The 72,089-nt window shown below is 30.1% G+C and overlaps 5 protein-coding genes across 5 annotated transcripts in view; 4 read left to right on the forward strand and 1 right to left on the reverse strand.

Annotated features, from left to right (window-relative positions):
* Positions 1-631, forward strand: part of LOC130798850 (synaptotagmin-2-like) — an 8,151-nt gene extending 7,520 nt beyond the window's left edge. Inside the window, exons 11-12 of the mRNA XM_057661948.1 lie at positions 1-94; positions 262-631. The exon at positions 1-94 is cut by the window's left edge and continues 35 nt beyond it. Of these exons, the coding sequence (XP_057517931.1) occupies positions 1-94; positions 262-402 (235 nt within the window). The 3' untranslated portion in view covers positions 403-631. The remainder of the gene's footprint in view (positions 95-261) is intronic.
* A 1,625-nt stretch (positions 632-2,256) lies between these two features.
* Positions 2,257-10,337, forward strand: LOC130798854 (L-ascorbate peroxidase 3). Its single transcript, XM_057661953.1, has 9 exons — positions 2,257-2,493; positions 2,589-2,713; positions 4,946-4,995; positions 5,581-5,646; positions 5,727-5,775; positions 8,500-8,582; positions 8,664-8,743; positions 8,851-8,953; positions 9,923-10,337. Exons 1-9 carry the CDS (start codon positions 2,381-2,383, stop codon positions 10,112-10,114), a joined length of 861 nt encoding a protein of 286 aa, XP_057517936.1. The 5' UTR covers positions 2,257-2,380; the 3' UTR covers positions 10,115-10,337.
* A 10,996-nt stretch (positions 10,338-21,333) lies between these two features.
* LOC130798859 (myb-related protein 308) lies at positions 21,334-23,586 on the forward strand. The gene is made up of 2 exons (XM_057661959.1): positions 21,334-21,920; positions 22,792-23,586. Exons 1-2 carry the CDS (start codon positions 21,658-21,660, stop codon positions 23,330-23,332), a joined length of 804 nt encoding a protein of 267 aa, XP_057517942.1. The 5' UTR covers positions 21,334-21,657; the 3' UTR covers positions 23,333-23,586.
* Positions 23,587-44,442: 20,856 nt separating this feature from the next.
* Positions 44,443-53,458, forward strand: LOC130799927 (amino acid permease 3-like). Its single transcript, XM_057663229.1, has 10 exons — positions 44,443-44,505; positions 46,870-46,964; positions 48,029-48,143; positions 50,622-50,757; positions 51,019-51,252; positions 51,835-51,928; positions 52,181-52,395; positions 52,475-52,632; positions 52,725-52,952; positions 53,033-53,458. The coding sequence occupies exons 1-10, from the start codon at positions 44,443-44,445 to the stop codon at positions 53,456-53,458; spliced, it is 1,764 nt and encodes a 587-aa protein (XP_057519212.1).
* Positions 53,459-58,761: 5,303 nt separating this feature from the next.
* On the reverse strand, positions 58,762-61,585 carry LOC130798865 (actin-depolymerizing factor 5-like). Its single transcript, XM_057661966.1, has 3 exons — positions 61,403-61,585; positions 61,038-61,297; positions 58,762-59,236 (listed from the first exon to the last, which is right to left on the reverse strand). Exons 1-3 carry the CDS (start codon positions 61,421-61,423, stop codon positions 59,086-59,088), a joined length of 432 nt encoding a protein of 143 aa, XP_057517949.1. The 5' UTR covers positions 61,424-61,585; the 3' UTR covers positions 58,762-59,085.
* Positions 61,586-72,089: the final 10,504 nt, after the last annotated feature.

The following is a 72,089-nucleotide window of genomic DNA, read 5'->3' on the forward strand; positions in this document are numbered from 1 at the left end:
GCAGTTTCAGTTTGTTCTAGAAGAACCTCCCACAAATGATAAGCTGCATGTTGAAGTTCTGAGTAGCTCATCAAGAAGCTTACTTCACTCCAAAGTACGTAATTCTAAGGCGTTTTCTTGATATTTTACTCTTTCAAGTAGAAGTTCAGTCACTTTTTCTTGATCGTTAATAATAGAACTATATATTTGAATTCCTGTTACGTTCTTAAATAAGAAATGTTGTCGATTATATAACTCATACAAAATTTACTTGGTTTTCAGGAATCGTTGGGGTTTGTCAATATCAATCTTAATGATGTAGTTAACAACATGCGGACAAACGAGAAGTATAACCTTATCGACTCGAAGAACGGCCACATCCTAGTCGAGCTTATATGGAGAGCAGCCCCCCCGATGTCTTAATCTTCAATACGGAGCAAGAAAGATGTTGCTGCCGATCTTTCTAACTTTACTGGAAAATCTTTTTGCTTCTGTAGATGTTGAATATATTGTAGCTGGGATAATCTTCTCTGGGTCTTTTATCATTGGCAGTTGTGACTTTAAGAGGTTCTGAACAATATAGCGGCAAATGATTCTGTTATAATGGATATTGGATTCATTCAATTCAAAAATGACTGATGTTACATGTAAAGATGACCATCTTGCACTATGTTGGGGAATTTGATCATCACTATGAAAGGCTTGATTCTTGCGTGGTTCTTGAATGCAAATTCTCAAGCCTATAGGGGTCAAAAACTCAAATATGCACCAATTTGAGGATTAGATCAGGATATGATCAAGCCAAGTTGATCTTGAGTGGAACAGTAATGGCTTCACTCACCACCCCGCCCTCACTCTCCAACCTCACCAAAGTTCACTCACGATGGCTAGATGGAACAATTGTGTTTCCCTTGCTCACCCACAAGACAACATAACAACCAGAAGATCACCTGATCTTCTGTTATGAAAAACCTTCTTCAAAGAAAACAAATGTGTTTATTAAAAATCAGGAGTAGTCCTACATAATGAGACAGCTTTGATATATATAGGCTTTGGGAAAAAGAGCCGTTGGCTTAACAAATGCCAACTAAGCACAAAACAATCTAAAAAACAGAAAATCTTTTAAACTAAGTTATCTAATTGTTTCTTTCTTGATTTAAGTAGCTTGCGGTTTCCCTTTGTATTAGCATGCGTGGACCTGTTGTCCTAAGTCCTTGAAGGTTGTATTCTTGTGCCAAGCATACCCTTGTAGCATTATCTGTTATTCCTTCTTTCGTGGAGCCTTTCTCAACATCAGCCTTAGTGTTTTGAATGACACCAAGTTTTGTGCTCTCATCGGTAGTTTCAAATGCTAGGTTGCTCTCTAACCCTTCTATATGGCTGTGATCCTTGGTTGTTCCTTGGTTATGAGTAGGAGATGTAGTACATGGTGCACATCTTCATACTATAAATCAAGTTTTGGTTTCTAATCTAACATGGCAATATCACCCAAATTTGACTTAAGTCATCTGTATATAAATTGCTTCTCTTTGTCTCTTATTAATATATGTACTTACAATTGTTAGTTTGTAGAATATGTACAAATAATTGTAAGTACATAAATTTAATGATGCTGATAAATGATGCTTATGAGTTACACTGTTTAAATTCTTATCTCTATAGGTGCGTTTGGTTATATGAGTTGCCTTTAACTCTTGAATAAAATCTTGATTGACCCATCTATCTAAATAAAACAATTTTTAAAAAATATATAAAAATTAGTGAGACAAGCTAGTATTCCTCTAGCATGATCTATTTACCCCAAATGTTAGAGGTAGGTTAATGAATAAGAACAAAGAAGGGAGTACGAGTTAATGTCAAAAAATACAGCAAATTTAGGATGATAAAAGAGTATGATAATGTATTAAAGTTGATTGTTGGCTAGTTTAATTGACTTGGTTATGACAGAAGAAAGGAGCTAACAAGTAAAAACCAATGGAAATAGCCGGGGATAGTACATATTTATTTTGACTTAAAAATCATTTTTTAACTAGTTTAAAGTATATTTTCTAGTCGATTTAAAAATTATTTACCAAATAAGTATTTTTTCCGAATATAAAATATTTGATAAGTCAAAAATCAAATAGTAAAAACAAACAAAAAGTTACAAATGAAGAAATATCCAATGGTGAGTTGATCATGTATTTTTTATGTGCTCGCACGCAATAGTATGCAAGGCCATATGGGCATTGGCACAATTAATGGATTATATTATATATTACGAATCCTAAAATGACAACAACCAATAACGCAAAGGGTTTATCTACAACAAATTCGACACACAAATAACTATCAAAAGCAATATTGCCATTTTCCATTTCGCATCTTTCATCCTTCTTCTCCTTGACTAAGAGCTTCATTAATGGCGATACCAGTCGTCGACACTGAATATCTCAAGGAAATCGATAAAGCTCGTCGCGATCTTCGTGCTCTCATCTCTAGTCGCAATTGCGCTCCACTCATGCTGCGTCTCGCGTAATATTCTTTCTTTCGCCTTTGACTTCTTCAATCTTATCGAGTACTCCATTTTTCTCTCTTTCTCTCTCTAATTTTGATACATTTCTCTCTAGATGGCATGACGCCGGAACGTATTGTGCGAAGACGAAGACTGGTGGCCCTAACGGTTCAATCAGGAATGAAGAAGAGTGCGCTCATGGTGCTAATAACGGTCTGAAGAAAGCTATCGATTGGTGTGGTATGATATATGTTTTCTTCTTTTGTTGTATCTGTTTCATTTCGTTGTTTTCGCTTAGGTTTTGCTGTTTTAATGTGTTTTTTGGATTAATTTAAGTTTTTGGAGTGATTTTGGTTTAGTGATTTGTTTAGTTTAGTATCTTATAAGAATGTCAAAAATTAGGGTTTGGCATCTATTTATTACTCCAATTAAACATTGGAATTTGATGAACTTATGATTTACTGATAAGTGATAGTTCTGGTAGTTTGATGTTTGATTTGGTAATGAATGATAATATTTCCGGTTAATATTGTGTTTGGTTTGTTATTGATGGGAAGCGGTATATGAGACAGTAGGTTGTTTATGTTGAGATTGAATGTTGGAGTGTGGAGAATTGTTGAGAGTTAAATGATATTGGTGGAAGATTTTAAAGTTAAAGAATATAATCATTAATTTTATTGTGTGATTGGCATGGTTGAAAGGTGTAGTTGAATATTGAGATTGGGTATCATTAAAGTTGTTGCATGAACATGATTGATGGTTTATTCATTGGTTTTGGACGTTGCTGCTGTGCTAGCATGACTTAAAGCATTTTCTAGGTTATAATGCATGCACACTATATCTTGTAAACGAACGTAATGTCCTGGTAAAGTTGATGTAGCAGCAGGGAGAAAAACTGGTTGACAAATCGTGGTGGTTTTGGAGAAGAAACTATATACATATTTGATTTTCGCAATTCCTGATGAATTTGAGTAGAAGTGAAAAGAAGCCAACAGTCTTGTCTCATGCATAATAGTGAAAGTTCAATATTATAACCATGTCAAATGTAATGAATGCAAAAAGCAAGTTTTTGAGTCCTACTATAAAAGTGTGGCATATAGAAATTGCAGAAGAGATGTAGTTCAGTGCTTCATGCTCACAAGAGCCCAATTAAACCTTCTTTTTGACATGTTTTGAGAATCACAAACGCATCTGGATGGAGTCTTCTAATTTTCATTGTATGTGCTACATTTCCTTTTGGTTGGGGAATATGAAGTGATCATTTGATGTAGTCTTTATAGCCTCTGAAGTCCTAGCGTAAATCAATTTTTTTTGGATTACAAGGTGAGCTGAAGGAAAGAGAGGGTTAGGTGAGAATCGATCCAAGCGTGATTCATTTTATTCCAACTATAGTAGTTGATACATGGGAATGAGTTGTAGCATCTTAGGTTTAACTTCATATAATTGTCAAAAGTTTTTATTGCATTAATAAGGATGATTGAGAAGAGCAACTGTTTTTGGACATAATGCTATGAGGCTTCACAAAAATGTCGGAAATGTATTGACTTAAATACCTAACTTTTAAGGTCACTACTGCTTTTTGGTTGCCCCCCTCCCCCCTTTCTATTTTCTTTTGGAGGATGTCTTGTGTGTGAAAGGTATGACAGTTACAAACTTAGATGCAGTGATAATATTCAGTTTGACTTATTTACTTGGTGTCCTTACCGTAGTGACCAAGTTAGAAATAGCTTTGAGTCATTTAATGAACAACTCGACTTCTGAAAATTTCCTACTAATTGATTGATAGTCTACAATGAGGGAATTGCGGTTGCTTAGATTGAACCAGATTACGATACTTGTATTCACTACGATAACGATTTTGTTGTGAGGTTTTTATGTTTACGGAAAGGGTATCTCTAGTTATTGAAGGCATCATATTTTGTTCTGCTTCTGCCTGATGAAGTTTGTATATAATAAATTAGGCTGGCTTGATCCATCAAACTCAAAACAGGAGGTTCGGCTCGCTGTAGATGGCTATGCCTTCATATGCTACTTCCATTATATACAGGCCTCTTTTGTCTCTGATATTATGAACTTTGTTTGTTGGCTTCCTGTTCTTTTTAGAATGCAGCCCCTCTTTTAGGCTTCAGTCACATAATTTATCTGATTTTAAGTACACAATTTCGCTGCTCTGTAACAAAAATATTAAATGCATAATGTAGTTAGTGATTTCTCTCTGGTTGAATTAATGCGATCCTTCAAATCAACCCCTTTAATGTTTTGAAGTCTTTAGGGATAATTTTGTACATATTAGTATCCGTCTAAATATTGATCCACCAAGATCTATACTAAATGGCATAGCGTCGTACTGCTGTAGTAGTATACCTACCTTCCTTGCAACATAATGACCAGTGTATTTCTCACTATGATCTTTATCTTATCAATTTTAAAACTTTTCTACATTTTCCTCATTGATTTTTTGTTTGATTTCAGAGGAGGTGAAATCCAAACACCCAAAGATTACATATGCAGACGTCTATCAGGTGATCATACTTTTCGCTTATTTGACCACTTATTATGCTTTTTTTAATATCGAAGGGGGAGGGGGTGGTGGTGATTTGTCTATTCCATATGTTTCAAATTCAAATGCAAGGCATTTTTCCCATGCTTCTTTGTTCCACATTAATCTTACTGATGCAACAATAAATATTTTTATATTATATCCATGTTGGGTAGTACATTATTGCACAATATAAAGTATAAGAATATCAATTGAATACTACATGAAAATTTACATTGTTAATGTAATTATGTTTTAATCATACCAAATCTTAATTTTAATGTGTACAAATGATTTAAATGTTTTGTACTAGTTCGAATTAGGAGGAATCTTTTTTTGTGGTATCGATTGTATAAGAGGGTTCTTGATCTAGAGTTTATTCAAGGCTGTAATTAACAATGTTACAGTTTGTAAACCATTTAAATTTGTTCCGCTTTAGTTCCACATATCTAGATTCTAGGGTTTTTCTATACTGGACTTTAATGCATTCTCAAGCTGGTCAAATACATTGGAGATTATTAGCAGTATTTTCTTTGAAATTTTCATTGAATGTTGTCTCTCTTTGCAGCTTGCTGGGGTTGTTGCAGTTGAGGTCACCGGTGGACCTACTGTTGAATTTGTTCCTGGAAGAAAGGTGTGTGATAATGTTATGTTAAGGGGAAGTATTTATTCGGGTTGGTACAATATGCTGAGATTTTCACAACATCATTTCAGGATTCTAATGTGTGTCCCAAGGAAGGGAGGCTTCCAGATGCGAAACAAGGTATTGAAGATAATCTGTTAGCATTTTCATATGTTGGGTCCCTATTGTTATCAACGCATCTGAAGTATTTTTTCTGATGTATATCGTCTTTTTGTGATTTGTACATAAAAATCTAGTAGGATACTCATAGAGATTTATGGTAAGACGATATTAACACTTTTGAAGAAGTATTTTTTGACAAACTACACTTTAAAGAAATAGAAAAAGATATATGTAGGATGGAAAAAGGAGGCAAACAAAAACTAATGACATAGGTGTAGTGTAATGTATTAAGGATAACGATATTAACATTTTAGTTTAGGATGAAAACATCAATGATCGATGAAGGGAGTATTTTGATAAGCTATTCAACAAAAAGCAAGGATATGCTGTGAGGGACACAATAATGCATTCCCTCAGATGAAAATACAAATTCATGCGAAGAATACAACAAGCATAGGTGGATAAGATTTTGAAAAAAATGAAACTAAAGAAAGTGGTTGAGCTAGATGATATATGTATTGAGGTATGGAGTTTTCTTAGGCCGATTAGGTGACTTGGCTAAATGATCTATTCAACCACATTTGGAGGAAAAACAAAATGCTTATTGACTGGAGAAGTACTCTAGTGCCAATTTACAAGAATAAAGGAAATATCCTAGATTGCTCTAAGTATCGAGGAATAAAACTCATAAGCTATACTATAAAGTTATGGAAGAGAGTGATAGAGATATGTATAAGGAGATCTACCTCCATATCAGAGAACCAATTTGGATTTATGCCAAGTCAATCTATAATGAAAGCAATTTATTTTATGAGACAAATAATAAATTACTATAGGGCTAGAAAAAGAGAATTGCACATAGTTTTATTGACTTGAAAATTGGTGGGAAATGACAAAGAACATTTATAAGAAATACAATAATATAGTGCGAGATATTTATTGAGAAGTGAAGAGGAATGTTAGGTTATGTGGAGGGGCAAAAAAGATTTTTCAATCACAATTGACCTTCATTAAGGTTTGACCCAAACCCCTCATCGATCGATACAAGAAAATGTGCCTTGGTGTATGTTGTTTATCGATGACATTGTTTTTGTAGAAGAGACCACGACAAAGGTAAATGCTAAGTTAGAATGATAGAGTCAAGAGTTGGGATTCATGAGATTCAAATTAAGTCAAAGCAAGACAGAGTATATGGAGTGTAATTTTAGCACAAACGAGATAGCGAGAGTCACTGTAAAGCTAGATTAAAAAGAAATTGCTTCATGTGGTGGCTTTAAATATTTTGAGTTTATATTTCAGACTCCAGAGTAGTGGAGACTTCCAACAAGATGTGACCCATAGAGTTAAGTATGGGTGGCAAAAATGAATTGTAATTATAGCACAAACGAGATAGCGAGAGTCACTATAAAGCTAGATTAAAAAGAAATTGCTTCATGTGGTGGCTTTAATTATTTTGAGTTTATATTTCAGACTTCAGAGTATTGGAGACTTCCAACAGGATGTGACCTATAGAGTTAAGTAGGGGTGACAAAAATGGAGTGTAATTTAGCACAAACGAGATAGTGAGGGTCATTATAAAGCTAGATTAAAAAGAAATTGCTTCATGTGGTTGCTTTAAATATTGAGTTTATATTTCAGACTTGCAGAGTAGTGGAGACTTCCAACAAGATGTGATCCATAGAGTTAAGTGTGGGTGGCAAAAATGTACAGCGGCTATTCTAATGTTATATGATCGATGTGTGCCCTTAAAGTTAAAGAGTAAGTTTTATCAAACAATCATTGTACCGGCTCTACTATATGGATCAAAATATTGGACTTTTGAAAAGGATAATAGTAGAAAGATGAGAGCAGCGGAAATGTGAATGATTCAATGAATGGATGAGCATATCTTAGAATTCGAAACGAAGTTATTAGAAACGGTTTAGAAGTTGCAAATAATGAGAAAATGATGAAAGAAAATCGTTTAAGATGGTTTGAGCATGTGCAAAGATGGAGTATTAGCAAATCGGTAAGCAAGATAGTAAATTGGAGCTTAGGAGACTTAAAAATATGGGGAGGACGACTGAAGATGACTTAGAGGACATGAGTGGAAAATGATATGAATGACCTAGACCTACAAATTAAGATGGTAGAAAATCGAAATGAATAGAGAAGAATCTTATGGACGAACATTAGAACTGATTTGTTGGTTCATGAATCTGACCTCAATTTTTTGGGAGCTCTGGCATTGTTATTGCCATTGTTATTGCCATGTGCAGCAAGTGCAAATTACATCAGTGCTGCATTCTCTGGATTAAAAAGCTCAAGAATTGGATGTAATTTTGTAACAGCCTCAAAAAATGCACCATCTGATTGAACCTGTGTAGGCTTTTGAAAAGGTGGGCTTTCATGTTTTTTTTTATCACTTCGAAGAATGGTGCCTCAAATAACTTACCTCACTTGCTCCAAGTAAAAGATATGTTGATTGTAGTGTATCAGCATATGTTAAAAACCTGGGATATTTAAAGAACTTGGCTGTTGCTATTGATGGAAAGTGGAAACTTTGTCATGATCTCTTGATGTTAGAACATTTTCTGGTATTCTTTGGTGTTGTTGAAACCTATACAAGTACAGGTTTATGTTGCAAAATTTTCAATTTTTAATTTCAAATTTCTCACTTCTCACTTCTATTTACAGTATTTTGTTAATTTGAATAAGTTTGTGTCACTAGGTGATGGTTCTCTCTGTTGATGTTCATTATAGGTGCACTACATCTGAGGGACATATTCTACAGGATGGGGCTGACTGACAAAGACATTGTGGCCCTGTCGGGGGGTCATACCCTGGTAATGCTCTTGCTTGCTGGATCAGTATTTCAATACCTTACTGATTTGACTTAAACTTTGGCTTTGCTTTTGGTGACATAGGGAAGGGCACATCCAGAGAGATCAGGCTTTGATGGCCCATGGACCCACGAACCGCTCAAGTTTGATAACTCCTATTTTGTGTAAGAGATTTTTTTGTAAATATTTTTTGTGCCTTTCAAGTTGAATGTTTATCGGGTTTATTTGTACTTGTTCCAAAACATTAATGTCTTTTGATTCTCCTCACCAGGGAATTGTTGAAAGGAGAATCTGAGGGACTGTTGCAACTTCCTACTGATAGAACCTTGGTGGAGGATCCTGCTTTTCGACCTTTTGTTGATTTGTATGCTAAGGTATATGATCTAACTCTAGTTTGAACTTCTTGTATGTGGTTTAATGATATGTGAATTTCAAAAAACACTGTTGTTGGATCGCTACAATTTTTGTCTTTAAGTTTTGGATTGTTCAATGCTTGTTTTTTCTTAGAGTGTTTGTTGCAGTATAGTATTACTTATTGATTGAAGAAGCTGAAATGAAATTGTTTTAGTTTTCATATCTTGGTCATTTTTTGGTCTATCTTAAACTCAATGCATCATTCATTTCTGTTACAATAATGCTTAATTGCTTGTTATGGTAATGGCTATGGGCGGCAACATAAATGATGGTGACTGAAGCCACACCAAGAATTCCCTTTACTGTTTCAGCTTCTACACCTACATTGTTTCCAATCTCAGATTAATTAGATTCACTTGGGACTTTTGGTCTTGATCTAATCTTGAAGTAGGGTTTTGATTCTATGGCTTATGCTAGTTTAATTTATATCCATTTAGATATAGGCTGTGCAACATGATCTGATAAGTAAATTCGTTAATTGCAAAGAAAACAATTGGGTTTGATTGTAAATCTGTTTCATTCAGCAAAGTTTAGTTTTGAATTTGTATGATAGTAAAAATCAATTTCTAACATTAAATGTAACTTCTAATCCAATAAAACAATCTTAGTTGAGCAAAAATAAGGTGAAAAGAATAGGGCTTAGACAACAGATATTTCTTAGTTTTAACCTTCTGTAGCATTCATGCTAGGTTAGATTGCCTTTTTCTTATTAGAGCCCTAGAACTTGTAATATCCTAAGCTGACTGTCGTTACTTTTGTTTTATGATTTCAATTAGTTATGGAGGAATTTGTTCAGATTTGCTCAATTCATGAAAAATTAAGGCAGCTGAAATACTGAACTAGTTGGATATAATATCTTAGATTTTCTGTTCCCATTATATGCATCGGGTTGTATTCTACTCAAACATACTACTTCTGGGCTGTATCAGGATGAGTATGCGTTCTTCCGGGACTATGCAGCCTCACACAAGAAGCTTTCGGAACTAGGATTTACCCCAAGCAGTGCCAAATCAATTTGCAAGGACACCACTATATTGGCTCAGAGTGCGGTTGGAGTAGCCGTTGCAGCAGCAGTGGTCGTCCTGAGCTACATCTATGAAGTTCGCAAACGTATCAACTAAAGAGATCACACAAGTAAAACATCATTCATATCCTATTTAGTACTGTCTGTATGAAATAGTAACATCATATTTACAAAGTTCATTCGTCATACTTCTTACATCTTAGTATATATTCATACTTGCTAAGACCTGACCCATCTTAAATGGTTGTATGAAGTTGCTAAAAAAAAGAGGTTAAATGATGTGAAAAGTATAATAAGTTTGCTTTGGGGTTGTCCTTAGACTTGCTTAGAACACTATACTCTATAGGAAATCCATTACTGTCTAGTATCTTGGCACCTTGCAACAGACTTAAGGCAATCATGAACATCTTGTTCTTTATGTTTGCATTACTTCAGAACTATTAGCAGTTCTTCCTCTTCTAACTTTAATTTTAATGAATTCTTTTCTCTAGACCCGTCCATTGATCATCATCCTTAAAAAATTGAGATTTGCCAAGCAATTTATTGATACGCTTCTTATAGAATCTTCGTCCTTCGGTCATTTGAAGTTTTACTTATGTTATACCATCTATGCTAACTAAGAGTCCTAAAAACGAAGAGAGGATTAGGTTTTCTCACTTAAATATGTATGTGAGTTCATTGAAGGAAAAACATGAAGAGATGGAATATATAGTTCATCATATGCTCATTCTCTTTGCTTTACCTCAAGTCCGCTTGTTGGACTTTTGATACTAGGATATGAGTCGGACACTCGGACATTTTTGTTTTGGATTAAATACTTGGTTTTTTTTTTTTAAATAGTCAAATCAAATTCATGTATTTCTATTAAACATGGATATATAATTTTGAGTAACATATACGTCTATGAATTATATTATGAGGTGTATGATTGGCAGATAGTGCATGCCTCAAAAATTGATTGGATTATCATTTAAAATTCTTGGGAGCGGAATGATCTAGAGATGGACTAATATGAGTGAGATCCAAATTTCATGTGGATGACCTTATCAGTTTCAGTTATTATAAGATAGAAATAGCCGTCGTTTAATGAAAAGAGTTGGTATTTAGTTGAAGAAGTCACGTAGAAGCTTTTATCCTACCTTTTATTATCAACTTTCTTCATTCATGTGGGTCATTTGGTGCAGAAAAACCTGATTATTCCAACAATATTTCGGGTGTCTCACATGGGGTAAAGGACAACCTAAATTTAAGTTAGGTAGCTTGTTCCTTTTTTCTCACTCCTAAAAAAAATTTTAAAAATAGAAACAATGATAAAATTTTAGTAATGCTGAATCATAGTCAAGATTGTTTCATTATGTAAGGCTCGAGTAAAAGCGAAGCCATTGGAATTTTAAAACAAACATATATATCTTACTTGGAGGATTATTTCGTTAACAATTAATGACTAATCACGCCTTCACCTTGATAATAATAGTTCAATTCTGTTGTGTTCATTGCTTTTACATTATATTATTCATTTAGTTGGAAATAATAGGTATGTTTGATATATGTAACTTGGAGTAGGGATGATTATGGGGTTTAAGAATCAGTTGAACCTACCAACAGTTAGTCTCTTGAGAGACCGTCTCTTTAAGAGACATATTTTAAGCCTAACTCATTAAAGATTAATGTCTATGTACATTATCTTTAATGCTTATTTATCGTATTTTTAATATCTACTTTCTATACTTTTAATGTCTACTTACATTATTCTTAATATTTACTTACAATATTTTAAAAAATATATAATGGGCCGTACTAATTAAAGATGATCTCTCGAAGAAATCGTCTCACAAGAATTTGCGACCTTCCAATACCCAACGTTAATTTAAGAATTTTTATTTTTTGAAATACAATTGGTTGGAGTCATATTTGAATCCTAAAATTAGTTATGGATCTAATATTTTAAGATTCAACCTAAATCTAATCTATCCATTGACCAAGAATAGACACGATTTTGACCTAAACTCGATCTATATAATAGGACTCAATTTATATCCGATCCATAGACTCTTATAGTCAATAACCAAGATTTGTTTTGAATCCTAAAATTGTAAAACAATTAGAGTAAGGACAATTCATGGACAATTAGAGTAAGGACAATTCATGGATCTTAGACCCATTAAATTCATAAATTTGGATGTGTATAAGCTCAAAATAAATGATTATTAATGTGGGTTTGGTTAGACTTTAAACTTGGTCATGACTTTTTGTAGATGAAATTAAGCGAAATAAATATACGTTATGTTATCTTTGATCATTGGAATAATAAAAAGATTATTTTCAAGTGATCATTGATTTGCAACATTTTACCAAAAGAAAAAAAGGTGCTTAATGCTCATATGACCTGTTTTTTAATCGTCTTCAAATGCCTAAGCACATGATACCCACGTGCTGCAGAGCTGGATGTGTCAGCCATAATATTATCACTTAGGTAGGATAACCTTTGCTTTCTCCTCTTCACATTGCTTTTGTTAAGCCTTCTGTTGTCCTACTTAGATTCTCACTTGGTGTCCTTTAGAGCATTAAATATCTATCCTCCACTAAACTCCCATCTTCATGGAAATTGTTTAATCTTTGAATCATTCTGGCTTTTTACGTACGTAGTAGTATACTATGCTCTCCTCTACTGTAGGTGTCTAAGTGAAAAGGAGTCTTTTAAGGTGTGCGAGGTGATCGATAGCACATGACCTCCTCTTTCTCCCGTGTATGAAAAAGTGAATCAAAAAAAATATGTTAAAGTTTATTAATAAAATATATATATTTACTATGAATAAAGCGCAAAATAAAAGTTTGCACAGGATCTCCAAATTTTTCAACACGGCTCTTTCCGTCTGTATCTCATAGGTGAAAAATGAGTGAAATTTAGTGAAAAGGAAAATTAAGTTGGAAAATAAGGTAAAAAATAAATAGATGATAAAATTTAGTAGTAAAGATAGAAACAAAATATAAGTTTGTGTATGAGATTGAAAGAATGTGAGTGAGATTATTGCTAAAAAAGAAATGGTGTAAAATCAGTGAAACAAATTAAAATTAAAAATAGTGTAAAATGAGAGGGACATGTAATATTCATCTTATGGTTTATGCACTTACTAAGCTCTTTAAAGATTTGTGTATTAGGAGTAATTAATGATTATCTTATATAATGTTCAGTTGTTGAACTTGTAAAAGTGCTATTTTAATTCTTTAGTTTCAGCAGTAAAAAAGATTTTAAATGAGTTGAAATTTAGTAACTTGTTGAATTCATTTAAAATTGAAAATTTAAATGCATCAATAAATCTTATTGAGTCGAGTTTGTTTCGAGTTTCTCTTGGGAGTAACTCTATGTAAATAATAAATTTAGTTGTATTTTCATAAAATTCTTTTTTGTGGACATTAACAAACGGATTTTTTTTCTGTTGTATATTGTTTCCTGTGAACACAAAAAATGGAAGAAATTAGGGGAAATGTGTAAAGGTCGGCTGAGGACAGAGACCAGCTATGGCAATAAGTTTTTTTGGGTTGAATTACCTAACTGATGGCGACTAAAATTGGTCATCTCCCTACACAAGAAGGTGCATTGAAAAAGCAAGATAAATTACGTGAAAGCTTTAATCATCTTTTTAAAACCTTTTTATAAATACAAATTCTGTCTATTAAAGTAATCAATTACTGTTTCAATTTTCAAAGTAATCAATTAGATAAATAACTTAATTATGTTGAAACGGTCCCATACAAAATGAACTGTTTTAATAAAATAAATTTCATACCAAAAAACAAATCGTTTTTACATTAATTTGTTTTGGTTTGTAGATTAAATTTAAACTATTAATTACAACTTGGTTCTATACTTGGTTTTGGTAACTCATATTAATTATTTGGTTCTGACTTAAAAGTCAATTTATCAAATACGTTTTAAAAATAAAAAATCCAAAAATTAAAAATTTAAAAGCTAAAAATTAATAGAAAAAAATTATTTGTTAAACACATCGTTATGTCATTGATGTTTCTCATTTCTATTTTACTAAGACATAAGAGAGAAAATAAAAAGGTATATAGATAGGTTCAAAATAAAAGAGATAACGATAATTAGGTGGGTAGGGAATAATTAGATTAGATATAGTAAAAAGGGAAGGTGTATAGAATTGAGCATCTTAAGGAAAAGCCCAAGATAGAGTAGTGGACAGTAAGATGTGGGTGAAGAAGTAGGTGAAATACAAACAAAATGCATTAACATCACCTTGTTTTTCCTTCTTTGCCTTTTTCCCAGCAACCTCCTGCCTTCACTTGTTTCTTTTACTTCTACTCCATGCATAATTTTTATACATTAATCTGAACAACACCATGTCAGTGTACATATATTAAGTTTGGTGATCTGGTTTGTTTTATCACATTAATTTTGTTATAGTACCAAGTACATAGTCTTCAACATGTATTCAATGTAGACCAATTTCCATCTTAGATGTTAGGTGTAGATATCTTTACTCGGCTTGACTAGAGTCAAGTTTCTTATTGTCGTTTGTGTCTTACGTGATTTTAAATTGGAGATTTCAATTATAACAACTAAAAATAAGTGGTAGGTTCTCCTATTAGCATTATCTCAGTTCATTTGTAATATAATAGTTATAATCATAGTCACCAACTCCACATTTTCACGCAAAGTTATTATTCGAGTGAAATATAGCAGAAAAATCATACTGGTACGGTTAAACCCCTCCAAAGAGAGGGCAAAAGAAATGCATGTAACCTATTAAACCCCCGAATATGGAGAGCCCTGCAAAAAAAAATATATACTAGTTTATCGTTCAAATTTTCAAATAGTATTTTATGATAGATTAAAAATAATGAAAGTATTAAAATAGCTTTTTATGAATTACATTTGTATAGAAGATGTAATTGTAATAAATTGATTTATACAAAAATATATTTTAAACTACTATTTAAATACAAAAATATATTGTTAAGTTTATACAAAAACATCTTTTAACAATATTTCCTAGGAATTTAATTAGTTAAATTGTTGAAGTTGATAAATGCAAATAAGTCGTACAGATTTTTAATGAGATTAAAGTATTCATTTTCTTAATTATTAATCCTATGACTTTAGGAATTATTCATGCTTTACCCCAATTGACAACTTGCTTCTTTTGGCTCTCAATATGTGTGTAAGGGAAGAAAATAATCCACTTGAAACATTATAAAGGTGAGGGTGAGAAGATGAGAGAATAGTAGGTACCAATTTTTTGGGTAGAGGGTTGGGGAACACATGAGCAAGTAGTTTTCAAATAAAGAAGGTGGGGGAAAATGAAATTAAAGAGGGAGATTTGTATTTGTAATTGTGGTGGTGGGTAACAAAGAATTCTACAAGGTGCATTTAGTAGGCCTCTTGAAAGTGAAAGGAGTGATTTTTTTTTTTTAAATACTTTTGGATGTGAACAAATTATCTGTTTATAGAAATTTTTTGATAAAGTTTTCGTACTAATAAAAGCTTTTTTTTTTGGAATTAAAAGTTAATAATATTACATTGACTTAGTTTGTTCACCGTAAAGATTTCACATATAGAAAATGGATTTTTCTACGCAAATAAAATGAAAAATTTTAAGAATTAAAATATCATAATCTATAAAAGGTATTAAGTATTATGGTGATTATTGTTTATTTATGAATTTAAGTTTTTATTTGCTTATTTTACATGTTATGTTGTTTTGAGTTATATGTTGTATAGATTCAAATATATGTGTTATAAAGTCAAATTTTGTTATTTCGTAAAAATATATAGTATTTTTGGACAAATTTGAGTCTCGATATCAATATTGAAATATTGAAGACTCAAAATACGAATACGTGGAGTGAAATAAAAAGTGTTAACAGCATAGTTTGGATACTTACACTCATTTTATTAAAGCTTTGGGATCATTTGATTAGATTAAATATAGTTTTATTTCATTAGAATTTTTTTTTCCCTTTTAAAAAGTTACTAGCTAATTGTCACTTAACAAGTAATTTTATCTAGGGGAGAAAAGAGTGAAACATTTTACCTACCTAATTAAATTGGTTACCACTTGTCTATTTTCATTCTTTTATAAAGAGAGAGAGAGAGAAAGAACAAAATTACAAAAAGGGTGAATCAACTTCTTTGCTCTGCCTTATATCCCCTAACTCTACCTACACTGCCAACTTACCATGAAGAGGGGAAGGAGATATAAACACTATTGTTTTTATTTTTTTTAATTATTTATTTTGTCCGTATAAATTTGCTTTATTTTTATTTTTTTAATTTCTCATTTGTTTTTCAATAATTAGTAAATGAGGAGAATTTTGGGTCAGTATGATGGTGGAGAGGTTTTTATTTTTATTTTTATAATAGGTTACGATTTCTATCATCTATAACAAGGATAAATTCTCTTTTTTTTTCTGTAATAATTCTCCAATCTGCCTGAATAATTAGTAAAGGGCATCACTAACACCCATAAAACATTGTGAAGTCACCCTATTTACTTTTTTGATTTTAAACTTTATTTCTCTAACTTCTCCCTAAAATAAACTCTCTCAACTCAGTTTTAACTAATTATTTGTGTATCAAAATAATATGAAAGGTAAATTCAACAAAAAATATCAATATAATAAATTTTATACAAAATTTAGGAAACTTTTTTAAACTTAATGATTTATTTTTAGAGTAAAAAAATAATTTATTGAATAATTAATTATTATTATCTTAAATTTATTGATTTATTTTTTTGAAAAGGGTCAAGTCGCACAATACATGCGACTGCACCTAGGTACAGTTACACGCTTTGTGCAATTTGACAATTATTTTTTTATGTTTACAAATTTTTAGGAAATTATTCAATTGCGTTTACGTTGAATAAGTGTACTTTATTGGAGCATGAACAAAATTGAAAATTTTATGAAAAAACGTGGCTACACAATGAAAAAAAGGTGGTGACAAATAAGAAACAAGCTTAGACCACAATTATCTATATATCTCATTTACAATCTTATCATCTCTTTATCTCATACACATCAACTTCTTTCACCCACTTTTTTAAAATTAAATTTTGATAAAATATAAATATAATTATAATAAAATCACAATGAGTCAAGAAAAACAAATGATGGAGTGGAAGGTGAAGTAAATTTCCACACAACAAAAAATCACAAGTAATCCCAACTCCATGATAACTTACCTTTTTTTGATGTTTGCTTTTGTCATGAAATTAGCTAGCTAATTTGTAATATTGCCCTTTTAACCCAACTCCTCCAACCCTCTTCTAGAAATCCCATTTTCTTTTCTCTCTCTCTCTCCTCTCATTCTAACTTCCCACACAATTCATAATAATAGATCACCAATCAAATTAAAAAAATCAACCACAACAACTACCATCCTTTTTTCCCTCCAATATTTCTATATTCAAGTATACACTAGAGTGTTCATGTCCCTTTCTGTTGGAGCAAATTTAGGTCCCAAAAAAGGAAAAAATACCACTAACTAATTTCTACTTTTTAGTAGTGATAGTATGAAATTTCAACTAGGTGGAGGTAGATAACAATTTACCTCATTTGATAAGTTACTCGAGAGTGATATGTCAATCTAGCTACATTATACTTGTACATGTATATCCTTTTAGTTGTCTTACCTAATCATAACATGTAAAATTTTCTAGGTTAAAAACCTTTGGTTGAGGGCTTTTGAATTGCGTTTGACTCGGTTAAATATTGATTCAAGTTTGAAATTTGATTTTCTAGGTTAAGTATTTACTGTCCAGGTTTAGATGAGAAGCAGCTCGATTGATGGTCAATTTTAAATTGTACTTTCTTGATTCTGACTATAGATTTCATTCACACAGATTTAATTATCAGTTGAATTTGTTCCATATAAGAGATGCTTGATTCTGATTAGGTTATATATAGGCTAATCACTTTTGATTTGCTTTAGTTTTTTATCAGATTGTAATGTATAGTTTATACATAAAAATATTCATCATTTTTTGAATTATATATTCCAAATATATTGTACATAGATGATTTAAATTAATATTATATACTTATTTAAAAAAAATACTTCGAAATCGAATGGTAGTACACATGCATCTTCATTCGGTTTGGGTTCCTATATTTTTGGATTCATGTAGCATTTATCCAATTATTAATTATCATTGGAATATCTATTCTCTCTGAAATCACTATCCGTTTGATTCTACTTTACATATATTGACTCAAATAACGTATCCTGAATTATTTTTTAGTGTTACAAATAATTCAATTGTGGTTAAAACTGGAGTTAAATTTTTGTACACACATCCAAATATAAATTAAAAAAAAATCTTTTCAAATTTGTTCCATTCCCATATTTCAGTTTCTCTATATGTTATTATCAAGTCTTAAATGGTTGATAGTTACTCCTATGTTCAACATAACCTCACCTGAGCCACTGGTATATAGAAGTATTTAATACTCCCTCCGTTTCTTTTTGTTATTTTCGTTTCCCTTTTGCACAGTTTTCAAGATAAAATTTGAGCCTTGATATTTCTGAACACGCATCATAAAAAAATATTAAAAATATATAGTAAAAGGGTATACATTAAGACGAATCTAATGAGATCTCACATGAATATATTTTATTATCTATATATATTTTAAAAATTTTAATCAAATTTCTTTTTCTAAAATAAAATATTTTAAACGGAAAAACATTCGAAACAAAGGGAATATATTCAATAAGTAAGAAACTGCCTTAGTTCTTCACTGTGAATACTGTGGTTAATAAGCCAGTCATGTAATCAGGTTTGATACTTGGTATCCTTGTTTTCAAGACCCTATAAATTTTTTTCTTTTTTCTGACAAGAAAAAAAAAAAGAATTATATAGTTTGAACCAGTCAAGAAAAAACTTGTTGATTGCTTTTAGGCAACAAGCCAATAATGACATAAAGAACGTGGAAATTTAGTAAATTTAAAAAAATTATCTCAATCTTTTGGATTAAGGTTTTGACATTATTATTATTTGACATTGTTATTGTGGAGTATATTAGAGAATTTTTACTGGCTAAGGAAAATCAAGATCAATTTTTTCTGTAGATGGTGAAAATTAAATCTTTATCAAAATTATCACAAATGTGAAAGAAAATACGTTCAACCACTTAGCTAACCTAAAAAAACTCATATGAAAGTATTAGACTGGTAGAAATAAATGGATATTCTTAAAATATTTTTGGCGAAAACTAAATGTTAAAGAAAAATTCAATAAATGAAGTGTACAAGTAAGTATTTCTTTTGTTTCTTTATACTTATTATTAATAGTAGCATTTTTTCACTGAATATGTTACTATCAATTGCAAGTATTTTCGAATGGAAGTGATGATAACATAGCTCGCTGATGTTCAAAAGAACACTGTTATTGGCGGGTTTTATATATTGCATCGTATAATGAATTTTTTTTGTTTATTATATTTTATTATTTGAATGTCATTGATTTCTTTTCAAATATACTTTTATCGTAAATAAAATTTTGGGAATCTAAATATATACAACTTTATATGATAAAATTGTTACTTTGCATTAACTCTTGCTAGAAAATCAAATCTTTTATATTCACCAAACATTAATGGCTCACTTCAATCAATATTACAGTAGAATATGTATTTGTTTCTCTTTATTTTATCCTCTTGTGCTTATTTACAAAAATGTTTTAGTTAAAAACAAACTATTATCCAAATAAGAAATTATTATTTATTTTTTGAATTAAAAAAATTCTTATTTTGATATCAACCTGCAATTTAAATCAATAATCGCAAAGCATAGAAGTCTAGTATTTGTATTTATCCTTATGTTACCCTCTCCTACTTATTTACAATAGTACTTAACCTTACACTTTGAGTTGATGATTAGAACCATTGTTTATGTTATATATACTATTACTCCTCGTCACACAAAAGACTTTTAAACGAGAAGTGTAGATGTAATACATGTTCTCTTCACGTACATTATCAAATATTTCACTTAAAATTAGAAGTGAATAAAATTCAAACGCATAATTTTTTATCGTGTTAGATTATGATATTATATCAATAAACCAACTTAATTAAAATTATACATTATATTGTAACTCACTTTAGATTCTGATTTTGTAAATGTCTTAATTAATAATGACCTACACTTTGATTCAATGAGGGCAAACATTAATCAAGGAAAATTTAACACCTACTAACTTACAATTTTGTTAAAATTATGATACTAGTATGATTTTGAAAACAAGAATTTAATTTTAAATAACCAACAAATACAATTATTATTATATCTTTAATAATTACTTATCAAAACAAAAAAGCAATCTTGATTAGAGTGTTTAGTAGATCTACCAATAATTTTAAAAAATCATAAAAAACGAAGTAAAATAAAAAAAAATTAGGGAACATCCCCACTAGCCTAAAATGGTGTTAGTTACAACTAAAAATAATAAAAAATTAGTAACATGTTTTCTGGTACTTCTTGCTTGTCACTTGATCATCTAGCTAGTGAGGTTGAGATTAGAAAGATTTTAGGGGCCTAAGGCCTAACCAAATTATTATTCTTGATCCAAAAGTGGTTTAAAAGCTTTTTAGACATAGAAAAAGGCTAAGAGATCTCCAACTCTCTTTGAATACCTAGTATCCTATATTCTTTAATTTTCTTCTCTATTATTATGTTAATCAATAATTAATCAAGGTACTAATGTGTAATCTTTACTTTACACCTAACTGAAGGTTACCTCTACTTAATCACTCTTTTCTCACTCATTATTTTTGACTTAATTATTTAATTTTCTATTTTTGAATTTTTTTAAATTTGAAATTGATATTCCCTCTACTTAAGCACGTGTCTCTTTTTTCGGTCATGTTTATAAATCACTCTTAATTTATGTTACTTTTTATTTTTTTCTTAACCCATAAATTATGAAATATAGTCATGTACGATGGTTCGTTATTAAATATTATTTAACTTTAAAATTTTATAATTATCAATAATTAAAAGTATTAAAAATTTAATTTAATTTGATAAACGTACAAAATTAAATGAGACACTTATGAAGAAACGATATAAGCGAGATCTGCTGAGTTTAACGATATGGTATGGTATGACGAAATGAAGAAAATACTCCCTCCTATTCTACCCATTACTCTTATTAACTTTTTATAATTTTTAATAAAAATAATTAAAAATATTAAAAATTAAAATATTATCTTGTGAAAAAAATTAAATGAGACATATGAATTAAATATAACAAAGTATTTAATATCATCAAAAGAGTAAACCCCACCAGCCACTCTCCTCTAACCTATCTCACCAACTCACATCTAGAAGCTCTTTATCTCTCTCTCCTTCAATTTTTGAAATACCCTATAAATCCCCCTCCAATTCCACAAAAGGGTCAGCTTTGTTACTCAACCCAACACCCAAAATTAGCTTTTTTTATACACATATTGTTCATCATCATAAGAAAATTGCACCTCATAAAAAGAAAAAATCCAACATAAAATAACAAAAAAGTGCTCTTTCCAATTACCATAAAATATATGAGTAATTCATACCCAAAATATAGAAAATAAATTCATCACATAATTAATTTAATTATTAGAAAAAAAATGGGGAGGTCCCCTTGTTGTGAGAAAGCTCATACAAACAAAGGAGCATGGACTAAAGAAGAAGATGATCGATTAATTGCTTATATTAAAGCTCATGGTGAAGGTTGTTGGCGTTCGCTTCCGAAAGCGGCCGGCCTCCTCCGGTGCGGCAAAAGTTGCCGTCTCCGGTGGATTAATTACCTTAGGCCGGACTTAAAAAGAGGTAATTTTACTGAAGAAGAAGATGAACTCATCATCAAATTGCATAGTCTTCTTGGTAACAAGTAAGTTTTTGACTTTTTTTCCTTTCTTTTAGTTATCTTTGCCCAGGTGTTTGGCAAATGATTAATATGATTAACTGATTTTATTAACTTATCAGCTAATTTTGAACCCGACCTGCTGCTATAAGCAAAGTCTTAAAAATAGCTTATTCATAATAATAACCTGTTTCAACCTATTAAATTGGATGGTTTGACCACCCAATCCTTTATTTGTATCAAAATAATTACTCATTAAACTATATGCCAAACACCTTTGGCAAACTCTAGCTCATGATCAATAGTCCCTCCATAAGTCCATAGTCCATTCCATTTACCTCTAAAAAAACTCTCATTTCAATTTTGAATATGTAACAAACTTAAAAAGAGATATCATAATATGTCTAAAAGTTAAGTCTAATTATAGAGTTAAAATATTTCCTAGACTAATAAAGATAAAAGTTACATACATCTGGTTTTTTCAAGACTTTGGTCTTGCTAAAATCAATGGAGTTTTGCATTTTGTTTTATTAAATTTTAGGCCTTTTTGTAAAAGAATACAGTTGAGAATTCAATTTTTAATATAATTTACTAAATTTTAAGAAAAGATTAATTGGTTTTTTACTTGTTGCTATGTTGGTAACAAGTGAATTTTCAGATGGTTTGAATATTGTGAATTGATAAATTGAAGTAGCATGTCTTATTTACTACTTTTTACTTACAACCATATAAAATGGACTATATAAATTAAAAAAAATCAAATCAAATTGATTATTTTTTATTTAGCCCTCCTACAAACAAAAGTGACAAATTTTAAAATATATGTTAGACATTCTTGATTACCCAATTGGTGAAGTTAAAATTGAGTTTTAAACTAATAAAATTTTTATTTTTTTAGGTGGTCTTTAATAGCTGGAAGATTACCGGGAAGAACAGATAATGAGATAAAGAATTATTGGAATACCCATATAAAAAGAAAGCTTATAAACAGGGGAATTGACCCAGTTACTCATAGATCTTTAAATGAAGTTGGTTCTCAATCAGATTCATCGCCAGTAACAACACCAAATTCAACTACAACAACAATTTCATTTTCTGCTCCAATTAAAATTCCCAAAAAAGAGGAAATTTTGGGAATAAAAGATGAGAAATTTGACCAAAACATGCGAGAAAAATGGATAGAAAGATGCCCAGATTTGAATCTTGATCTAAGAATTAGTCCCCCATATCAACAAAATAATAATACAGATAATATAAAAACAGGGACAAGGATTTGTTTTACTTGCAGTTTGGGGTTGGAAAGTAGTCAAGATTGTAATTGCAGTCAAAATATGGTTGGTTGTAGTACTACTAGCAATAATGGTGGCAGTATTTGTTATGATTTCTTGGGCTTGAGAACTAATGGTGCTTTGGATTATAGAAGCTTGGAAATGAAATGATTATATATTTAAAGAAGGTTGCATTGCCCTATTGCAACTATGTTGTAAAGATTTTGAAATATTATCACCCAAAAATAGATTGCATTGACCAAAATTTGTTTCAGGACTGTCAGTGCAATCGTGATCGAAATCGTATTTTTTTGCTCTATATCAGAGATTATATATATTTCTATTTAACTGTACTTAAATATAGATGAGAGAAGAAATTGATTTTATTTTGTTTCAAATATATAAGATAATTAGACTCGGACTAATTACTTGAGTTTGCCTCTTAATTAGACGAAAACCATTTATATTGATTTAAGAAAAATGTTGTATAGATTTAATTTACATTATTAAAATGGTGTGTTGATATGAATCATCCCATTATGTGTATGGGTGAAAATACTATGGAAAGAGATTTGTGGTACTTGTGGACATTGGAAAGTCCTGGTTCCTCCTATTGTGTAATTAGAGGGAAGATTGTATTGACCTAAATTTAGATTATTATTTACTACTAATATATATAAATTCAAATTATGATGCATATTTAGATATAACTCAAATTTTACTTTGAAAATTGTGAAAAATAAAAAAAGGAAAAAATTAATTTTAATTGATTTATCAATTGTTAGTATAATTATTTGGAGATGGGAATTGGGATAATGTTGCAATATGAGCAATTGGGCACAAGGGAGTGTCAATTTTCCACCAACCCCTTGTGTCCATCACTTGTTCACTAATCACTACTCATTAGTTCATTTTGGTTAAAAACAGTGAAATTATTTTCAAGAATGGTGAAGCCTAAATGAAGATTTTAAAGTACATCTTTTTAGCATTAAATTTTGGGCCAAGGGCTTATATTTTTATATTTAGAAGACTCAGTTTAAGAGGACAATGATATCAAATATTCAAATTTAATAAAAAATGATACAGAAATTTATTATTCAAATAATAAAATATATAATAGTATTGTGATTTTATTTTAAAAAGAGGTAGGGTTTGGGTCACTGCACACACTTAGGCTTATATGTGTATGCTCCGAATATCCTTCAAATTTTATATTATATATTTTAAAAAAATTAAGATTATTAGAGCTGATTTATTTAGTCAATTTTAATCTTTTGAAATTAAAATTTTGATATTATATAAATATATAGTCATTCTCTAAAAGCTAGCTACTTTTGTATAGGAGAACAAATCAGACATAATATCGGATATAAACAAATGCTTTAGAAATATTACAAAGTATAGAAGATTCAAATTACTAACAATTATTGATATATAAATTCCATAAATCAATTAAGTGAAACAAACAAGCTAAATGTTGAATCGAACAGGTGAGAAGGTTAATTTTCCATCTATATTACTCATAGAAGGTCTAAATATATTTTCAGCAAAATTATTAAAGATCATAAAAATGCTTTTTTTTTTAAAAAAAAAAAGTTAGGGTATTAATCAGTCTTTTCCAATAAAGAATGACAAATATCAAACCTTTAAGTAACATCAAAATCGGATGGTGGCCGGCAAATGGAGTTGCTAATTGCTATTGCATCAATATCTAATTTTCATACAATAAGATGCACTTTTGTTATGTCCATCTCTTTGAGTTTGAAGCGTATAACTCAAAAAGAATTTCATATTTAAGTCATAATGCAAACTTAAAGAATTCTCCGTCTTAAAAAAAAATAGCCTATAGGGTGAAAATTAAGAAAAAAATGACTAGTAAAAAAGTATTTTCTTTGTTCTCATTTATTCTTTCTATTTACTTTTTGCGCGAATTTGAATACAAATTTAAAAGTTAAATAATTTTATCTGTGAGTTTTTAAAAATTCTAAAAAGTTGATATTTGGAAAATATATTTGGAAAAGAATCTATCAAGATCCCACATGAATGCTTTTTTATATAGATTGATGAGAAATCATGGTCAAAGTTTGACAATAAAATTCGTAAATTCTTTTTGAGAAGAACATATGAAAACGAAAGGAGTATATTTTATGGAAAAGTGAGAAAAACGTGTGAATGAGATATAAAAAAGTTAAATATCTGAATAAAAATTAAAGAAAAAATGTAAATTGTGGCTAAAATAATAATACAAAATAAAATTGATGTCACAGCCTAAAAATAGAATTGAGGCAAATTCTTTTGGATGAGGAAGAGTATTTATTAGTTATATATATGTAGGGTCTTTTATAGTTTTATGAAGGTGCCAAGGAGCTAGCAGTTAGTCGTTGATTGCATGCAAACGTTGCTCTTCTAATTTTCTTTATAATATCCTAATCACACTCACACTAACACTCATACTAAGTGGCGGATCTAAAATTCAATTTCAATGAGAGTATAAATGATATAAAAATAATTCATTAAAAATATTTCAAACATACCTAGATTAAAGATTTATCAAAAATAATAATATTTTAGATTCAAAATTATCAATTACAAAATTGACATATACTTTTATAATAAATTTATTGTGTTAGGAATGTACCGGTTAAAGTATGGTATATATCAATTAACTATAATTCGCATCTCACTAGTTTTATTAATCCATCATGCGTTTGCATTATAGATATAATTAATCAGTACTAAGATAATTAATAATAATGTTTAGCTCAGTTGATGACATGCATATGTCAACAATCTTTGAAGTTAGGTTGTGAGATCAGTCCTTACTACCTATAATTTTTTTAAATTTAAATGAGTGCACTTAAATGCTGGTGAGCCCTAGGCTCCTCCCATGCTCACACTTGGTACTTAGTACTATTTAGTTTTCTATATAGTATCCTAATCACACTCACACTTAGTAGTCAACAAATTGAAAATTTTGTAAATTTGGGCTTATTAGATCTATCGAAGATTTATTATAAAAGTTAGATAAAAATTGATTGAACATGCAAGGATAAAGAAATTATAATGCAAAACAAGCTACGAATCCCGGAGGGTACAATGTTCCAAGAACCCTTCGGGTATCCGCCCCATACTTAATAAAATAATATTAAGTTTTAAAGATGAGTTATGTGATCTAAACTCCGTATGTCGTTAAAAAGAAGCTAGTCAATAGTCAAACTTCAAAATCATGTACTACCACAAACTAATGCTAATAAAGTGATCATCATTTCCACTATCCGAAAATATCAAATATTTGAATTTAATCGTGAATGTTGGGATAAGTTATCCCACATCGATAAATTGAAAATGGTGTGCACACTTTATAAGCTATTAGAGACCTTCTTCCCATTGCCATATGGTTTTGGAATGGTATATATCTTCTTGGCTTATGAAGTGTGTGCACTTAAGTCCCCCCGTTAATATGCTGGCATTCACAATAAGTCCAGCTTAATTTAAGAGAATGATAACCCATTTTTGCACACCCTAATCTAGAAAAGTATATATAACTACAAGCTAAGTAGGGACATTGTCTTAGAAAAAAGGAGTTTATTTTTCGACCATTGTGATGTCATTTGTGTGCCAATTTATCGTTGTCGATGGAAAGTATTAGCAGCATGTAACAAGTGAACTATATATTGTCTAGCTACTAACTACTACTTTATAAATTTAGTTTGTAGATTATATTTAACTATTTATTCGGGCGACTTTATTATCTTACTGCAAATACACAATTTACTATAGCTTATAATTGTAAGTTTGTAACTTATAAGAAAATACTTTATTTATTCAAACAAGGATTCTATGTCCACATTTAAGCATTAGATTTTTGTGTCTTACAATAAAGTTAATACAAATCAAATTACTAAAACTAGCTCTAATTTTAATTTTCAATGGTAAGGGCGGTATGGATATCAATTAAAACCAAATCTCATTTGAAGGGATTGGGAAAAAAATTTGATTTGAATTCGTGGAAGAATAACTAGACTTCAAGTCAGATAATATTATCTGACTTTGAATACGAGGTGAATCTCAGAAAAAATTTTAATATTGATAATGTTGATATATATATATATATATATATATATATATATATATATATATATATATATATATATATATATATATATATATATATATATATATATATATATATATATATATATATATATATATATATATATATATATATATATATATATCAATGTGCTATGTAAATTTTTCTATTAATTATAAAATCATACCAAGTCGCATCTATTAATTTGAGAGTAGCTTTATCAGGAAATGGATAAGCTGTGAGAGGAGGAGAAGAGACTTGAAGATACGTTGGATGATAGAATCATTCAGACTGAGTAGTCATATTCATTATTCCTACATTATTTATTTATTACTTTTTTCTCACAAAAAAATTATTAATTTGTTCTTATACCTCCATTCTGAAATAATTGCTACGTAAGCATTATTTGTACAGTATAAATGGTCTAATCGCGTATCAATAAATTTTAATGAGTTTTATTTATGTATAAGTCACGACATAAATGATCAAATTAACTATTAGAATAATTCATTTCAATAAAAAAACTATTAAAATAATTAGATTGTATAATAACGTGAAATGTAACAAGTATAATGAAATGAGAAAAAAAAATTTTTAAGCTTCTCATTTAGTCATTTCCTTTCGTTAGCCTATCATATAATCCAAAAATAAAATAGAGTTTCTCCATCATTAGTCATTACAGTGACGTGATTAATCTGCCCAAAGTAATGTCACTAACACTGTGTGACCTCACCGAATCATAATTAATTAATTGTATATAATACTTATTAAACCTTTTTTTATATTAGAAGATGGACAAATAATCCTTTCATGTATTTAATATTATATATTATGTGTTTTTGGTTAAGGGACAAATACGAAATAAATATAATTCTAATTATAATAGTATTTTTATTTAGTTTGATTTGTGGAGTGTATGTAAATACTTCTATGCAAAAAAGGAAATAATCATAATGATAATAGTATTTCTATTTAGTTTGATTTGTAAAATGTATATATTTTAAATTAGTTAGCCAAGTTTGCAAAAGTCAAAATGTAAAACCTTTTTCACCCAAGTTGTGTATGTTTTCCCTTTCTACATCTCACTTTTAATTTTGTTCTCTTTATTTACAATCCATTATTATTTTTTCCAACCTCCATTTAATTAAGATTTTAACGATATATTCTACATTGAAAATACATTTTATTAGTCTATAAATTGTTTATTTTGTAGAAACAAGCATAATCATAATTTAAGATTGAATTTCGTTTTTATTACCATTTTCATAGACTTTAAATAATATCGACATATGAGCTTACCTACATCTAACCTTCGGATAATTTATCAGTGTGAGGTGACAATATTGATAATTAGTTGAATTTGAATATGTTTTTAATAGATAGTTGATATACTATAATTTTTATATTTTCAATTCTATCTTAAATGAGTATAATTTATCAGTGGAAAAACCATCTATATACGTATTTAAAAAGAACATAACTAAAAGAAATATACATTGAATAAGATGAACAATGTGGGTTTCCACACCCCACATTAAATTGATCATCCATCAAGAAACTTTCTAAGAAGGTGATGATATAAGAAAATATAGAGTATATTAATATTAATTAATTTCCTTTGCATTTTTCATGTAGAGGTAGACACGTACAAATGTGAATCGAGGGCACCTAATAAATATAGAGAAGTAGTCAACGTTGACTATCAAATATAAGTGATTTGCCTGCCTATTAATTACAATTTCTATTTATTCCATTATCTTATAGTAGAAGAATATATTACTAGGGACCGAATAGCTAATTTCTTTTTCTTTGTTAATTCACTTTTTAGTTTTGTCACATATTTTAAAGTACCAAAATAAAATACCTCGTTGTCACAAATCATAAATTAATCATCTTAATAAAATATTTACGGTTCATTTGGAAGTCAATAATAAATGGCGAGAGTGATAATGAAAATTTGATGTAATTTTCGTATGAAAATTTCTTAACTAGTTTATAGTCATGCTTGTTGTATTTCAATTATCTCTTCATAAAATTCATGTCAATGCATTATCATTTGAAAATTTGGATTAGATGGTAATGAAAAACTATGAACAAACTAAAAAACTTTTTTTTCATTAACTTTTCATTAGTTATTATAGGAATGACGTGGTAAATTTTATTAAAATTTACAATATAAACTACTTTTATTACCGTCATTTATTATCAATAACCAGACTGTGGTTAATATTATTTTGTCTTCATTATTAACCAAGTAATGATCTATCATGACTTTTCATGGTGTCTAATTAAATCAGTGAGTATTATCTTTGATATAATCATGTTTATTTCTCATGTTAATTTCTTACATGATAATTAGTTTAGTTTTCCAGTCATAGATAAATACTGACCATTCAAACAACAACATCTGTACAGACCAATATGTTGAATGGAATCTTGCTTTGAAGTGGAGGCTTCACCGTATACGCGCAAGAATTTACATCGTCGCATTATACTTATTCAAATATTACCTCTCCAAGTGAATTTTATTACAAAGGATTATTTATAAGTTTATGGTGTACTCAAGATTTTAATTATGTACGTTGTTCTCGAAATAGAATAATCAAAAAAATAATATAAAATTAGAGCAATCATACATCATAACATATTTAATTTAAGATATAAAGTTCTTTTATATCACATTTTTAGTACTATAATGTTCGAAAAAAAAAGTAGATGGATACTGATCGAGTCACAAAATTAAATTAGAAACATAGACACATTAAATATTAATTCAATATTGTGTGATAAAATGTTTTTTCACATTTAGTTAATAATAAATATATTAAATAAAAAAATAATATCAAATCCAGACACATAAAAACATACTAATTTTTTCTAATACTTTTCATATATTGTGTTGGTCCATCAATTGTGAATGATCCGTATTAATATGATATTGTATATTTTAGACCGATCTTACACATATTTTTCAGTACCATTCTAAAAGGACACATACTTCTATTAACTTACAGAGTTACGGTTTAAACACTTATACACTTACCAATTTTTTTTTTTTAATTTTTTTTTAAATATATAGTAACTTAGTGAGATGTGAGCACATTATTTAGGAAAGAAAGTCCTAAAAAGGGTTTGGAAGCATATGGTAGAGATGTAGCATGTGGTGATGTGCATAACTAAACTAGAAGGAAAAAGTATTGAAAGACAAAAAAAGATGACCACCATAGAAAAAGGACACACATGACAATTGACATGATGAAATTTATTAGACAAATTGAAGAAGCATCAATGCAATTATCCAAACACAGTGGCCTTTCCCACATAGAAAAGAGCAACTCACTTTTCAAACTTCTTACTCTTTCATAACCCTTTTTCAATTGGGTTAGGTACACATTACATTAGAACCTTCTATGGCTTTTCATTTTCTATGGGAAGAATTAAGTTACAACCTAAGTCACTCAACTAGCTAATATACTTCCTTTCAATTCACTGTTGCTGTATTTCTAGGATAACACCATTTAACTCAATTTTTTATGTCAAATTGTTTTATTTTATAGAGACAGAGGAGTAACTATTAACGTTTTTTTGCATTTTTATATTTTCAAATTTTTATATTAGATATGAAGTATAAAATTATATAAACAAATCGATATTACAAAAGTAGAATTTAAATAAATTTAATAAGATTTCACTTCTCTATATTATTAATTTCCTAGCATACTATTAATCATTTGTGGTTAAATTTTATTTGTGTATTATTTGAAAAAGTCAAATTGATACTTCAAATAAAATATAGAGAAAGTATTTGTTGTTTTTTGAAACATTAATAATCATAATAATAATTATTATAATAACAATGATAATAATAATAATAATAATAATAATAATAATAATAATAATAATAATAATAATAATAGTTTTATTATTATTATTATTATTATTATTATTATTATTATTATTATTATTATTATTATTATTATTAAAAAATTCTCTATCAGTGGATATCAATTATTATTCCATCTTATAATAAGTTAAATGCCTCAACCCTCACCAACCATCCAACATCACATGCATGACTTTTGTGCTTGGCCCATTTATAAAAACCTTATTTCTTGCTTAAGAAAATTGAAGATTCATATATACTTGACTTCATGTGTTTATCAAATCTTCAAAACGTATAATAGATGAGTAAGACGCCATAAAACAAATTTTTGCAATTCATTTGTTGTATATGCAGTGGAATTTTAAGACATGAATCATGATACACCTAGGGTCGATAATTAAAATTTTTATTAATGTTGAATTATGTACATAAAACAGAAGAACGATAATCAAAATGGTTAAACACAAAAGATGAGTGTCTAACCCAACGTATACAATATTTTTTCTTTAATTTGGAATAGACCGCATAATCTCTACACACTCATTGTTAAAACAAGTGCCAATATTCATATGAATGACGTTTAACTTTAATCATAGTATCGAGCATGCTTTATCATGTACATTAGAGGAGGATGGTGAAGATGTGTCGAGTTGTATTGGATTAAGGTTTGGAACGATCGATGAGGTGCTTAACATAAAGCAAATAAGGCTTCGCTAAAGGTGGGAACCATGCCTTGAATGAGGCAAGGTATGGTATGAAGATTGCTCGCTCGAGGCAACATGAAAAAGCAGATCAGAACGCACTGGAGGAGGGTGCTCGTTCGAGCACATGTGAAATCAGCCAACAAAAGCTTTTTTGGACTATTTTATGCACGGTTTAAGGCATTGAAAGGGTGTATTGTGGGACAATTAATCTAGGATAATGGTGAGCATTATTTCTATATTTATTGCTAGGTTTATTGTTGATGTTTAATATGCATTAAGAGGGTGTTTCATTGCTAAGATTAATGTATGTTAATTGTAGGGTGTTTACTGTGTTTTGATGGTGCATTGAGTGTGGTTCTAAGAATAATGCTTTTCTTCCTCTATAAAAGGGAGCATCATTCATAGTATAAAGCATCACAAACACAATTTGAGAGAAAGCTATTAATTTGATTGAAACTTGAGAGTGTTCATCATTGTTTTAGTATTTTGATCTTGAGAGCATTGTTCTCAAGATAAGGGGAGATTTATTATACTTGTAATTGTTGAATTCAATATAATAAACTACATTTGAAGGGGAGGTATCCAAGATATCTCATAAAACACCTGTGTTCATTTTGCATTTGATTTTCATCTTGTTTTTTATTGTTGAACCTCGTTAAAGCTTTCATTTCACTCATGCATATAAATAACAAGCATCATTTATTAACTTTAAAATGGAATTCAAAGCTAAGCATAAAATAAGTGATCTTAACATGTATAAATATATTTTGATATTATTGATTGGAGTAGCTTATAAAGAGTGGTGGAAAAATTGGTACAGTGAGTGAGAGCAAAGGGTGAGACTGAGGCACCTCCAAATCATTACCAACTCTTTTAATATTCTTTAGATTTCATATATTTTGGGTTTTTGCAAAGAAGAAAGGGTGGCAGTTGGTTTTGGGTTTTTGTAGAGATTAGAGATCAGCGAAGGGTGGTAGTTGGTGAATGTCTATTTCCTAGACCTAGCCCTCATGTGCGTGGTTTCTAGCTGCGTGCCCTACTCTATTTTTTCTTTTCATATTTTGTTTTAAGATCTTTCACAAGTTAATGGAGTTTTTAGATGCATTTTCTTTTATAAATATAAATTGTCATTTTTTTTTTCCAAATATGTTTATAGTTTTTACAATTGAGATATACCGGGTATGTTGTTGATGATCTACTCCTATATATTTAAAATGCTCCTTTATTTTCAACATTCTAGAAAATTTATTTTATCTGATTTAATTTGGTGATAGTATGTAGGAGAAATATACATAAAATAATTAGAAAAAATAAATGCATTCGTAAATGTCTAATGAAATAAAGAAAGAGTTTAAATCGAAAATGGAGATAAGTAGAGTATGATCTCATTATCATCAATTTTTTATTTGGAATACTATTGGCATGGCAACAATAAGACTGTTCATGGATATATCAATGTATTTATATATGACATAATGCTTCTAACCTAAAAGGTATTAAGGCTATAGACTACTAGTTGGCAATACGTGCTCATAAAATTTTGATTTGATTAAGAATTTATTTTTTTTACCAAAACATATTTCCTAAAATTAACAGATTTTATGTTATATTCCAACTCTCCCTACCATCCCTAGATCGATCAAGGTTTAAGATGTTAAATCTAAAGCCACTAAGGCAAACAAAACTAATTTAATTAAGAGTAAAAGTAATTTATATTCAATAAAAAAATTAATTTAATTTATGTTAATACAAACCTAAACAAGTTTATAGGTAGGCATTCTTAATAGTCCTTTTGTTGAGATTATAGGATAGACTAAGAAAAAGAGAATGATTTATTTTTAGAATTTTACCTACAAAAAATAGTATTTACTCCAAGTAAGATAATATTCGATTCTGTTTAGTAGCCCTTGTGACTTGTTAGTTGTTACACTAATAGTAGGATTGAAGAAGAAGAGATGAGTCGGGCCATGTCACGCGTTTAAATTAAAAGAACGCATGGGCCTTTCTATTCTTTGCTTGCTTAAGTAACAAAAAATCAAGAAAGCTTATGCCATGTCGCCACATTTTATTATACGCAATGGGGTCTATTATATCATCAACTACTAATTGATTGAAGAAGGTTAGATATCTTGTCATTTATAGTAACCCTAACTAACATTATATAATATTATATTATAATAATAGAAATAACTTTATTCTAGAAGCTCATTTATTTTCTTTTTAAGTGGGTAAGTTGTAGGCCACACTTACTCTTTTTCCTTTGCATGTATTTCTATTACTCTTTTTCCTTTGCATGTATTTCTATGTTAATTATTTAATTTGTTTGAAAATACTTGTAATAATTTAATGTATAGGATACATATACTTGTGGGTGCTCCTTGATATTTTCATGCACAAGATCATGTCGGTGTTATAACTGTAGTCTCACAACTCTAACTACACTTCTAACCTTTTACAATATAAATAAACTTTTTTTTTATTCGAGCTAGGGTAAACTATATATATATATATATATATATATATATATATATATATATATATATATATATATATATATATATATATATATATATATATATATATATATATATATATATATATATATATATATATATATACACACACACACACACATACACATACACATGTGTGTGTGTGTCTTGACTCTCATCAATGCTTATTTGCATTGTTTGATCGAATGCATGAGCTCGTATCATCGAACTTCTTTCGCTTTGGATAGTTTGACACTTAAAATGTACTCCCTCCGTTCTTTTTTGATCTTTCACATTACTATAACGGGTAGTTTCAAAAGTTCTTCCACTTTAGAATACTTTCTATTTTTAGAAAGTTTTTATCTCACTTTTACCCCTTAAAACCCCCCTTTTATTTTAATGTACCCCTTTTCTTTTATTTATAATTATTTTCTCTCATACTTTCAATACAATCATTACTTCACACTACTATTTAATTAAAATAATATCCACTACAACCTCATACTTTCAATACAATCATTACTTCATACTACTATTTAATTAAAATAATACCCACTATAACCCAAAGATTCTATCTTCCTTAATATGTGTAAAAAACTCAAAGTGTAAGATTAAAAAAGAACGGAGGAGTAATTGTTTTCTTGAATTAAACTGAACTAAAATAACTTATTAATTAAACCGAAAAATTAGTGAAAATATAAAAGTTATATGGTGTACAAACTAAATAAGTCTTAGCTTACATAACTAACTCTACAAATCATACATACTAATACAAATATTGGAAATTGACAAATGTCATCCCTAGAGAACCTTAACAAATGAAATTATTTTAGTGGATTTGATTACATGACAACATTCACCTTATTTAGAATTTTATTTTTTTAAATTGGAGCTAAATCATACATACTTATACAAACGTTTGAAATTGACAAATGTCATCCTTAAAGAGCCTTGACAAATGAAGTTATTTTAGTGGATATAAGTTGTTTACATGATAGATTTACCTAATTAAGAGTTTTATTTTTTAAAAAATTAAAGCTAAATTAGGCAAAATATTTATGTAATTTATTTTAGCAATTTCATACTAACTTAGAATTTGCTAAATATAATTGAATGAAAAAGTGATGTATTTGATAAATAATTTTAAAAATTCAATATTTAATTTTTTCTTAAAAACATCATGTATTCGATAAATTTAATCACTATAATATTTTTATATATTCTATAATAATAAATCCGTGCATTATATGAGTTTTTATACTAGTAATAAGATAAAACTAAGTAATGCAAGATCTTTACTAACTAGTTATTACTTTGGTGATCCTAATTAAATTCTAATTATCAAGGATAATTTTAGTAAATTTACAATCTAATTGCCAATACCACATTAAGAATAAGTCAAATTCTTGAGCTGATCATCAGATGAGATATTTTATGAAACATGCTATCAATCTAATAATTACTGAAAACACTTATTTTGAAATACACTGTCTGAAATGTTATTTAAGGACAATAATAGAATATAATTCAACACATTACTTTGAATTTTAACACATTTAATTTTTTTCAGGGTAAAATGATTATAATATATTGATTATATCAGATGTGTTACATACTTAAATATAAAATTTTATTTTATATTTGTTATCAAAAATATCTTAATTAACTTGGGTAAATCTAGTAAATAAATAGTCATACTCCATAATAATTCATGAACATTATATACTTGTCGAATTTATACTTTCTTCATTTCAAATTACTTGTAACTTTTGTTTTTTCATTCAGTCTAATGCATTAATTTAATTCTTAATATTTCTAATTATGCATAATAAAAATTTAAAAAAATTTGATATTTATAATCTTTGTAATGAGACGAATCAAACAAGATCTCGTTTGACTATGTTTTAACTTATAGATTAAAAATTAATCACAAATTAAGTGTGACGAATAAATACTGTGATTTTCACAATGTTGCAACTAATATGAAACGGAGAAAGTATTATATGTAAGCCTATCCGCCTTATAGGCTCTATACATGTACAAACTTAAATATTTTTTTTCATATACGATTGCAAAACCATTATAATTTTCATTTATATTATTATATTTCATGATCAAAGTGCACACGTCCTGGCCAATGTGGTTCACCCTTATCTTATCGTTAAAATTTGTAACATTAAGCTTGATTATTATTTGTTCCCAAAATATATGCATGTATCTCCACTGTGTCATTTTTGAATTTTGGGTCTTAGAAAAATTCTTTCTAGGATAACAAATGTATAATGTTATTTTAATCATGTTTAATCATGTAAACATGTTTTAAGTGAAGGATTTTATCAATTATTTTTATTTTGATTTATTATTTACATCAAAAGGAATCCTTAATTATTCTCCCTTATTTTTATTTTCTTGATTGAAAACTTGTGGTTAAAACTTATTCTCCCCTATTAGTTTTTAATTAAATGTCAATTTCGTACCATAAATTAAAAGACATGTAATAGTAATGTAGTTTCATTATCTGCCCATGTTATAATGGTCCTTAGAAATCCTTTTCTTGGGGCAAAAAGAGCTCAACCAAATTATTCAAAAATAAATTTGTACTTTTCTGTTCCACTAATTTTTTTCAATAATAATTAGGTAAAAAAAATTAAGAAAAATAAATATATTGATATTTTATGTAAAAGTAAGAAAAATATATAAATAAAATAAAAATATAAATTAAATGTACTAGTAAGAATTATAAAAAATAATAGGAGTACTGAAGATCATAACAAGATAAAAAGAAGATAAATTTCGTGAAAGGGAAGAAATACTATATAGGCCATTCTTAAGATATTAATTGTTAAGTGTACCTAACACTACACTACACTACACTAACCCTACGGTACCGTGTAATTATTACTGTACCTAATTTAATCCTAAAAGTAGGCAAGTAGACACTGATTCATGGACTTTGCATAATTATATGAAAATTTCCAAAAAAATAAATGACTTTTCTCTCAAGTTTCCAATTATTATTTCATGGACTACCTACATTGTTTCCACTAAAAATTTCATCAACTATTAGGTTTTTGATTCACCATTTACTCCTATAAATTAGGTTAAGATATCCAAGCATATTTAGCTAGCTTCTTTCGGTCGCGGTTTTAAGAAATAAATGAGTAATGTCAATTTAAGTAAAACTCATCTATTTGGTTTTCATCTCAAGCTATATATATGGAAGACAATATACTAACCATCTTAAAGTAGTAAATCTTAGCATTGGGCTAAAAGTGCTTATTTTGGAAAATAAATTTGCCCAATGTTCATTTTGAAACTTTTTTATATTATTATACTTATTTACTTCAAATTTTCAAAATAAATTGGGCCAAAAGGGGCGTTTGCAAATTCATATCGGCCCATTATGAATCACTTTCCCTGAATAGTATAACAAGCGTAAGTTAGCAAAAGTAAGGAAGGTAGGAGACTAGAAAGGAAGTTAACAGGAAAGGCAAGTTTGGTGAGAATTAGTTTTAACAGAAATCGTTTATGATTTCAAAACTAACGACAAAAAAGAAGATAAGAGGCATGAGGTATTCACAGGAAAAAAAAATAATCCCTGAAATAGAGGTGATATTAATCTATTATTATTATTATTATTATTATTATTATTATTATTATTATTATTATTATATGTGGATGTGGATGAAATCATGGGATCGGATTTGGTGGGTGAACCGATGGTGATTGGTGGGTGGGTCTCCCACATTATTTGATGATTTTCATTGTGATTGGGTTATTCATTTAACTCATTCACTTTTCCAACTTATCTATTTTGAGATTGTGATGTAAATAAATAATAGCTGATTTTACTAGTTGGTTTGATTAGTTGATTTTAAACACGATATTAAGAACAACTTGTTTAAAATTAGCTTATTTATAACATTAAATGGTTTTAACTAGCTAATATCAAACACTAAAATTAAATCGTTTGACTATTCAACTATATATTTGTGTCAAAATAAGCCAAAATTTGATCAATAAACTCTTTTGCCAAACATCTTTTTTATTTTCACCTTTCCACTTGACTGTAACTCCTCTTCCCCACCTGTGCGCCTCGCTCTTCACTGCAACAAATCTTTTATACATGTGAGCCACCCATTTAGAAAGTAGAGTTATTCATGGGCAATCTTGGGCGGGTAGTGGACTAGATAATGCCTTAAAAATTTACCTGTAAGCTTAAATATTCAAAAGCCTGCTCACTTTTGCGGGCATATTTTATTTCGTTATCCTCCTGTTTTCTTAGCGGATGGGACCCATGGATAGGCGGATATTTCTTATCATCATCATCATCCTACCCACTGTATTTCGCTTATAGAAAAACTATGGACAAGGTGTGGGGAGGAAAGGATGGCGGCAACTCATACCTGTAAAGGAGAGCGCGGCCAAAGAAATTAAAATAATACAATACATTGTCCAAGATACTGCAATATATAAAAAATTTCAAATACTCAAATTACATAAATATAAAATTAGGGGATGGAGAAATGAGAATTGGATGGCAGGAATTGGAAGTTGTAGAGAGTATGAGAGTATTGGAAAATGGAAATAATTGCAAAATTGTAGTATTAAAGTAAGTTAGGTAATGTAGAGTTAACTTAAAAAATAATAGAATTATTATTTAGTAATTAATACTAAATTAAGCGGATGCGGGTATTTTTTTGTTATTGTTACCCGTCCATTTATCTTAACAAGTGGGTATTACCCGTCCAATTTTTTTTTTAAAAAAACGATGTTTAAGCCCATCTATTTTTCGAACCGGGTGGGTCAAGCTTGGCGGATAGCCCGCCCATGAACAGCTCAATCAGAAAGTCTCCTCCCCTTGAAATCACCGTGGTCAAACATGGGTTTTCCAAGAAAAACCACGTTTGACAACTAACATGCGACTAGGGTTTCATAAACACGCTGGTGATAGTGTTGTTCGCCTAAGATTTGGGTTGCAAATGAGTTGGTCGAGTAGGTTGGGTGTTTTGCGATGGTATTAACGTTAACAGTGACTTTTAGGGCTATTGCAGTGGGTTAAAGGGGAGGGCGTGGTCGATTGTGGAATGGGTGTGGAGGTAGTGGTTTGTTGCCGAAGGGTTATGGGAAATGTGGTTGTTAGGGATGGTGGCTGTGGGAAGGGTGGAGGCCCGTCTTAGAGGAGAGAGGAGGAGCATAATTTCCTTAATTTTTTTTATATTTTTATATAAAACAACAAATCAAAAAGTTACAAATGTCATTTTTTTTAAAAGAAAATATGTTACTCTAAACATGAAAGTTCTTTAAATTAAAAAATGGTGCAAAAGTCAAAATTAATCAAAATGTCGATTTTTATGAAAGGAAACCACTTATGGAGTTTCAAAATAAATATTCCTTAAATTTTTCAGATCGTTGTTTTTTTTTCCTCTCATAAAACTCATGTATTTATTATGGACTAGTGGAATTTATCTTTCTTTCTCTCTTTCGTGCTTTCTTTCTACTTTCTTAGTCATTTTAAGGCCCACCTTACATCAAACTTGATGGGCCGACCTCAATTAATTCACCAACCTCCTACTTGCATTACTTCATCGGCTAGTGCCGTTAGTCTCTTGAGAGATCGTGTCTTTGAGAGATGTATCTCAAGTTCAACCCATTAAAGATTAATGTACTTACCATATTCTTAATGTCTACTTACATTATCCTTAATGCTTATTTACCGTATACTTAATGCCTACTTTCAATATCTTAATGTTTACTTATATAATTTTCAATGTCTATTTACAATATTTTAAGAAATATATATTAGGCCGGTCCAATTAGAAATGCGCTCTCAAAAAGACCGTTTCTCACAAGTTGTGTTACTTCATTCATCTAACATGATCATCCAAAGTCACAAGTAACAGTTTCTTTGCCCTTTTGAGAAAGACAAATTTTTTGGTAAGAACGTCTTATTGTGAGATGACTTAATGTAGATTGGCTCAATTTTTATTTTCTTAAAATTCAATTAAATTTTTTTTTATTTAATTATTTGCTGTGTAAGTTTAATTCAATTAATTATATTTAAAATATAAATGATTTGAGTTGCTTGTATGGATGTGTCTCAGAGTGAGACGGTCTAATACAAGACTTGCTGACACATCTTTGGTGTAATTTTATTACTAAAAAATAATTAAAATAAATGAAAATAAATTATTGAAATCTAAAGTTGAAATCACCAATTGTTTTTGAAAAGTTCATAAATCAGATTATATAATATTTTTGATTAATATTATAATTTACAATGTTTTAAAAATCATCTTATATATAACTATCGTCATTTTTGTTTTAGATACTACATTTTGATGATTTATATGGGAAAAGGAATAAAAAAAGACTTATTTTTTGTCGTTAGGCGTTGAACAATTCAGAAATAACATAAGATATTATTATCACAATTATTGTCAAAGACTGCACTATAAAATAAAAATAATTATGTAAAAAACAGATCAATGTAAAGTAATTTTGAAATACTAATACTATAAATTGACTTTTTTTAAACAAATTATAATATATAAAAAATTCAAAAATAGGTTTTTTTTAATTCTTTATTTCAGAATGTTAATCAATGTTAGTTTCTTGGATGCTTTCGTAGTATGGAGCCGCACGTTTCGGCCCCAATTCCCTACCATGAAGCCTACCTTGCATTTATTCAAGAAGAACGTTCGAAAGGCATAGCTCGAGATAAGGCTACCAAAGACGAGATGCAAACTCAAGGTATTTTTAATGTTCTGGCACAAATGGTGCTTCCTTAGCTAATTTGCGTCCCGATCAAATTCAGGTTTTCTTAAATATGATTCATAAGCAGCAACTTGATCAGATGATGGGTAAGTCTTTGCCACACTCTTTTTGGATAATTGATACCGGTGCCTCTCATCATGTAACCGGTGATGCTACATCCTTAACGAATATACGTTCTATCCTCCCTTGTCCTGTTGATTTGCCTAAGGGGCAGCAGGTTGTTGCCACTCAAGAGGGTCAAGTGGTTTTGTCTCCCCATTTGACTCTTGATCGTGTATTATTTGTTCCGTCTCTACAATGTCATCTTATCTCTGTGTCTCAATTAACTAAGGTTAATGGGTGTGTTGTAAAATTCACTAATGCCTTGTGTGCTATACAGGACCAACATTTGGGGAGCCTGATTGGAGCCGGTGAGCAACAAGGAGGACTCTATTATTTTCGCGGGATTCCTACAGTGTGTGCGGTGGCAACAGTTCCAAGTTTTTCTACTTTTGAGTTGTGGCATCGTTGGCTTGGGCATCCATCTGATAGAGTTCTCAAGTTAGTTCCAGTTATTAAAGATAATCCTAGTGTTAGTAGCAAAAAATTACCTCATGCTTGTACTGTGTATCCTCAAGCAAAACATACTCGGGATAGTTTTCCTCTTAGCAATAATAAATTAAAGCTAGTCATTGTTTTGAACTTGTTCATTGTGATTTGTGGGGACCTTATCATTATTTTTTAACTCTAGTTGATGATTTTTCTAAAACGGTTTGGGTGTATCTTTTGCAATTTAAAACTGAAGTTAATAAATTCTTTCGACATTTTTTTGCAATGATTGAGCGTCAATTTGAAACTGATGTTAAAATTGTGCGTAGTAAACAATGGCACCGAATTTACATGTATGTTGCCTTATTTTTCTGAACTTGGGATTATTTTTCAATCATCTTGTGTTGGTACTCCTCAACTAAACGATCGAGTTGAACGCAAACACTTACATATCCTTAATGTCGATCGTGCATTGATATTTCAAGGAAATCTGCCTAAATCTTTTTGGGGTGAATGTATCTTAGGGGCGGTTTATTTAATTGATCACACACCTTCAAGTCTCTTGCAAAATAAGACTCCCTTTGAAATTTTGTGTAGAAAAACACCTCCATTGGATCATTTACTGTGTTTGGCTCTTTGTGTTTCGCTCATAATCAACGCCCTCTCGAAGTCGACAGTGCGTCTTTTTTGGCTATCCTAATAATCAAAAGGGATGGAAGCTTTATGACTTAGAGCATCATATATGGTGATCTATTAAAAAGGTCATCCTACTATTTCATAATATTTCTCCCTCTTAAAATTTCATTTTTCAACCTAATTTTATTAACAATGACCTCTTTTAAAAGATATCATCCTCTCTCTTACTTTTTATCTAACCCACCATACTTTCTCTCCCTTAATTTATCTAACATTTATCTTTATTTTTTCATAATAATATTTTCATCTACAAAGTTAATATAATTTTTTATTTGATTAAAATTTGAGTACTTTGATTGTTAGAAGATTTTTTTCTTGTTTTTTTTTACTAGGATTTCTTCCATAATTGGGTTATTTGAATCCATGTTTTTTTTGGGATTTTTGAAATGATTATCTTGGTGTTTTTTAACAAAAAAAAAGTAGGAAAATAAGAAGAAAATATGTAAATATAAAATTATGTCAAAGTTCTTTACCTAACCAACTTCATGGTTTTTACTTAAAAGTTTCTCAAGGATCAGAACATTATCAAAATCAAATGATATCGATAAATAAATAAATTTTAAAAAAATTATTTTTCTATCCTTCAAAAAAATATGCGAATAGTTAGATTTAAATTTGGATAAATAAAATCAGATAGAATAGCTATTAACAACTTAACCAATGTCTAGATACATAGTTTATATATAGCAATTAAATGATGTCCGTTGACAGCATTCAACAATCATGCATCTGTCCCTAATTTGTTTCTACATAATCGAATTTTAGAAAGGTTGAGAGTACACAATACTATCCACATTAATAATTTATAAAAGTCATTACCGATTGATTTTTTATGTCAAACATAATACACGGTTACTTCCATACACAAAAAGTACGTATGATCATTTTTAGCTAATTAACACAGTAAAAATTCAATATTAAATATATACTATAATACTATGAATCTTTGGTTCCAGTGAAAATGAATATACCTAAGAAACTTTCATGACTATAATATAACATTGTATTCATGATTAATATATTAATCATGACAATCATCCCTAACAATTTTGTTTAATCCATACTCAACATATCATTTTAGAAACATTGATTATGAAATTAAAAAATTATTGTTGTTGCTTATACACCATTCCTTTTTTGCAATTGAAACCCATAAGCAACAAAAATAAAAGGAAATCTCATAAAAATATTCATTAGAATTGTAGATTTAAATGATAATTAATCTTCAAAAAAAATACATATAAAGTATATGAAATTGACATTCTTAAATTTTCTTCATATTTTGTACAAAAATAGGAAATGATAATGATTCTACCAAAATTTAGGTGAGATTTGTAATAATCAATTATCTATATTTGCACATGAATGAAAGCAATTTTCACCAAAAAATCATGTGATTTTCTACCCAACAAGTTCTACTCTCACCAACTTCTACTTCTATGTACATCACCACAATTTGTGCTTTCTTTCAACTTGCTCTCCTCGCATCGCCGCAGTATTACCGGTCTATTACTTTCATATCCAACTTGCCATAACGACAACATCATCTTCATACTTGGAAAATCCGGCATATTGAAAGGATATAAGGAAGAAAATAAACAATTCATATTCATATCTCTTCTAGAAAAAAGACGAGGAATTTAATCCAAAAGACCACAAAAAAGCAAAGGGCGTTGCAAAATAAGTGGTGGTTCAGAAAGTTTCATTATCTAATTAAAAACACAAATTTTCAAATTAGACAGTCTGACGATAAGATTATCTCTATAACTCAATTACGTTGACCTAAAATATACTAATTATAATAAAGTGATAAACTTAAAGTGATCACTTACGATTTTCAGGTGATCACTTTTTATAGCCTCAGAATGATCACTTATAACCTTAAAGTAATCATTTACAATGCTTAAGAGATTAATGAGAGAACTGAGCTAATTATAAAAGTTTCATCTCATGGTGAAATGGTCTCATATAAGACTTGTTGTTACAAATTTTTAAATGAGACGGTTTACAATGAGCTCATCACTATTGGGCTAATCAATTATACACTTATTGTTTTAAAGTGATTGAAATAATTATGAAAGAGGTAGAATAAGAGTGAACTAAAAAAGATGAATAAAAAAGAAAACAATTTTCCTCATTTGGAGGAAAGTATTCCCCCACCCTGCTCTGGAGTAAGTACCCCAATATGAGAGAATTAACTGCTATTTTATTCTTTTTTTATTACTTTCTAACAAATTCTTCTACATTTCTAACAATCAAATTTCTTTTATCTTTTATCTAACTAATTTTATATTTCTACTTTGACTTTTATTTACCCCTTAAAAATTACCATCAATCCTTAATGTAATAAGTTGATTATATAGGTTTGTGTGACGGTGAAACGGTTTTAGTAATGGTAGCACAATTTAACCTGTTTTCTTTGAAAGTTTTATGGGTCTTGCCGTTACTAACTGCTGAAATGGATCAGGAGTCACTTGTTGCCAATGAAAAATAATAAAAGACATGATGAAATTCGGCCCAATTATATGGCGCACGATACAGAAATCCGTTGAACGGGTTTATTGGCATAGCCCACATGTCCTATTTCATAATACTATCTACTTTTAGGCAAATTCTTACGAAATTGTCTTTTGTAAAAGCGGCTCTTTAAAGCCCAGTCCAAATTTAATTTATATTAATTTAAAAAAAACTAAAGCGCGCGTGTAAAATGGAATGTGAAAAGTGACATAATATATTTGAGGTTATAACATAATATATTTGGTGTTATACCAGTATATATTTGGGAGTTATAACATAATTTATTTGGGGTTATAACATAATATATTTGAAGTTATAACAAAATATATATTTGAAGTTATAACATGATATATATGGTGTTATAACAACATATATTTGTAGTTATAACATTATGTGTTTGGGGTTATAGTATTATATATTTGGGTATAATGATTTGTGTTTAGGATTATAACATTATATATTGGGTAGATAATGGTTTGTGTTTGGAATTATAACATTATATATTTGGGTATATAATAGTCTGTATTTAGGGGTTTTAAAAAATTGTGTAGTTGGGTATAATGGTATGTGATTGAGGGTATAATAATTTTATAATATCAAATATATTATGTTATAACCCTAAATATATGTTGTTATAACCTCATATATTATATTATAACCTCAAATATATATTGTTATAACTCTAAATATATTATGTTCTAACCCCAAATATATTATGTTATAACCGCAAATATATGTTGTTATACCTCCATATATATTATGCTACAACCTCAAATATATATATTTTTATAACTTCAAATATATATATTTTTATAACTTCAAATATATTACGTTGTAACTCCAAATAAATTATGCTATAACCCCCAATATATGTTGGTATAACAACAAATATATTATGTTATAACACCAAATAAATATTGTTATAATTCCAAATATATTATGTGATTTTTTACATTCCACTTCACATGCGCAACTCGTTTTTTTTAAAATTAACTTAATTTAGATTTGGACTGGGCTTTTGAGAGTCGTCTTTATAAAAGACGGTCTTTCAAAAGAGTGCCTGCTAATTTTATTGTCTATCTCTTGGATGGAATCTTTGTAAAAAAAACAAATATTCGAATGAGATGATTATACGGCGACACCAATTATTTTGAGCTTGCCAAATGTATATTTTTTATTTTAATAAAATCACTTATAATTTTTAATCGATCACTTACAGTTTTAAAGTGATAACTCTTTTTAGTATTAGAGTGATCACTTATAACGTTAAAATAATTACTTACAATCTTAAAGTGATCAATTAGAAAATTGAGATAATTATACGGACTTGTTGTAACACCCGATTTCCTCCTGTCCTTCACGATTTCGATTTTGTTTAATGTGACAATAATGACAATTCTTAAGGTTATCGAGTTGCAATATTATTTATTACATTCTCCAAAGTTAGAAAGAACTATAATCAAACACCATGTAGCAACTCTCAACAATAAGTTGACACTATGCTCATAACCTTACTAAAACTATTTATTTATAACTTTAATAACCTAACAACGGTACTTGTAATTCAAACAATCAAGCCACAACACTTAACAATTATTACTCCCAATTGACAACTAACCATCTACAAAAAAAATGAAAAACAAGTGGTGGATGTGGTGGTGGTGACCTAGGGCCGTGTCACTATGCCATGAATAGAGAAAAGATCCACTACCTTTGAATATACTTCAAGGGATTAGTAGTTGAAGAGAAACCATGGGTAAATATAAGTGTTTAGTCATATGAGTAGATTTGTATTGCTGTGCTATGTCGTCGTCTATTCCCTTGTTCTATGATTCTAATTTTGTTAAGTTCATTGATCACTGACGTGTTTGTGTTTATGTTCTATTGTGTTAATTTCACTACCACATGTTCGATTGTTAGTAGAGATGCTGCCGAAATTTTCACTCACCTCTTTTCCCTTTTCTTCTTATGTAACACCTGAATTTCCTTCCGTCCTTCACGATTTTGGTTTCGTTAAGGGGTTGAAAATTCAGGAGTGTTACACTTGTCTTGTAGTGCGGCAGTCTTATACAAGACTTGATGGATACAAATTCTTAGATGAGACGTTCTCACTGTGATATTATTTCTATTAGGTCCGCCAATGTAATCTTAAATTGTTCACTTATAATCTTAAAATGATCATTTATAGCTTCAAAGTGGTCAGTTATAGTCTTAAAGTTTTTGCTTACAGTTTTGAGTGATTATTTATGATCTTTAAGTCATCACTTATAAGTTATAAGCTTAGTGATCACTTACAATCTTCGAGTGATTAATGAGAACCTAAAAGTAATCACTAATAACTTAATGTGGCCATTATAATCTTAAACTAATTATTTAAAATTTCTAATGACCAATTATAACCTTAATAAAGTGATTACTATTTAGAAAATGGATCAATTGCATGACTCCGTCTAATAATGAGACAATCTCATACAAAACTCATATAGATATATATATATATATATATATGTATATATGTATATATATATATATATATGTATATATATATGTATATATATATATATATATATATATATATATATATATATATATATGTATATATATATATATGTATATATATATATATATATATATATATATATATATATATATATGTATATTATATATATATATATATATATATATATATATATATATATATATATATATATATATATTATTGTTTTTGAAATGTTAAGTAGTTTTATTTAATTAACTCTTAATTGCAAATAGCATTTACAGTTTTATCTAAATATTAGGAACACTATCTAATCATCACTTGAATAAATGTAAGGATGATATAAAACTATATTTATGGCGTAAAATTAATTCTTCTGTTTTTTAATAGTTATTACTTCATATTTTTGTTTATCACGTTATCTTAACTATAATTTCAATTTATAATATTTTTAAATTTATATGATAAAAAATTCAAAAAAATAACTATTATGAAAATATGCATTAAGACGAATCAAATAAAATCTCACTTGACTATATTTTACATTATATATGCTCAATAAGATTAATTGATGAATAATAATTGCTACACTGACTATAACAATTATTAAAAGCCGGAGGTAGCATCAATATGTGATGGCGATACCAAACGGTTGATATAATTACCACAATACCCTTCAGATGTAATTCTCTTATGATCTCATCCCTAATCACTACTCTCTTGTGGAGAGATCCCTCACGCTTCATTCAAATTCTACCTAATTTAAGGTTATCTATTGACGACAAAGATTTACAAGTATAGAAGGATTGTATTATATAATACCACTCATTGAGGGTCTAATTTTGCTAAGAATTCATCACATATTCATTACACGTGTCTCATACATGAATTAAATAGCTCAATTAACATAAATTATTAGCATATAAGCTTCTTAATATGAGATTATTTCACCGAAAGACTATTTCTCACAAGAATAACTCAGAAAACATAGCTCAAGTAGTATCAATTACTCATCTATTACTTTTAATCGCAAACTCAAACACAAATAATATCAAACTTACTTCACATAATCAACAGATGAAAAACAAGATATATGACTTTAACATATAGGCAGAACAATGATCAGTTTTTAAGTAACAGTTCCAAAAAGACTAGTGATCTGATCTTTTTCAAAACCTAACATTCAAGTTGTAGCTCATCATTTGTAATCATATCATTTGATCCTCATTATTATGACGTATTATTAAAATATGTCTTTTCTAGCAACTTGAAGGTTAATCAATTAGCTACATTTTTGCGCATATACTTAGTAGATATGATTATGAAATAATGAATAACAACAATGTCAAAACTCTATCTCAACAATATGACATTAACAATATGAACCAAAAATACAATTAGCATGAGAGATTATCTTTAACTAATATTAGACTTCAATTTAGTTCGACTTTATTTACTAGTTAGTTAAGGGACTAACTCAACTAAAAGCTTAAACTGATGGTTAAAGCCACAAGATATGTTATATACTCTAACATACCCCCTAACACATAAGCCCTATAGACTTGAAGTGTTGATGCAGCACAAGCTCTCCTCATACATAACGCTAAATATTCCATTTTATATAAGGGGTGGTTGAGATTCGAACCCGTGACTAGGGATGCAGGCGGGGGGGTCTAATAGGAGACCCGCGATGGGGCGGGGATGGGTCCCGGTTTGATGGGTCATGGGGCGGGTACGGGTATAAAATTCATACCCATCGCAGGGATGGGGATGGGGATGGGTTTTAGGTGATACCCGCCCCATCCCCGCCCCGCCCCGCCTAACGAAATGTACAAATTTTGAGAATTGGAATACCCTAAATTATTTTTCAAATTTCTGAAAACCTTGAATTATTTTCAAATTTTTTTAAAAACTTTAAAAACCCCGTTTTTATATTTCTTTTAAGGTCTAAGATCATGTTTTTTAGAGTAAGGTTTATAATCATGTTTTGTCTATTTTTTATCCTTTTTTCTCAATAAAATTTGTTTATATTCATTACGAGTTGTGTAGAGGTAGGCGATATTAAGTGATGATTAGATGGGGATTTGAAAATAAATATATGACACAGATGGGTATTAAGCGGGGATTTGACGGGTGGTGGGGCGGGTAAAATGGGTATTAGACGGGGATGGATATCCAGATGGGGATGGGGATGGGGATGGTATTAGGTACAAACCCATCGGGGCAGGGACGGGGAAAAAAATTATACCCGCCGCGGGGATGGGGATGGGGATTGATTTACCAGATGGGGATGGGGATGGTAACGCCAATACCCGCCCCGCCCCGTTTGCATCCCTACCCGTGACCTCTTGTCACGCTGGCCCAGATACCATGTCAAGGAGCCAACTCAACCAAAAGTTGTCAAAGAATACTCAACCAAAAGTTTAAGACGAAAGTTCAGAGGCTCTGAATATATTATATGCTCTAAGACTATGTGTCAAATGTTATCTAATACCTTGCTATTAGGCTGTGACAATTAGTCACATAATCTCACCGTGGCCCACTCATGTGGACACGGGACATCTATGGGCTCAGGCCCACAAACCCAGGGGTCAAGAGTATTGACTTGCTCATACACTAGATGAGGTTCATTAGTTCCCAAAACCATATGGTAGTGAGAAGTTTAGCTCATCCAATATATATACAAATTTACAACTTATTATTTTATCGATATGGAATCTTGCCTCACATATCAAGTATTTTCAAACACTTACAAATTCGAAGCAATAGTATATTGTCATTTACATATACTTTCATGCCCGTACAACAGTCTATTTCCATGTCATTATATCAAAAAAACTCTATAAAATCCACCTTTTTTCATTATTTGAAATATCTAACTCCAACTCATATCATAAACAACCCTTTTTTTGTCATTTTTTTGTTAATAAAAAACCAAAAATCTAATCGTGCATTTGCCTTTACCTACACAACCAAACATGTTGGCAAGAAGCAGAACCATGCCAATAAGACTTTCTAATGTCGCGGTGATGCAATCTTATATCAACTTAATTTTCTTTAGCTCATTCCGAATTATAATAAAATAGTTTCTTAAAGTATTTGTGTTTAATTTTAAGTTGTAGGTAACCTCTTTGTTATTATTAACAAGAGTAAGGTCGTTACATAGTAAGACTTTTAAACCCGTTTTGGTGGAAGTTTTATAATGGTCTTGGGTAATATTATAGGTTATTTGTATTAATTTTTCTATTTTTGTGTAATTTTATGCTATTGCAGATAGATCAAGCTGACAAGATAAGACAATACCTACACGTCAATACAGAAGCAAAGGTACATAGTCAGCCCGAATCAATCAAAACAGATGTAAATAACTCTAAAATCTTGGATGATGATGGTCGTCTCAAAAGAACAGGTAAATAATAGATATTTCTCAACAGTAATACGAGAAAATCTAGATTTAAATATGCCAAAGCAATAACTCATAAGTCGTAACATATAGCACTGAAAAATAATCATAATGTTGATTTAGTACATATGTCGAGATAAGTGTGGGATCCACTCTTACTAATATTCTAAATTCCAACTGATTATAATTTATAACATTGATCATGATAAGTGACAAAAGATAAGCATTTCTTAAACTTGTGCATGTTAATATTTATTTTATATATAGGTACAATCTGGATGGCAACATCACATATTATAACAGCAATATTAGGCTTGGGAGTTCTATCCTTGGCTTGGGCCATAGCTCAACTCGGTTGGATACTCGGTCCTTCTGCTATGATTCTTTTTTCCCTTGTTGTCCTCCATACTTCCAACCTTTTATCTCAATGTTATAGGTCCGGTGATCCAGTCACCGGACCTAGAAACTACACTTATATGGAAGCTGTTAAGTCCATACTAGGTAAACCTCCTAGTAGATTTTTCATTGTCTTTTGAATTTTCGACAGTAAATAACGAAAACAAACAACTAAATTTTAACCCAATATAAATCAACCAATAGACATTTGTCGAACAAACCCTTAAATAATTCTGATAATCTTGATAAGAAATCAATTCAACAATAAATAACAAAAACAAACAACTAATTTAACCCAATATAAACCAACCAATAGACATTTGTCAAACAGACTCTTAAATAATTCTGATAATCTTATCAAGAAACCAATTCAACCAAAAGCTTAAACTAACGGTTGAGGCCCCTAAATATGTTATATATTCTAACACGTCCCCTCACACGAGAGCCCTTTGGGCTAGAAGTGTGGATGCGGCATATACCCTCCTCATACCTAGTGCGAAATATTCTACTAGAATTTGAGGAGCGTTTGATATTCGAACCCGTGAGCTCGTCACGATGGCTACTGATACCCATGTCAAGGAACCAATTTAACCAAAAGCTTAAGTTGATAGTTGAAGCCCCAAGATATATTATATACTATAACAATTTTGTTATTAGAACTGTATACTGACTAATTTATTTACAAAGGAGGAAGAAAAGTGACCATGTGTGGGTGTATTCAGTACATGAACTTGGTTGGAACAGCAGTTGGGTATACAATTGCAGCATCAGTTAGCATGATGTAAGTCTAACTTTTAACCCACTTGTGACAAGGAAGAATTAGAGAGAAATTGACTATCATATATACTTAATGGGCAATTTCTCCTGATACCATTTGGTTTTAGGATGAAACTTCATCGGGTTTGTGTACAGTTAACTCTACTCTTGTGTGGGTCTTGTGTACAAGCCCAGATTTATCATACGCCACAAGAAATCAGTAACAGAAAATCTGCTGTCATAAACTTTGATAGTTCATTTTGGATTGGAATTTCAGGGCAATAAAAAGATCAAACTGTTTTCACAAGAGTGGAGGAAAGAACCCTTGTCATATGTCAGGGAATGTATATATGATAACATTTGGCATTATTGAAGTGATCGTTTCGCAGTTACCGGATTTCAATCAAGTGTGGTGGTTATCTGTAGTTGCTGCACTTATGTCTTTCATGTATTCAACTATTGGTCTTGGTCTTGGCATAGCTCAAGTTGCAGGTTACAAGAAATTATCTTGATTAGTTTCAAGATTAGCCCATATGTTAGAATGTATCAATGATGGGTTTTTTGCTTGTAGAAAGTGGAAATTTCAAGGGTACCATGACAGGAATTAGCATAGGAACACTAACTAATGCAGGAATCGTCACTCCTACACAGAAGGTATGGAGAAGCACGCAAGCTCTTGGAGCTATTGCGTATGCCTATTCTTTCTCTATGATTCTCATCGAAATTCAGGTAATTTTGTCGAATCAACTAAGAACTCGAAGCATAGGACTAAAAATGCCTTTTCATACCAACCCGAAACAAGTTTGAGTTGTTCCTTGCAGGACACAATCAAATCATCAGCAGGAGAGTATAAGACCATGAAGAAAGCCACCTTGATGGGTATAGCTACCACTACGTTGTTCTACTTGCTTTGTGGATGTATGGGTTATGCTGCGTTTGGAGATCTTGCACCTGGAAATCTTCTCACTGGATTCGGTTTTTACAATCCTTATTGGTTACTTGACATCGCAAACATAGCGATTCTTATTCATCTTATTGGTGCTTATCAGGTATCACGGGTTAAAACTAACCTTGACAAAGTCACCCATACGCGATTGCCAAAGGCTAATGGTTTTGTTTATCATCGCAGGTCTATTGCCAACCAGTATTTTTGTTCGTGGAGAAATGGACAGCACAAAAACGCTCCAGGAGCAAATTCATAACGGAGGAATATGGAATTTATATTCCAATCATCGGAGTGTACGACTTTAATTTCTTCAGGGTAATGTGGAGGACGGTTTTTGTGATCTTGATAACTCTTGTGGCGATGCTCCTTCCTTTCTTCAATGATGTTGTTGGGTTTCTAGGAGCGTTTGGGTTTTGGCCTTTAACTGTATTTTTCCCCATTGAAATGTACATTGTACAAAAGAAGATAGGGAGATGGACAAGCAGATGGGTAGGCCTTCAAGCTCTGAGTATGGGGTGTTTGCTTGTGTCTGTTGCTGCATGTGTTGGCTCTATTGCTAATGTTGTGATTGATCTTAAGACTTACAAACCTTTCAAGACCAATTATTAAGTTTTGTTCCAATGTTTTTAAGCATCAAACATGTAGCTGTATGAACTAGAGTATGAACCAGCATCCTCTTAGAATATACATAAGATAATCAAGTAGCATATCATCATCGTATTCAGTGTATCTAGCTCATTGAAACTATGATCAGACTCTAAGGAAAAATAAAAGACGGCAACTCATATCCATAATCAAGTAGCATATACCGTGCACTATTTTGAACCACCTTAAGAAATTTTCAAAAAAAAAAATGGAGTGTGTCCTGGCTTGAGAATTAGAGATGATTTGGAACTCACAATATCCATCAACTTCAACTTGACTCATTCGAAAATGCAACCCAATATCATCAAATGGTTTCTGCATTGCCTTCCACCAAAACATTAACGTTAAATGCAAGCAACATAATCTTTACGGATCATATTTTGTGTTTGAGTTATTAAGAAATATAAAAATTTTCGATCTTGAGAATAATTAACTTCTCTATATTATTTTCAATGTTAATGCTCAATTAACATTTTACATAAATATATAACCTCCAAAGTTACTTAAAGAAACTTTGCGAAGTAGTTTATTTCTCCGTGGAAGCCACCTTATGAGCATGCTTGTATTGGGAGTAAATATTTATGGATAAATAAAAATCAAACTAAAAAATAAGGTTATTAAAGTAGATGATTACGAAAGTATTATTGTTGTCGAAGTTACGAAATAGTTGTAAAAGGATAGAATTTGCCTAGTCTTATAAGAGACAATTTCTCGATGAGACGGTCGCAAAACAGCGAGCTCATATTCTCATATATTAATTGAACTATTTAATTCATGGATAAAGTACGTCTCACAGTGAGACTGTCTCATATAACAATTTGTGAAACGAATTTAATCATCATTTTCTAATGAATTTAATTAACTGGGTTGACGTAATTAGAGAAGTCTATCAAAGAGACCATCCTTTCAAGAATTTGTCTTAGTATGGAAGTGTTTGGCAATTAATTTTTATTGATTTTTTAGTTGGTCAAACAACAAAAATTATTTGGTAAATAATTCATAAGCTAGTTGAAAACTACTTATAAGCTAAAACCAAAAAGCCACTTAGATTATATTTTTCATTGGCATTTTACTTTGTCTTTTGACTTTTTGGCTAACTTAATTTTTAGTTACTATCTTTTTAACAATTGACTTATGAGTTTATACTTTCAGCTGGTCAAATCTGCTAATAGCTAGTTGCTAAATTGGCCCTTTGGCTTAAAAGTCACTTTTTAATTGACTTAAAAACCATATATAGGAATACTAATTTTTTTTAACCATTCAACAAGTATAAGTCAAAAGTAAAAAAAAAAAAAAAAAATCCTTTGGCAAATACCAGCTATAGTTTACCTTCTTTGTTCGAATTGTTCCAATTAGTTAGTTATAAATTTTTTTTTTGTCTTAAATCAATTTGATATGATTTTATAATTAGATTAAAGTTCATCTTGACAAATTTTTCAAATTTTCATCTATATATTTTGTCTCTCCCATTCATTCCTTAAAACGGCAAAATTTGGTACAAATGCATTCCTATCTCCCATTGAATTATCAACAAGTAATTTTTATGCTTTATTAATTTTGTTTTATTTATTTGGTTTTAATAATTATGTATAGTTATAACTAAAGTAAAACACTATTGGCATCATATTTTCTTAAAACTGTATGCGTCACTATCTCATGAAATTTTCTCCCTCATATATCATTATTACCATCTTTTACATCTAGTTCCTATCTTTATTAAACATAATACTTATTACTCATTCAAATGAGTTTATTATTATTTATGTTGAATGATTTTTTACAAAATTGAATGCACCAATTTAAATAGTACTAATAATAATATTTCATTAAAAAAAATATATTATTTCCTTTCAAAAATGATAAAATAGTTCATTAATTTTTGTAAATATTTTAGAAATAAATTATTATCACCATGTATTATATTAATACAAGTTCTAACATAGGAGTAGTATAGAATAAGACAAAAATATTTAGAATGTGTTTAATTGAACTTAATTGGGCCTCAATCTCACGCCAGTCTATGACTTGATGATCCATGATCCAAAATTTAAAATGATTAAGACAAATTATCAATAAAATGAATCAAATAAGATAAGTTTCAACTTATTTCCAAAAATAAATGTGAAATTCCTAAATATGTGGTTTGGGGTTGTTCGCAGTTACAGATCTACGAACAGCTAGCTCCACAAATACGCACAACAGCTTTCACCGTGAACAGGTCAAAAAAAAGTCAAAGTTGTTCGCAGTTAGTAACTACGAACAGCTATTGTGTTTTTTTTTTACTTGTTCGCAATTACTAACTGCGAACAACCTCAAACCACAAGTTTGAGAATTTCACGCATACTTTTGGAAATAAGTTAAAACATATCTTATTTAGTTTGTTTTATTGATAATTTGTCTTAATCATTTCAAATTTTCTCGGACTTCTTCACGATAAATAGACTACTTATTCTTAATAAAATTTAAATTTAATGATAGTGAACAAATCATCAACAAAAACAAAATCATATACTCTATTAGAAATTTAGCTATCAGGATTCAGGATACATCGCATGGTCGATTGGTCTCATGATCTCTTATTTAGTAATGCTCTAGACCAATCAAATAACTCAATTTAATTTTAGGAGGAAGACTAAGAAATTGAGTATTATGAGTTAAAGTATTATATAAAAACAGAAAAAATTATCTAGAATAATTAATTTTTTTCATGATTTTTCTAGAATAATTCTGATTATTGATTAACCATGAATAATCTCAACTTTATGAGGTATTTGCCTAGAGTAAACTTAAATACCCGGATGACCCGCTAAAGTAGGTAATTTACCAAAAAGTAAACTGAAAATTAATGTAAACTTAGAGAAAAATTTTTTAAATTTACATAAAAAAATTCTAAAAGAATTTTAACATTTTTTTCAACATTCTTCTGTTATCCGAGTTTGCCCTAGGCAAATACCCAATAAAATTGGGATTATTAATAGTTAATCAATAGATAAGATTATTGTAAAAAAAATAAAAAAATTAGATTATTTGCTAATTTTTCATTAAAAATAAGAGATAAAATAATGCACTCTTATTAGAGTGGTGTAGTCGTATCAAACAATATAGATAAGACAAATTTATTAAGATGAAGTAAATGAAAAATACAGCAAATTAAGTTTCACAGCAACCGTAAGACTATTTAAGTAGGTCCACCTCTATTTCACAAATTTAGTCTCATAACCAATTATTATTCGCTAATCTCTATTATTGCCATCTTTTTTCTGACTAGACAAAAAGATTAGGTTACCAAAATAATATTCCGTAAATCTGTTTGTCCACTATTATAGATCTGTACATATGCTTGCCATTTACCAAGTTAATTAATGATGTTTTGCAAAACAAATTAAATATGGTGCATAAAATTATAAACAATTATTTAAAATAATTGCTATTAATAATATAATTTTTTTTTCTACTCCGTTATAATTAATCTTTTAGATTATTTTCTAATAATTAAGCATTTGCTCTTAGTTCGCTGTGAATAATCCAATATTTATCTTGCTAGTAACAACTCTATATTAACTATTAGTAGTAGTATGGTATGTTGTGGGCAGATGTATGAAAAATGTTAGATTATAATAAAATAATTCAAGCTGGGATTATTTACAGCGAATGAGTAAAATATTTAATTATTAAGATAAATTTCTATCATTAACTATTTGTCTTATCTACGCCGTCTATTAGATTATTTGTTGTTAAAAAATTAAGGATTATATTACTTACAACAATTTTCTTTATCTCTTTTAGTAAGGGTATGATCTATTATCATTCAACTCGGTTCATTAATGATAATTACTTTAATTAAAGTTTAGGGATGATCTCTAATGTGAAATTGTGTTGGACATATTAATTAAGACTATAATATTGTTGTTACATTCATAATCGCCTTCTAAATAAATTGGAAAATTTGAAACGTAAAACTAATGAAGGGACCTCGGCAATTGCTTTTCATACAATTACAATTATGTTTGAAACAATTCGGTAAAGCCACATGATAGTAGTATGATTAAACAGCATCTACAACAATGTCAACATGTTTAATATTACACAAATATCAATTTATTTATTAATTACATGTTCATCTTTATAATTTTCATTAACGCCATTTTTTCTGTCTCTTTTAATTTACACTATTTTTTATTTTGTTCCACCCATATCGCACCATTTCTTTTATTGGCAAATAGTCTTTCTCTTTTTTATAGTGTTGTTAACAAACTTATATTCTCTCTTCTTAAGAACTCATTTTTATTTTTTTTTGTTTTATTTTTCCAACCTAATTTCCTTTTCACAAAATACTTCTAATTTTACAATTTGTTTTAAATGAGAGAGACCGAGAGAATCTAAGATAGATCTATTAATAAGTTAATAATAGTTTAATTAACAACTCTAAATGATGTAGACAAGCAATCAATTATGTAAAGATGTCCTATTCCATAATGATCCCACGTCATTATCCTGATCCATCTACCGCCCTTGGGTGGCCGGTGAATGGGGAGTGACTAACCATACAACAATACTATTCTCAGCTATTTTTAAGAAAGACCATCTTTTAATAGAGACGACCTTAAAATAAAATGCTCACATCCTTATTTTCTGTTTAATTTGTATTAATTGGGTTATTCAATACATGTATTTAATGTGTCTCTCGAAAAGATCGTCTTTCACAGCAATTTGTGTGCTATTCTATTATATTGATCAATTTCTTTTAATTTGTTATCAAAACTGATATTTTTTGAGAAAATACTATTCTGTTATTGTTAATTATAATCTATTTACATTTCACTTAAACAAGACTCGGGAGTTTAAATTTACATTATTTTTACTGTTGGCAATAATGGCAATAAATATATAGTACTTATTATTTTTGACTAATTCTTAATTGTAAATATCACATGTAGCTAGCTTCATGTAAATAATAGGAGTAAGTGCACTAACAAATTATTTTATTTAATTTTGAAAAATTATTAATTTTTCACTCAATAAAAAATACAATAAGGTCAAATTTCAAGTATGTTTTGTTTTCTTATTCATTGTGATCAAACTATATATGGTGATTGGTGCGGCATCATCATCGTTTTAATTAAAAAAGTGAAGAGATTCATTTTGCGTCCTATAAAGCAAACTGATGGTGGGCACAATCTCACAAAGCTAAATTAATTATACTGTTAACTGTTTTATAAATTACTTGATTAGTACAAGTGCCCACCTCAATTATTTTACCTAATTAGAAGATTAACATACAAGTTACATAACCAAACAATTCATTCCATGTATTAAAAAAAGATATGGAAAAACAAGGGCAAAGATTGCACAAAATAAAGGGGACAATCTAACCTAAATAAAAAAAAAAAAAACTTAATTTGAACCCAATATAGAATTACTGATCAAATTAAGGAGTAGAGCGAGAAAAACAAACACGCAAATTAGAGCTCCTCCCTATGTAGCTTTGATCGAACTCGAAAGGCATAAATTATAAAATTTGAGATTTGATTTGAGGGGCTGTTAAATTAGCACTAGTTAAGATTAAAACACAATATTCAGATACAATAGAATCATTTGGCACGGTCTTGGATGATATCAAATCCCATCTCACTAGGTTCAGTTGCTTGCAGTTCATAATGAATTCCATCTAAAGCCCTCCTAATTCCATCCTTTGATGTTGCATATAACATTTTTGCTCTAATCCTTGATGCTGAGGGTGCCCTGAGATTGCAATTAAGCACGAAATTTAAGACTAAATCTGTTATTTCAAAGCCAATTTTGCAAAAGTATACGAAAGAAGTAAAGTTCAAAATGATCCCACAAAAGAATCCTAGAGTTTTGTTGCTTTTCCAATATTTCTTTGTGTCATTTATAATAATTAATAATGAAAGCTTTAAAGCCAACTTTTTTTAGTGTTGGTAATGTGTACTTGTAAATGTTTATATCGTAAAAAAAATTCCACATGATAACATCTAGATTTCATGAAACGCCAGTGATAGTAATTTTGTAGATTTTTTCACATGGTAGCATCCAATTTATGCACTATTTAAGTGTCGTAGCATTTTTCGTTAAATTCTTGTTAATTTTCGTTTAATTCATCATTTTGTAAGATTTTTCCACATAGTAGCATCTAATTTTTGCTCTCAAATGTTTAATTCACCATTTTAACGTTTAATTCATCGATTAATTTATCAACGTTCTTAAATGTTTAACAATTAAGTAGATATGTATTAGTGCTTGGAATGCACCTTTTAAACAAATGCACCTTTTGAGCTTATAAAATGCGTCTTTTGAATTATTTATTAGTGTTTGTAATGCACCTTTTGAACTTTATAATACCAATATTTGAATAAATATAAAATTGTTACAACATTTAAGAGCGTTAATAAATTAATCGGTGAATTAAACGTTAAAATGGTGAATTAAACATTTGAGAGCAAAAACTAAATTCTACAATGTGTAAAAATCTTATAAAATAATGAATCAAACAGAAATTAACAAGAATTTAAATGAAAATGCTATGACAGTTAGATAGTGCATAAATTGGATGCTACCATGTGAAAAAATCTTACAAAAGTGCTACCACATGCGTTTTATAAAAATTAGATGCTACAATGTGGAATATCCTAAAAAAAACTGCTTAGAATCTATTTGTCGATCTGAAGATAACAAGTTAATGATGTTGTAGAATTTATCTCAAGTAATTATTTTTTTGATCATATCATGAAGTGCAATATAAAAAATCAATATGAGTAACAATTAATTTTAATCGGTAAAAATTAATTTTAATCAGTAAAATCAAAAATAATTTATAAATAAAAATTAGTTATAATCAGTCTAAATCCGTAAAATTTAGTTTTAATTTGTGAAAATAAGTTTCAAGCAATAATAAATTGAATAAGTAATCAGTTGATTTGAATAGAGTCTAAGCTGAGCCGACACAAGTGAAAATAAATTAGAATGCATGAACCAAAGTCATTTTACATAATTCAATAGATTCCCTCTGGATTAACACACAAGTTGCTTTAAAGTTTTTATATTCATGTCTTTTACCAATTTATGAACATTAAGAAAATTTAATAGTAATGGAGTATTTTTCAACATATTAAAAAACCGAGCATCAATTTAAGTACTTTATTACATTTATACTTCAAGATTAAAGTAGGAATTCACATGTTTTTAAATTATTTCAAATAGCATTAAAGTACTAGTCTACTTCGTATCGACGTATCGTGAGACCTAAATTTTGATACATACTTTATTTTTTACAAACATTTTACTCCGCAGTTTAAAAGTGTCTGTTCAAGTCACTGAAATAACTTTTAAATATCGAACTTTTAAGATTCCTATTGTATTTGAAATTCAAACGAAAACCTGAAATTGAAATCAAGTGGCCACTATCAGGCTATCAACAATCTGATTCGTATCATCAGATGATACGATTCATCGGAACGAAACCAATTGAAGACAAACAAAACGAATGCAACAAAACAATTAAAAGAGAAATAAGTAGCGTAAATACCAAGCGATGAAGAAGATCTTGCTCTTACGACAATTATCGACCGTAACAAAATCAAAATCAAAAACAGCATAGCGACAATCATCGTCAGGAAGTGAAGCAGCAAGGTCGTCGTAACCTTCACCGGCAGCACCGACTTTATCGACGGTGAATCCTCCGGACTTTTCATCGATCTTAAAAACGATGTATCGATGAACTTTCTTCCATTTCATCTCCATGAATGAAGTCTTGCATTCCTCTGTTACTTGCATCCCTGTTGTCGCCTGATTTTAGTTCATTATTCACAAAAATTTGAGAATCAATTAAAGAACAGAAAATTAGAAAAGTTCAAAATAAATTATTAAGAGGAAATTGAGAAAGGAGCTTACCATCTTGAACGCCATAGCCATTGTTGATGGTCAGTGGGTGTGAGTTGAGAGTTTGCGTATGGGTGTGTAAACGAATGATGGGTTTTGAAGTGAGAATTTGGTGAATAGACTAAAATGGTAATGATGTGGCAAGAAGGTAGGGGATTTTATTACATATATATGTAGTTATGTACTAGGGTTTTTGATTTGCTCTTGACGTTGATTTTAATTACATTAGGATTTAAGAGTACGAGCCTATAAAATAGTGTTGACAAAAAGCTATTCTTATGAGAAATTATTTTATGGTAAAATGACTTTAAAAATGAAAAATTTATATCTTAATAATTGTATTAGTTGTAATTTTCAGTACATGTGTAAAGAGTGTTTCAAGATGAAATCGTCGCACACAAGCATTTATGTTTAGATACACTAGTTAATTCAAATGTTTAAGAGGTTTTCAAGTAAATGGTGATATTTTAGAGGGAGGGAGGAAATAGTCATTAACTTATTTAGCTTGTTTTATTATGTAATAGAAGTAACGATAGTCATGGGTCGAGTCCAACGAGACCCGAATTTAGACTCAGATCCATTAATTTATTATGAACCTATACTTGGATACATACCCTTCAAGTGTGAAAAAATGCATCGAGACCTAGACCTAGAGCTGTCATATCTGATTGTTTTAGAGTCTTAAATGGGTCTTAAGGTAATTACTCAAACTTAAATATTTTTGCATCTAAAGTGATTCATCAGTACTAAAATGAGTCTTTAGTTTATATAATTCTGAATTGAGTTCAAATAAAGATAATAAATTTAGAATGAATTTAAAATTAATTTTGAATTGTGTAATAAGTCGGGTCTAGAAAGGTCTACCGCGTCCAACAAAATTAGGTCTTAAATAGTTTTAGAGAAAGGATCTAAGTGGGGTTTGGTTTAAAGACCATAGACCTAGACCTAATTATTTTTTCGACTCAAACAAGACTCTGAATTTGCGGAATCTAAAAAAATTAGACCCAAACCCTGATTAGGGTCGAATTTGAGGGTCTAATAAAGTCTTAGACTTATAAGTTTCCCTAAGTAAGGTTATTAGTTTTTGCTTGTTAATATGATTATTATGTCATCATATATAATGTTAGGATTTGTCATTTGTATTTTTAAACTTAAGTTTTCAGTTCAAGTTTCTGGGTTAAAGTATATTAAAACTGATCAATCTTCTTATTCATTAATAAATTTTAGCTACGAGTTTTTTCATTTAATAAAATGGACTTATCTACTAAAGATTTATAATAGTCATACTCATGACCATGACTCACAAGAAACTTCCATATATATAGGCTATAGCATGATTTTTTGTTGAGTGCAAGAATTTGACAGGGAATGTCGAAGTTTCATTCATTCGATGTAAACAGCTTGAGACCCAAGTATTACATATATATATATATAGAGGTAAGGACACAACCTTCCTTAACACAGGGCACCCTGCATTCATTTTTGTACATGATATGGCAAGGATAAAAGGAATATACTAAAGGACAAGCAGCAGGAGAATATCAGAGATAGTACAATAGAGGTGAGTGTGATAGTGCACACACAGCAGCACACACACAGAAGCACACACCAGCTCACAGAAGCTCACAACACCTCACAGTTAATACCCCCCTTCAAGTTGGGAGTAGATGAGAAGCATGAGCTACCAACTTGAGCAGCAGATGTTGGTGTTGAAACACAAGAAGGGACTTTGTGAAGATGTCATCCAGTTGCTTCTTATATGAGACATATTGAGGCTCAATGATGCCTGATTGGTGTTTCTCACGAGTGAAGTGGCAGTCCACTTTTATGTGTTTTGTCCTCTCATGTTGAACAAGATTGGCAACAATGGAGAGGGCAGCTTTGTTGTCACACAAGAGAGGAGTTGAGCCAGTGTGTGTGGAAGGCCAAGATCTCTTAGAAGTTGAATGAGCCAAAGAACTTCACATGTAGTTAGAGCCATATCTCTATATTCTGCCTCAGCTGAACTTCGTGCTACTACAACTTGCTTCTTGGACTTCCAAGATATAGGAGAATCCCCTAGAAGAATGCAGAACCCTGTGGTAGACCTCCTGGACATAGGGTAACCTGCCCAATCACTGTCACAGTAGACAATGAGATGGGTGTTAGATGATGAGGTCAAAAGTATGCCTCGAGAGGGGTTGTTTCTGAGGTACCTTAGGACCCTTTTTGCAGCTTGCATATGAACAGTGGTAGGTTGATGCATGAACTGACTAAGCGTGTGAACAGTAAAAGCAATATTAGGACGTGTTAAGGTTAAGTAGATGAGCTTGCCTATGAGTTGTTGGTAGGAGGGGATGTAAGAGAAGGGGTCACTAGTGTTGAGAGTGAGTTTAAAGTTGGGATCGAGAGGGAGTTTGAGGGGTTTAGATGATAGCATTTTGTATTCTTTGAGAAGGTCAGTGGTGTATTTAGATTGAGAGAGGAAAAAGCCTTTGGGGGATCTGTCTACCTCAATGCTAAAAAAATATCTCAAAGGACCAAGATCCTTCATGTGGAAGTGGGAGGAGAGGAAGAGTTTGGCATCAGCAATGGTACTATGATCATTTCCAGCTATAAGCAAGTCATCAACATAAACTAAGATGACTGTGTGATGTTGGGTTTGGTGTTTGGTGAATAGGGAGTAATCACTTTTGGATTGATGAAAGCCATATGTTTGCAGGGCATAAGAAAGCTTTGAGAACCACTGCCTAGGGGCTTGTTTCAAGCCATATAAGGACTTTTGAAGCTTGAAAACCCGAAGGGTAGAGTTGGGAATGAGATGCACAGAGATAGGAAGACCAGGCCCTTGGTACCCTATAGGAAATTTCATGTATACTTGCTCATCTAGATCCCCATGTAAAAATGCATATTTGACATCCAATTGAAAGATTTCCCATTCATTTAGGGCAGCAACAGTAAGCAGGGCTCTTACTGTAGTTAATTTGGCAACTGGAACAAAGGTCTCCGCATAATCAATTCCATACTGTTGCTTGTTGCCCAAAACAACTAAGCGTGCTTTGTATCATTATATGCTGCCATTAGAAAGATACATAGTCTTGAAAAGTCACTTGCTGCCAATGGATTTTTTCCCAAGGGGAGGTCAGTGATGACCCAAGTATTGTTTTGCTCTAAGGCAGATAGTTCTTCATTCATTTCCATAATCCAGTGAGGGTGTTTACTTGCCTCATGAAATGTGAGAGGGTTAGAGGTTTGGTGAATCTGAGCCATGAAACACTTGAATTCAGTATGCAAACATGCAGTGGTGGAATTAGCCAAGGATGTGACATAATCTGCCATCCAACTGGGTTGTGTTTTGGTTCTTTCTGAATGTCTTAAAGGAGATGGAGGTGGTGGTTCAGTAGATGGGGAAGAAGTTTCAGGAGGAGGAGTAGGTGGAGTAGGAGGAGTAGGAGGCTCAATTGAATTTTCATCATCAGAAGAGTCTTCCCACATAGGTGGGTGTTGAATGGAATGCTCTGAGGAGTAAGGTATGAGGTGTTGAAGCGGGCTTGGGTTTAAAGTGTAAGGAAATACATGTTCAAACCATTTTATGTCTCTTGAGACAAAGATTGGTTTGGTGAGAAGAATGAGGAGTTTATAGCCTTTTTGAGATGCTAGGTAACCGATGAAGACACAGGGTACACCCCTTGGATTCATTTTTTCATGGTTTTGAGTTGGGTTATAGGCTAGAGCTAAGCAACCAAATGCTTTGAGATGGAAATAGGTTGGTTTTTTATGGTAGAGGGTTTCATATGGAGTTTTATGATGGAGACCAGCAGTTGGCAGTCTGTTGATGATGTATGCACTTGTGAGCACACAATCACCCCAGTATGTTTTAGGCAATCCAACTTGCATTCTCAAACATCTAGCCATTTTCAAAATGTTTCTATGCTTCCTTTCACACCTTCTATTTTTTTTGTGCCCTATCAACACATGTTGTTTGGTGTATTATCCCATAAGAGTCATAAAGAGACTTGCATTAAGAATCCTCAAATTCCAATGCATTGTCAGATCTCACTATTTTCACCCTTTTAGCAAACTGTGTATTTGTAAAGGTGACAAATTTTTGCAAAGCAATGAAAGAGTCTGACTTTTGTTTGAGCAAGGTTACCCCAGTAGTTCTGGTATGGTCATTTACAACAGTGAGAAAGAACTTAAATCCTCCCCTTGTCTGCATCCTTTATGGCCCTCAAACATCTATGTGAAGTAATTCAAAGGGTTCAGCAGCATATGATTGACAGAGGGTAAAAGGTTGTTTAGTGAGTTTTCCCATAGGGCATGTGACACAGAAAGTTTCTGAGCTTTTGCATGATTTATCAATGACACCTAGTTGATACAGCTTCATTAAAGATGCATGCCCCAACCTTAAGTGCCACAGAAATGAGTCATTCAGTTTTTCAGTCTCGATGCTCCATGACTCACTTTCATAGAATTATTTGCAACATGTTGCATATTTCCAACCACGAATTTTATATTTTGATTTAGGAGATAATACAACCCTTCTTTTGATCTTCCTAACCCCTTAACCTCTTGTGATTCATTGTGAAAGATAATACACCACTCAGGATAAAAAATAACCTTACAGTGATCAGCATCAATAAGCTTCTTTATAGACAATAGGCTGTGTTTAAAGTCAGGTACCACAAGAACATCTTTGAAGGGTCAGTCCATTTTCAAGTGTGACAGAGCCACAATGTGTTATTTTTGATGTTTCACCAATAGGAAGGTTTATGTTATACTGAGCTTTCATTGGTCTAGGGTTGGTTACACATGCAACATTCCCAATCATATGATCACTTGCTTCTGAGTCTATTATCCATTCAGTGGTGTTTGTGTTTGCACAAAAACATGAAACCATACCTGCAAACCCAACAAAGATATTGTCCACATCTTCTTCTGTCTGTGCACTGTTGACAGATATTTTGTGCCCTCCTGGAAGGTTTCTCACGAGTTTCTCCAACTGCTCCACTGTGATCTCACTTCCTTCTCCTAAGATGCCACTTTATTGAGCATTTGCAGTCATCCTAGTATTTCTATTCCTTCCCCAGTTTTGATAAATTTGGACCATCTGATCCATGTAGGTACAGAAGGTTTTGTGGATTCATTTTTTCCGTTAGAAGAAAAGAAGGAGGGTGAGAAATAAATAATATCAGAAGAGAAGAGGAGAGAATAAAAATATGAAGAGGAGAGAAAGGAAAAAATGATCAGATTATCAGATTAGGTATGGCTCTAATACCAAGTTGAGTGCAAGAATTAGACAGCGAATGTTGAAGTTTCATTCATTCGATGTAAACAGCTTGAGACCCAAGTATTATATATATATATAGAGAGAGGTAAGGTGTAACAAGAGCGGCAATCTCGATACATAATTAGCATTTAATAATAATTTTTAATACAAGAATATTGCGGAAGTCTCAAAATGCCGAACCGTTAAAAACTTTAAATCATAAAAACTGAAACTGTTTAAAACAAAAGTAAATATTACATCTGATAAGAAATATTTTTTGCTAAAAAATGGAAAAAAATACATCATCATCAAGTCATCAATAAAGATACAAAAAGCAGCTAAGTTCTCGTTAAATAGTAATTGTTGCAGCCTGGATCGGAACCTAAACTAAATCTTACAAAATGCTGTTATCCATGATACGGATGACAGCCGATTGAATCGGTCAGCGCTTAACGCCGAGCATGACTTCCTACCTAGCTCAAAATACGAAAATTATATGCTACATTTACAAAATAATAATTTAAGCACGAACTTATAATTAATTAACAACACCGTATACTTTTACCATATTCTTTTTCTGTTCCATACTTTTAAGTCATTAAGATACCATTCTCAATCCTGACAGAATTACGTTACTACCACTTATACAATTCGGTAATTTTAACACTTAAGTAAGTTGATTTGGTTAATACTCATAACCGTTCCATGCATCATAGCATCAACACTAATCAAGTTTATCACTGATCAACAAGCAGATCAATATGACACCTGCTATATGTAAGGGTCTGGTTAGGTGAGGACTGTAGTCCTAAACCCTAATTGTGGTGGGAGTCGTCACCCCTCTAATACAATTTATGCTCGAGCTCTACAGGATAGGTAGCTAACCTCCTGTCTTACATCGAATTTTACGTGCCGGCCAATACGGGCACCGAGATTTTACATGTCGGTCCATGGTTCGACATTACCTTACTATCAGGGTCATTCAATCAATAGTCATTCACACAAGTACATCACATTTTTATTACTACAATTTGACATTGACTTTGACTTTAATCAACTTAGGTGATAACCTCTTTTATTTAATAAAATTCTAAATTATAACGTAAAATTAACTTTTATGTCTTTATACATTCATTATTAAATTTTTACACATTAAATTTTATTTATAACTTTATTTTTAATAGCTCGCTAAATTAACACTAATAACTTAATATTCTATTAATAGTCTCCAAATTAATATTTTCCACAAGTAGCTACTAAAATCTATTTCTCTTTAAATAAGTTTCCAAAATCAACATTTTCAACTTTACAATAAATAAAACTTTATTCTCTTCAAAAAAAATCAAATATTCTAATTAAAATTGCATCATTGGATAAGTTTCCAAAATTCTACAAGTTCACCCAAAATCAATATTTCATGTTTAGAAAAATAAGTAAACTTATTAGGTTTGCAAAAATCAACATTCTAGTTGTAAAACAAATAAAACTTATAATTTCACAAAAATCAATATTTCGAGTTTAAAAACAAATCAAACTTATAACTCTCACAAAAGTCAATATTTCTAATTATAAAACAAGTAAAACTTGTAATTTCACAAAATCAATATATCACACATAATTTGAGCGGCAAGTTTACTAAAAATATTTTTACATCATTTTACATAAATTTTGGTCAAATAGTTAGCAAATAATATATTTTGTACTAAATAGTGATTAAATGTTACTTTTATTACAAAATCTCATGTATTCAAGAAAAACACTTCAATATTTAATAACTTATAAAAAATTTCTCAAAAATATCTTTTTAAATTGTTATCTTATTATTATCACAAAAATAGTTGTAATAATTTAAAATAGTAAACCAAACTTTTTTTTTTTAATTATATGATAGTGGTCGAATGGCCTATGAGTGTTTTGAGCCATTTTCACATAAAAAGAACGACTTAATTTAATTTATCAAACTAAATCCTAGATTTAAATAATTAACATAACCATTTACAAAAATAAAAACTTTACGCAATAACATAGAAATTTACTATAACTTTAAGGATAAACTTAAATCTCAAAATAAAGTATAATAACAATATTCTTAATATAATCATATTTAGTAAAATACGTTCATAAAATAACTTACTACCTTGTAAACTAGTTTGAAGGCTAACATAAACATAGTAATAAAAATTCTAACGTAAAAAAAAATAACATTCCTAATGTAACACTTAACTCATAAACATACTAGCACTAGTTTATAACATAAATCATACTTAATATCACTAGAACATAATTTTGCACCCAACTTCCTAAACTTGTTCAAAGATTATTAAATTAACATATTAAAAATACTTTTAGAAAACATATACTTAATATAATCTTGATTATAATTTCATTAAACTAACTTCCTACTAAAACATATCAACATATTTCATACTTTGCATATTATAAAGTAAATATAATGTAAAATTCCACAAAAAGAGTAGGGTAAGAAGTTATGTCATAGTAACACCAAGGACTAGTACTTAGTACTAATTAGGAAAATAATAAGAAATAAGACCCTCCAAGATAGATAATAATGCTTCAAAGATAATTAATCCAAACTCCCAAAATAATGATGATTTTCTAAGCTCCCAAAATAATTAAATCCAAACTCCAAAAATAATAATACATTAAGTACCCAAAGTAATAACCCAATAATGCTCCATAATGATGATAATTTAGCTAAATAAAGAGTGTTCTAAGCTCCATCTTCTTGAATTTCTTCAACTAATAATAAAGGTATTAAGGTAGTAAGATTTAAATGAAGTGAAAATATAAGAAAGAATGTTAGAAAGATTTGATGATGGTGGTGTAAGTGATCTCATAGCTAAGGAGGTGTATTTATAATGGGTTTGCACAACTTTGTAGTTCATTGAATTATATGAAAAAGTATTTTAGGAGTATAGAAGAAGGTTAACTTGTGTAAGTGATTTAGAGTACGTAAGTGAATGTGTAAGAGTTAGAGTGTGTAAGTGAATATGTATGAGTTTGGAGTGTAGAAGAAGGTTATCTTGTGTAAGGAAATGGTGATAACTTGTGTAAGTGATGAACATCATGGGTTACTATAGAAAGGATTTTTGTTCATCAAATTTTTTTTTTCTAGTACATACAAGTAAATATACTTTAAAATAATGGGTAAATTTGATAATGAAAATATGTAGTTTACTTAGAAAATTTTGCTTAAACTATATTTAAAGTTAATAATAAAAAATACGACTCATTTTTATATATAAAATAATTAAATTAAAGTTATAAGATTAAAATAATAAGTAGTAATGTTAGTTTAAGGAAGAAAGTTAAAACGTAACGTTTTACAAAACCGTGAATATAATAATAAAATTTTACTTTTCGTACTATAAAAGAATAAAATAATATTTTAATGCTTATAAAAAGATTTTAAACAACATAATATTTTTTTAAGTTTAATATTTGAAAGAAATTGCAAAATCGGAAAAGGTTTAGAAATTAAAGATGGTTTGAAATGAATAACCAAAGGATTAGGGATTTGAATTGAAAATTCAGAATAATTAATTGGAAGATTATGACAAGAATTTTGAGTTTGTCACATAAGGACACAACCTTCCTTGACACAAGACACCCTACATTCATTCATGTACATGATATGGTAAGGACAAAAGGAATATTCTAAAGGACAAGCAACAGGAAAATATCAGAAATGATACAGCAGAGGTGAGTGTGGTAGTGCACATACAACATCACACACCAGCTCACAAAAGCTTACAGCAGCTCACAGTTAATATTTTCTTGTGTCTGCGATTCACATAGAAAATGTAAATGGCATATGTATGTTGTAACGCTAAAGTCTTCAAAACCTATCAATGGTATACATATAAAATTATTTAGGATTATGATGTTCCCAAAATATTTCAATTTTTTTTTGTCTTAATCTCATCGACACACTCTTTTACAAATTAAAAAAAAAATACTCTTGTTCCAAAATTTAAGCCGGCGAAAGAAGCATTTTGGTATAAATAGAGTGTAGAGACAAGAAGATAGTACGGTGCACATATCTTGGATCACACACCACCATTGGTGATTGGTCTCTCTTCTTTGGGACTTGCTAAGCGTTTGCATCTACCCATTGAATTGTCTTTACGTGAAAGTGAAGCGAATTGAGGGATTCATTGACCGTGCTTTTCTTTATGGGTATGGGTTGTCGTCATTCTTCCCTCTCCAGACCATGCTCAAAGTTTTATAGGCGGGATACATTGGGTAAAATGATAATGATGATATGCTAGTGGGAATTGATCCTTACAAATTTGCAATATTGTGTTTTGTGTGTAAAAGCTTTTGAGTAGTCACGTTCTTGGTATTTTACGGATCTTAGGCAAACTGAACGAAATAAATCTTGCTATAGAAAGTCGATTTTAAATTTTAATGGATGTTTGGCAAAATAGCAGAGACGTACCGAATATATTACAATTATCATTATAATCGTAGCTTAGGCGTGTCATATACTTTTTATCGATAAAAAAACTAATACTCCCTTCTATTCATCTAAAATATCTCATTTACTTTTGGGACACTATTCATCTATTACTCTTAATTTGCATTATTATTAATCTATAAGTTAAAACATAGTCATGTGAGATCTTTTTTGGTTCGTTTTGATATAAATATTGTTAATATCAGCTTTTTATAATTTTTAATTATACATAACTCGATATATTAAGGATCGAATAAGTGTATCAGTATTGGATAGAGTGCATAAAGTAAATGAGACATTTTAGATGAATAGGAGGGAGGGAGTAATAAATTGCAAAGTTTTTAAGTGTCTAGTACTCTAGTTCATTAACCAAAATTTCAGATATTGAACTCTTTCTAACTTTAGGCCCTAGGCAAATACCTACTTTATTTAGGGCCAAAAACGACCCCATTTTTGAGCTTATATATTGCAATTTGAATGAGACAGTGGGGTCAACTCCTATACATCATCTACCAAGTCGGAAGGCTACTTTCACTAAAATTATTGATGGACAAGTTGTTGTGTAGCTCGATAAGAAAGAGGTTTACTTGAACATGGACATTATATTGGGCTTCAATAGTGCAAGCCAAATTATAGGAATCACAAATTATTGTGAAAGACTATCTTTTTAAGAGTTATATTAAATATATGGGTCAAATAACTTAATTAATATAAATTAAAGAGAAAATAAAAATATGGACTTCTTGTTTTGAGGCTTTCTCTTCGAGAGACTTAATTTCTCACAAAAATAGCTGTAAGAGCAGCTGCATAGGAATATATTCATGTTTAAAAAAGAGTTGGATTTATGAATTATGATTAGTGTACAGTGAATATCATTTTCACATAATAATGCAAATTGTTAATCGGTTGTTTTCTTCATGTAAATTCACAGTATTATCTCTAAGTTGATGTTCAATAACGATTGATATATG

The sequence above is a fragment of the Amaranthus tricolor genome, chromosome 1, assembly GCF_026212465.1.
Source record: "Amaranthus tricolor cultivar Red isolate AtriRed21 chromosome 1, ASM2621246v1, whole genome shotgun sequence".
NCBI classification, from domain to species: domain Eukaryota; kingdom Viridiplantae; phylum Streptophyta; class Magnoliopsida; order Caryophyllales; family Amaranthaceae; genus Amaranthus; species Amaranthus tricolor.

Excerpts from the sequence above, each read along its gene's own strand:
- LOC130798854 (XM_057661953.1), top strand. The coding sequence starts at position 2,381 with ATGGCGATACCAGTCGTCGACACTGAATATCTCAAGGAAATCGATAAA. Across the intron at positions 8,744-8,850 it reads TTTGATAACTCCTATTTTGT|GGAATTGTTGAAAGGAGAAT; the intron begins GTAAGAGATTTT and ends TCTCCTCACCAG. Across the intron at positions 8,954-9,922 it reads TTGTTGATTTGTATGCTAAG|GATGAGTATGCGTTCTTCCG; the intron begins GTATATGATCTA and ends GGGCTGTATCAG.
- LOC130798859 (XM_057661959.1), top strand. The coding sequence starts at position 21,658 with ATGGGGAGGTCCCCTTGTTGTGAGAAAGCTCATACAAACAAAGGAGCA. Across the intron at positions 21,921-22,791 it reads CATAGTCTTCTTGGTAACAA|GTGGTCTTTAATAGCTGGAA; the intron begins GTAAGTTTTTGA and ends TTATTTTTTTAG.
- LOC130799927 (XM_057663229.1), top strand. The coding sequence starts at position 44,443 with ATGAATAAAAAAGAAAACAATTTTCCTCATTTGGAGGAAAGTATTCCC. Across the intron at positions 51,253-51,834 it reads AGCTGTTAAGTCCATACTAG|GAGGAAGAAAAGTGACCATG; the intron begins GTAAACCTCCTA and ends TTATTTACAAAG. Across the intron at positions 52,953-53,032 it reads ATCTTATTGGTGCTTATCAG|GTCTATTGCCAACCAGTATT; the intron begins GTATCACGGGTT and ends TTATCATCGCAG.
- LOC130798865 (XM_057661966.1), bottom strand. The coding sequence starts at position 61,423 with ATGGCTATGGCGTTCAAGATG. Across the intron at positions 61,298-61,402 it reads TGGCTATGGCGTTCAAGATG|GCGACAACAGGGATGCAAGT; the intron begins GTAAGCTCCTTT and ends AACTAAAATCAG. Across the intron at positions 59,237-61,037 it reads AAGATCTTCTTCATCGCTTG|GGCACCCTCAGCATCAAGGA; the intron begins GTATTTACGCTA and ends TTGCAATCTCAG.